The sequence below is a fragment of the Tetrao urogallus genome, assembly GCF_951394365.1.
Source record: "Tetrao urogallus genome assembly, chromosome: 2".
NCBI lineage: Eukaryota > Metazoa > Chordata > Aves > Galliformes > Phasianidae > Tetrao > Tetrao urogallus.
In genome coordinates, this window is record NC_136814.1 from 91,571,604 (window position 1) to 91,643,692 (window position 72,089).

Consider the following 72,089-nt stretch of genomic DNA (forward strand, 5'->3'; position numbering starts at 1 on the left):
CTAAAAAAAAATCTAATGTTGTTAGCTGTTAGGATTCACTGCTGCTTTTTTCAACAGTGATATTTAACATAAGTCTTGTTTTATACTTGTCTTTCATGTTTAGACAGTCGTTGATCTGTGCAGTCACTGCTGAACAGAAAGGTATGACATAATAAAGATTGAAGACAAGTGAATAATGGGAGGTTCAGAATAAGAGGGATTCATTCAGCAAGATGTTTATCCAACTAATCTTCACTGACAAGTAGGCAATATATGACTCTTGGATTCAAAAACTGAAGTTGTTCTTAAGCCAGTAAATTCTCTTTTGGCAGTTTACAATAACAGGATTCTGAATGAGCTACAATTAGAATGAGAATATATCCGAACCTATCTGTACTGATCCAATGTAATAAAGACTTCCTATATTTTCTAAGTAAAGCCATGATTGAGACTCAGAGGGCAGATAAATATTTAAAACTCTCTAAAAAATTAGTTATGATACAAATTGTATTTATATTTTCATCAAAAGAGGCAACATAGATATTGCCATTCATGTTTTTCCTCATAGATCAATTTGCTGCTGGTAACAAAATACAGTCCAAAGCTTACCAGTACTTCAAGTGTAACAAATAAGCAAAGGTTAAGATTCTAATTAAAATGTTAGGGAAGATCTTTTTGAACTCTTCAAAAAAGCTCCAATTTTTGACAGGAATTGGGAAGAAAAGCAGGCCCATTTTTACATGATAAGAAAGTCCTGCAATTCTCAGAAATGAGACCCATGATACTTGTGAAGTATATGAAAAGAGATAGTTAAAAGCTCTTTATTCTTTTAGAAGTTTGAAATTTATCTGCTTTTCACAGTGTTTTGCTGTGCCATGTTAAAAGTCAATCTTCTTTGCATTTTCTTGTGTAAGGAAAAGGCCCCCATCTAAGTAGCAGAAGCCCACTTATTCAGAGAGGGTCTTTCCCTTTGCTCTCCACTTTCTTTTCATCTGAGTCCATTTATTCATGCAGAGAATAGGATTATGGTTATATTATTTAAGTTTGCTATAAAACAGCCTTGTGTTTTGCTTCCAACCTGTTCCCATGTTCATGAGTTTTCTTCAGTCACCATACATGATGTACAGAAGTTTCAGGATGCTCCCTGCTACTCAGCCTCTACTTATTACCCACGGCAAAGAGGAAAGCACTGATCTTTGGCTCCATCTTGTGATTTCCCTGTAAAGACCAGCAAAAATGAAATGGAAATCTCAATCCTGATTCTAGGGCTGAATTTGATCTCTCTGACTAAATAGGAAATGATAAACAAACAAACAAACAAAAAACTTAGGTGAAAATATTGACATTAGCAGAAACAATGGTGCTAAAAAAGTATAAATAAAAGCAAGCAGCCTTGGAAATGTAAAATAAATTGCTCAAGAGAACAATACAAAGTAAATGGCCATTCAAGAAACTTGGTAGGCAACCCGGGGGCTATCAGCAGAGGAAATAAAGATCATTTTGGTAAAGAGTCAATACCAGAAAAGATAAAATAGGACACAGATTTAGCTTCTTTTCCAAGCTTATTGACAAAGTGAACTAATGAAAACTACCCAGGAAGTACTTCAGTAAAATTTGTTTGCGTTTCCTTTAAAAGGAAATAATTTTAAAAAAAATTAAAAGGAAATTAAAAAAAAGAAAAAAAGAAATTGCAGAAAAGCAATTTCTAATATCAGAAATTACTACAGAGGTTTGCTTATTAACAGGAAAAAATAAGCAAGTGAAGCTCTAACATCAGAACATCAGTTTCTGCACTGTGTGAGAATACTGTTGCAAAAAAATTTATGAAGCTTGAGTGAGTAGCACTGCATCAAGCTGATAGAGTAGGCTGGGCCCCAGGAAAGTACTTCATCTTAATATTTCAGAAGAGTTACTGCCATCAATAAAGTACAGAACTGTGGAAGATCTTCTGCTCAGCAGACAAAAGGTCAGACTATGAAACTTTTCTTGCCATTTTCCAGAGCAACTTCATCATATTAACTTGTGGAAAATAAGGGGTACCTTCACATTGACTTCCTTTGGGTTATACTAGTACCCCAAATTTTTAGTTGATGTGTTAATTTATTGTTTTCTTTATTATCAGAATATAGCATGTGAAAAATATTGCTTCTTGGATAATTTATATATGTATTTGCACTGCTGTAAAAGCTACCAGCAAACCAGTGTACTGAAATGGAAAATGTAGCACATATTTGCAATGTGAATATATTTGTTGTACAGCTTTGATGTTACAGTTATACATGGACAGAATTATAGACAGTTCTAGTAGACGTTTGTTATTCCTGGTTTGGCCAGTTTCACTATCTTGTGTGTAACCCAAAATTATGATCAAACGATATTAAGACAGAGAAGTTCAAAATAAATGGTAAAATATAGCTTAATTTCTGTTATGTAGGCTAAGCATTGCTAATACTTTCAGAACATATAGTGCTGTAAAGAAAAGTGTTGTATCTCCTTGTGCTAGAAGTTTCCCAAAGGGGAAAAAAATTAATAAATGAAAATAGAAAAAAAAAAAAAAAAAAAAAAAGGAAATACAATTATTTCTAAAAATGAATATTTTAAATTTCAATAACATACTCAAAAATTTGGCTACAAATATAATTTAATGGTAAAACTTACCATGCACAAGAAATTATTTATAATACGGCTTATAATTATCTAGAAAATGAAGGTATATATTTTGTAAACAGTTCTCTCTTCTTTCTTCTAGATGAAGGTGTTAATTGTTTTGGGAATTTCAGCAGCTATAGCCTTCACAGCTGTTTTCTTCTCTTTCCTTCAGACAGGCAAAGATGTCCTCTTTGGTAAGTAACAGCATATTTATTTCATCTAGCAATTCAGTTTGATCTTTTCTTTCTTTTTTTTTTTTTTTTTTTTTTTTTAATGTGCAAAATATTCTGACTTCCATGAGAATTATTCCATGAGCACTTGCTTTCCAACTGCATCTTCATCACTTGACAAGGGAGAACACAGCATATGCAGTGTATCTCAGTTATGTATGTACGTCTAAGAGTGATTTAACTTTCTTAGTGGCTTCCATATGTCAGCTGCAATGTTTAGAAGCATGATTGTTGGATTTGTCTACCAGAGTGACGATTGCTACCTTCTCTCTCTCTGGACTACAGTCAGTTGCCATGCAATGTGCCAGCTGGCACACTGCTGATGTCGCACAAGGCTGCGCATCTCCATGTATCTGTTCCCATTAGCACCCTCTGGTTACTGGAGGGACTTTAGAGCATCTCAGATGGCAGAAGCACCTATGTTCAAATGATAAAATCCCATATTTTTAAATATTTATTTTACATCTGATCAATCTAAATCAGTGAGGTTTGGTAGACTAATACAATAAATACAAGATTGAATTTTGAAAGGATAATTTTTGAAAGGCTGATTTTACATTAGTAAAGATTATGAAAAAACAGGATTTTTCAATACTTATTTTTCAATTATTTTTCAATATTTAGATTTCCTTAATTGATTTTATAAATGTTAGATATGGCTTGGAAGGAAAAGATCTTAGGAATGTTTTCATCTGAAGTTATTGTAGAATCACAAATAAAGTAAAATACAATTATATCCAGACTATAAAATAAATAACCCCTGAACCAATATCAAAGACATTACTTTAAATGGTAAATAGATTTTGGACCATCTCTGTGAAATAGGATCAGATTAGTTTTCTACAGGGGATTTTCTGTTTGATGCTCCCGTATTAATTGCTTTAAATTAATTTAAATTGCATTGTTTAAAATGAGGTTATATTTTTAAGTTAGTTAACACAAAATGAGTATATGAATAAATGAAAAAGAATGAGAGAGAGTGGAATTCAGGTATAAAAGATGGATTTTCTTTTGTAGATTAGAGACTAAATCAATATCACACGATGAAAAATACTATAAGCAAAATATATTTCTCAGAGACAAAAACCCTTGATTAAAAATCTTGCAATATTAAATTCTAAAAGTCTGTGTAAACTATAAAGATCAGTCTCAATTTTTAATTTAGACTTCAAAGCATTTTCAAATGTAACATACCAGATTAACATTAAATGAATCACATGAATGGCTCGTGCTACCTGAGGAGAACTCAGACTTATCCTTTCAGTCCAAGAACAGCCTTATGCAACATATATATGAAGCTACAGAGCATAATCCTCACATAACACCACATTTTCAGATGGACCTGTAAGTGTGGTACTACACAATGTATGTAGCTAGATTTATGCTGGAAGAAAATGAAGGAAAGCCTAGCACTTCATATGTTATGGAAGAATTGATTTACTACTCTTACCTTGCTTTTCAGAAAGATCAGAAAACACAGCATTAAATAATGGAGATATGTTTAATGGGGAATAATTGCATATGACAATATTGCAAACCTATTTGTTTTTTAAATGTATTTTAATATATGTATATATATGATTGTTTTGTCTTTCTGTTGAGAAGAAAGTGAAGATAACTGCATTACTGAGGCTATCCAGAAGGCTTCTAATTTGGTGGATTATGCTACACAGTATGCTCTGAAAAGGTAAAAAAAAAATATATATATACATATATATATAAAATAAAAGTGAATTTATTCAGCAAAAGGCTTTCCTAATAGAAGTTTGATAAAAATGAAACTGTATAGTCACCCTAGACAAATCACTAAGTCACTGGACTTTTCAACTTCACTCGAAAACTTCATATGAATATATAGGATATGAAGTATGGCATTATACAAAGTTCCTATTTTGAAGAGGTCCCTTTAAAAGCCTTTATAACAGTAGCAGTCACATACTGTCTGAGGTTGGCATTTAGCAGAGCTCCTGCTCCAGTAGGGACACCCAGAGCAGCGTACTGCACCACATCCAGGTGGATTTGGGGCATCTCCAAGGAGACCCCACAGCCTCTGGGCTGTCTGTGCCAGTACTACATCACCATGCAGCACAAAAGTGTTCCTGGTGCTCAGACAAAACCTGTCATCTTCCAGTTTGTTCTCATACTGGCACTGGGTACCAATCAAAAGAACCTGGCTCCATTCTATTTTCACTCTCCTTATTGGTACTTACAGACCCCCTTTGAGCCACCTGTTCTCCAGGCTGAGTCCCAGCTCTCTCAGCCTTTCCTCATAGGAGAGATGCTCCAGTAATAATTATACTGAGAAATAAATATTACAGAAAAGGCAAACAAATAAGATTTTTTCCCTTCTCCTTTTTTCCTCCCTTCCTTTACCTTCTCCTCCTTTTCCTTCTCTCTCCTTTCTTCCCCTTCCCTTTTCCTTTCCTGTTTTGACAGCAGCACTTGAAAATTAGATTAATAATCCAAAACTTAAATTAAGCATTTGATCTGACAGGAATTGTTTTTAATCTTTGGATATTTCTTGGACACAACATTGCTAGTAAAAGCAATGCGTGAACTGTTTATGTCGTTTGCAGTTTAGATTTAACTCTGCAAGCAGCCAAAGGCTTGCACTGTCAACAGAGCATCCAAATATGTGCCTTAGTATCAATACTAAAGCACATGCTTTCCTGTTTTGTGCAATCAGAGGCACAAGTGTCCTGTTCCAGTGTTAGAAACCTGTCCGTAAGAATATAATTTGCTCTTGTGTTAACTGGTGTAGAATAATAGGACTGTTAAAAATGAACATTGCCAGAAGTGAAAAGTATTTCTGTTGCATGCTCTTATTTAATTCAGTTCCTTGTGGGCTTAATCAGCTCATTGAGAGACTTCTTGTTGTTTTAATCCAGCCTGGTATACGTGCTCAACACCTGCCTTTTAGACAAAAGTCCTTGGTACTTCGCAAAGTACTGAGAACTGAACTATTATCTAATCTCATTATTATCTCGAGGAAGGAATATGTTTAACTCCTTAAATTATATAATTCTGCATTTTTATATCATATCAATCTAAAGCTGCAAGAGCTTCTTCCCTTTGTAACAAAGAATGCTATATACTTGAATTAAAGCTTTAGTCAGCACAAAGGCTAAAAACAGGAAAGAAGTACATCTGACTGCGTATTTGAAATTCTGGAAGTTATAGAGTTTGCAGCACTGTGAAAACTCATTTTACTTTGGCTTACAAATAATTGAAAGAAACTACAGTGCAATACAGATGAGCTCAGTGCTGTCTGTGAGACTGAAAAGGCAGTTCTGAGATGAAAAGGCAGTATCTTTTTCAGGTTAGAATGAGAAAACTCTTAATCATTCCATGTACAGTAGTCCAACCCAATGGTTGGTGAATTCGTGATCTAGGGGTCTGAGCTACAAGATGTCTGAGACAAAATAACTGTTTTTTTTTTTCCACAGACCTCAGTTTAACCTTGAATTGTGATTGAACTGAACAAGTAGGTTTTCTCACATCAGCTGTTTAATATAATCACTTGAATTCCTGAATTGTTTGTTTACCATGTTTCAACAGTTTCAAAGTATATGAACTGTAAAACCTCCAACTTAATATGTTTTATTGTATTTGGTCCCTATTTGTGCCAACTCGAATTGGCTATCCATGAGACTATGTGCATAATGAATTGCAAAATCAACTTCTACATTTTGAATCCATTGTTATAGTTGTATAGTTGCAGAAACCCACTTGGCATCATACTTTAGTCAGTGCCACCCTGGTCTTAGAGCAACAGTAGCCATCTACATATGTATTTTGAGAACAAACAAAAGATACTCCCTTTATATTCTGCACAGTGCTGCTGTTACGGGAGATCAGATGACAGCAAATGTCTAAGGCATTTGTTCTGGCTTTAGAATTTCTAAAAAAATTGCTTTATAAATACATTAATTCAAGACAGAAAGAAATCTCAAAAACAGAATATCAGATGCTGGATGACAGTGTATAGCTTGTACTTTGGAGAATTTATTTTGTGCATATAGATATGCTTGTAATAATATGCTTGATATTTTAATGCTGATATGCAGTGAGACTCAGTATCTGAAGATCTGGTAAATATAAACTATCTTCCTCCCAAATATCTCTCATCTTCCAAATAATAATAATATCACAGGTCATTAGCTTCATGGGGCTACTTGTTCATTACAAATTATGAATACAATTTTTATTTTTTTTTTAAATTAGTGACAAAAACCAGCATCTCCTTCCAGAATCAGAGCTCATCTCTAAGAGCATGAGTATGAACTAGAAGCATGAACACATTGAATTAGGAGGTGGAAAGAGGCAAGAAAAGAGAAGTTTGACAAAATAATAACCACTGGGATAATCTTACACAGTCTATAAGATTAGAAAAAAAGGTTGAAGAAGATGTATGGGACATACCTTGTCCTTAAGAGAGGTTGGTTTTGTGTTTTTGTTCTAGCTAATTTTTACAGAGGTTGTCATATAACTTACTGATAGAGAAATGTTTCATTTCTCTGAGAGAAATGTTTCATTCTCTGAGAGTATGTTCATGCATATTTTTTTACATGATGTATGACCAATATTTTCCTTATGTGAGTATGAAATACTAAGCCTTAGTTCTTGCATTTGATTGTGGCATCATTCTTTTAACTTCTGACTAACTAGTTTCAGGACTTCTAATACTCCAGATTCCCAGCAAAATTCCTAACTATATGTCAAAAACTTGAAGAATAAACTGCTGAGGAGAAGAATAGCTTCAGTTAGAAGAATTTTTGTGGTCTTTTCCTCACAGGACAGGAATAGTTTCTGTGTGAAGGATGATTGAGATGGATAAGACTCTTGTGTCAATTAAGGACACATTCAACATCTAGAAAAGCCTCTAAAGTCACTTTACTCCCACCCAGTAGGCATGTATAAGCATTGATAAGATCCCCCCTCAGTCTTCTCTTCTCCAGGTTGAACAGTCCCAGCTCCCTCAGCCTTTCTTCATAAGCGAGGTGCTCCAGGCCTCTAACAATCTTTGTGTTCCTCCACTGGATTCTCTCTAGAAATTCTCCATCCTTCTTCCTTGAATCGGGGAGTCCAGAGCTAAACACAGTATCCCAGATGTGGTGTCATCAGGGCAGAGTAAAGAGTGAGGATCACCTTGACCTGCTGACCACTCTTTATAACTTACCCCAAAATACCATTGGCCGTCTTGGCCACAAGAGCACACTGCTGATTCACGGTCATCCTGTTATTCACCAGGACACCCAGGTGCTTCTCCACAGGAGAAGGATCCCTGTACTTTCTAGCATGTCATCCTCCAGACTGTACTGAAGCATGAGGTTATTTGTCCCCAGATGTAGGATGCTGCACTTGTTCTTGTTAAGCCCCTTAAGGTTCCCCACCTTCTCCCTGCTCTCCAGTCTGTTCAGGCCACACTGAATGGCAGCACAGACTTTTGATGTGTCAGCCACTCCTCCCAGCTTCATATCATCAGCAAACTTGCTGAGGGTACATTCCATGCCTTTGGAGATAGAAGGACGTGAGCCTGCTGGAGTGAGTCCAGAGGAGTGACGTGATAATCACAGAGCTGGAATTATTTCCTTATGTAGTAAGGCTGAGGGAGGGGGGGTTAGTTAGCCTGTAGAAGAGATGGTTCTCACAGACCACATGGTGGCCTTACAACTGCCTAAGGGATATCTACAAGAAAACTGGATAGTGACTATTTACATGGGCATATAGTTCTAGGATAAGTGGTAATGGCTTTAAAATGAAAGAAGATAGATTTAAATTAGATATAAGGAAGAAATTCTTCACTCTGAGTGTGATGAGACACTGGAGCATGTTGCCAAGAGAAGTTGTGGATGCCCCATCAGTGGAAGTACTCAAGGCCCATTTGGATGGATTTTGAGCAACTTGGTCTAGTGGAAGGTGTCCCTTCCATTGGCAAGGAATTTGGAACTATGTGATATTTAAGATTCCTTCAAACCCAAACCATTCTATGTTTCTATGATTCTGTTTTTCTTATGTTGAAGTTGAAAAGATGTCTAATCAAAAATAAACTGCTAAAAGTTAAAGGTAAGATCAGACTGGTTAAGTAACATATTGCCATATAACTGTATAATTAACTCCTGCTAAACTAAATGCTGAAACTCCATCTACAGCTAGTCACTACAAGACAGGTGTTTGGACTATTTCTGAGAGGAGACACATTTCTAATTGTCATATGCAGAGAGCATCTAGAATATTGTGGTTGTTTCCTTGGTGACAGGGCAAGTTATGAATCTATTTGTAATGATTGAGGTGGTCAGTGATATTACATGTTACATAAAAATGAAGCATACTCACTTAGATATCTCAGCAGGGGGGTTCTATACTGTGATTATTCTGCATGAGTCTTCTCAGCTACTTTGTGCTGCAGGCTTTGTCCAGCATACCAGTTTCTGTTCCATCCTGACAACTTCAAACAAACTTTAATACTGTTGTGTGTGCTGAACAAAAGGGTCCTTTCCAGAATTCTCCTTGCAAAACAAAGTAAAAATGTAGTTTTTATTTTTCTTTCCCAGCACATCCTTTAATCAAGTTATACCTCAACTTAGAATATACCCAGCATAGACAAGTACACCGATTGATGAGTTTATTGTTTTATTTTTATTATAGAAATAGCCAAGGAAAGGGAATAGCAAGTCCTACCTCACTGCTGGCCTTCTCAAAATTTCCTGAACAAGACAGTCAAGATATTTGCCAAGCAGCAGAACGAATGGAAATGTCAATTCAAGTGCTGAAACAAAATATTTGCCAGAAGCACAAGCGTTCTTTGCATCCAGCTGGTAAACAAATCAGTAAAAATCCCTGTTAATTTCTTGAATATTGTCTTTTAGATTAAAATTGTACTAACTTTGTTTATTTTTTACGTTAGGCAGGTATCTTGTCGACATTCTGGGGCCAGGATGCTCTTTCTGTTCTTCTTAAAAGCACCCCATGTAGCCACTGTTTCACATTTTTCTTTACTGAAGAGTTGACTGTGTTCCTACAATTGAGGAGAGCAGCACTTTGCTATTGGCATCATGTGAACTCAGGACCATATTTCATATCCGCATTGTTGCAAACTTCTTGTTGATAGTGAAATATTTTTGGGTTTAGTGCTTCTGAGACAAAGAGCTTACAAGCAAAATATTCCTATCACTCTAGGACACTGGCACTTTGAAATATATCACCTCTGGAAATAGATGGTCTTACTGATAGCTCATTTTAAGAAAATGTTTTCATATTTTAAAAATTAATTTAATGATACATTGTAGTTACAATCACTTTGTTTATATTTCAACTGTTTTTTTGTTTGTTTGTTTGTTTTTATTTTTTTTTTTTTTATGTTAGATGGAGAAATAAAAGGAGGTAATAAAGAAAGTTCAGTGATGTATAATATCTAAGGAAAGTACTTGTTGCTGTTCAAGATGAACTTCAAGATTAATTTCAAGATGAGTCCCTGATGTCAGGAAAGCCAAAAATTCAGATTCTTTTTTTCCTTCAAAATTTAATTCCTTTACTTAAAGCAAGCTGGAGATTTATAATCTCTATTCTTTATCTTGATATTATACCATGGCAATATTTTTCAAGATATCAAAACATTGGAGTGTTGTAGACAAACACAAAGATCTACAATTATCTTTTTTCTTCTTTTTTTTTTTTTTTTTTTTCTTTCTTGAGGAAACATCTGGCTTACTAAATTAATGGGGCTTTCGTAGAACTACACATATTTCTGTTTATAGATGTGTATATTTAGACATTTACAGACTCACAGTTGATACATTGATTTTTCTATTGGTACAGTTTCAAAAGAACTAGAATTTTTAAGTCACAAAGTGTACAAAACTCATAAATGTACAGAACTAGAGCAATTTGCACAGAAGTTGGATAAATCCAATGCTTTTTTTTTTTTTTTTTTTTTTTTCCATGTCAAAGGGTAGTTTTCTGTGAAACAAAGAACAAAACATTTTAAAGCAAACATATGAATCAATACACTGATGGTGGGAATTGGATTCTGAGCATGACTTTGAACCTGAACTAACATGTGAATGCATCTGTACCCACAGATTTAACATGGGTAGCTAGGGCATAATAGCAACATTATATAGCTGGTCAAGCAACCCATTCTCTCTGTTCTCACCACTACCTTGCACAGATTCTAGTTGCTCAGTGAAACATTTTTCAGATGATTTGACTCTTGAACCTTTTTTCTTTGTTTGTTTGTTTCTGACTTGCATTTTTCACTTGATTAATGGACTAAATCAGTTTAGATCAAGGTTGAATGAGCAGAACAGATAGGTGGTGGGACTGGTTGACTTGAAGCAGTAAGGAGGAAGGTGCAATAGTCACTTTCTGCTTCTGCTATTTTGTTTTGTCACGTGAGGGTTACAGTCAGTTTGAAAGGCAAGAGTTTCAGGAAGGATGTTGCTTTTCCTTCATTTACATCTTTAATTCCAGCTTGCACTATGTGTATTTACATACAGTGTGTGTGAGAAAGGTTGCCAGAACTCACTCACACTGGGAGCGTTGACATGAAAGAAATGCAGCCTGTTTTTCCCTAGCCCTCAAATTCTGGGTAATAATTCTGTTCCTCTCCCACTCTGAACATAGCTATACAGTCAGCCATCCTCACTTTAAATTTCAGCATCCTTCCAGTCCCAAGATTTTGTTCATTGGTATATGCATCTGCTTCTCAACAACATTGTTTTACACCTTTATTTTAACTGTGTGGACTGGCCAAACGATGTGACCACAATGCATGGAAAGAGAAGAGCATGCAGAGAGGAGAAGATTAAAGGAGAGAAAGAAGAAGGTCCACCTCAGTTCTCAGCTATAGATGGATGGCTTCCATTTCATTCTCTACTCATGAGATAATAAAAATAGCTCTTCCGCTTCACTTCTTATCTCCTCTAAGTCTCTAAGACTACCTACTGCAGCATGTATAACTAATGCTCTTTCCTAGAAAGAAAAGCAAATGCTATTATTGCCACTGACAATAATGTATTTTCTCCCATAGAAGCCATATATCAACAGAATATTTGGGTTCTTTCTTACAGATCTTTTATCAGCTGATCTGCTTACTATGATTGCTAACATTTCTGGATGTCTGCCTTATATGCTGCCACCAAAATGTCCAAACAATTGCTTAGCTAATAAATATCGACTCATCACTGGTGCCTGCAATAACAGGTATGTATGATAAGGATTATGCCCTGAAAAATCTTTCCTTTTTCTGTCTTCCTTTCTTTCCCTCTTTCTTTCTCTTTCTTTTTCTTTAAACTCAATAATTTATTTTTCCAAGAAAAACTGGATGGATTTGTTAAATCATTTAAAATCAGTGTCTCTCTAAATGAGGTGCCTCTTAAAGCTCCTAGGGTAGAGACTCTTCATCTCAAATTTAGTACACTAATTTTTGCAGAGCAGCTCCCTTTGAAAACTTCTAAGATTATGTAAAGAGCTTTAAACGTAGGGTGGACTTATTCAGTAGATGTCATTTTCTACATAAAATAGATTGAATTCTAACCCAACTTCCATCTTTCATTAAATTAGAGCAATATCGAACAGAAAAGAATTACTTCTTCACAGTGAGCAATAAGAAAATCAAACAGATTCTCATTTTTTTATTCTCTCGCAACTTTAATGCTTAGTGAATATACACATAAAAATTCTAGGTGATATATTTAGTTTTACATTTCCATTTTTATGAATGTGCTGATTGGCTGAATGTTTATTGCTTACTTATTAGTCTACTTGTACCCTGATATAAATCAGGATTGTTTCCTACAACACTCACCTTAATGTATTTTATTTTCAAAATACTTCAATACAGTAAGGATATAAAAAGGAGAATAAGAGACCTTTCAAGTATAAGGATAAATGGTATTTATATTTACCCTCAGGATACCTAGGCTTAAGGTCACAAATGAAAAGTCAGGCTGCAATCATATGCTACTGCAGAGATGTAAATGGAAGACGATTAGCATTACACAGGTTAAGGCATCCAGTGTGGTGACTGAACAGTGGTAACATTCTGCACTTTTATTATTAAATCACTCAGTTTTAATGAGATGAATCAGTATTTCTGCATCACAAGTCATTTGTAAGGAATGTGCATGTTAAGCTCTTTGTCAAAAGAACACAACCCGATATGCATCAATGTTATAAATCTATCTGGCTTAGAATCTGAAATAACAGTTGGTATAATATTTGGCCTGATAACTCTGTTGGTGCTTGAAAACAGTGGCCAAGCAGCCAAATATAAGCACACAGCTGAAGCTTCTAATATGCAGGCTTTGTTACTGAGGTCTTTCTCTTCATTTCAGGAGAGAATAACAGTTGAGGGAAAATTAAAAAATTGTTTTCTCTGTGATAACTTGACTGATACAAGGATGTGTAAAGATGTTTCTAAACTTGGCTGGAGTAACTGATCCACTGAGTCTGGTTAGTCTTCAGTTGGTGTTTTCTACTTTGAATAGTTGTATGATTGTAGCAAACCAGTGTTTAAACTATATCTCACATTTGTCTTATTTTAGACTCTTCACTTAAAACATCTGTAGAAGGTGCACTGTAACAAAAAATAAAAAATAGAGACTTTGAAACCATAAGGTTAGATCTTAGTCTAAAACTCTGTGGGTACCTCAAGCTTTACTGAAGTAAGCAGCAGCCGAAAAGGTTCATTATACTGTAATGTAAACAAATTCTATAACGAAAGCCAGCTGAAAACTTCAAACATTAACGAAAAGTACTGGTCCATAGTTTTCCCTGTTTTACAGCTGCAATTTCAAGTGGAAAGCATTTAATTATATTAACGATTTTAGTTACCCGGAAGCAATGTACAACTGTGCTTTAGGTCAGAAAATCCTGCATTTTTTAGGTAGCATTTAAAAACAAAATTCACATTCACAAAATTAATTGGCCTGTAAGAAAAAAAGAAAAAAAAACCAACAACAACAACAGCAAAACTGGATAAATATATTTAAAAGTGAGCTTGGAATCTCTTAACAGATTCTTTGCTTAATCAATTTGCATATTTGGGACAAATCAGCACAATTACAAAATATTTATTCTGCCAGCACAGAGTTTATTTCTCCATAAAATTCCTAGAACAAAGGCATAACAGAACAGCATGAGCATGGCTTTCTTTGGAGAATGTTGTCGTGACATTAAACATTCCCATCATTATCCTCATTCACTAGCACGTATCAACAAATGTTACGTTTTTGTGTGTCTGAAGGCTTACGTGTGGATAATAAGCAAACTAAATGTACAGTAATAAGAAAAGTGGAAGATAAGGAATGCCAAAGTTGGTTTCCTCTGTTTTTTCATTTTTATCCCAACTAACTGCATTGATTTGTGGTGGGTTTTTGTTTGTTTATTTGTTTGTTTTGTTGGTTGTTTTTTTTTTGTTTTGTTTTGTTTTGTTTTTTAATGTTTAGGGCAATGAAAGAGATTCAAAGGTAGAGAAATTACAGATACTAAAAGAAAGGCATCTCATAGTGCAAATTAATGTCCTCTAATCTTACCTTTCTGAGATACTGGTATTTCTACTGCAAGATTGTGTGTTGAGTTGTTCCTGATAGTGAGAGATAGTACAGAATGACAGGATGGCACTCTTTTTCTGGGCTGATGCCAGAAGTCTAGATAACTATATAAAAATTTTTTATGCTTGCTATTTGAGTATCTAGGAGAAAATTTATCTGTCAGATTTTTGTTTCATTTTTGTGATTTTAATAATTTTATCAGGCAAGTACCTGATGGTTACTTTGAAGCTCTAATACTGTAGGAATTATGGATTTAAATACGGTACATCCAGAGTAAAGAATGTCCAATCTGGACTGAACCCATTCACTAGGAAAAGAAATTGAGATGTTTTCATTTGAATGGCAGCTTCACTTAAATAGAAGCTAGGTGTCATTCGAAAGACATAAATCTGGATAGTAAGCAGTATCTCAAAATTCCAGTTTCCACCTAATGGAGTCAAAGCAATATCCAGATAGTGTAATTCTACTGTTTCACAAGTGAAGGAAAAGTTCCACTTCCCAGAAACAGAATGTATCATTATCAAATTTGACTACTTCATAAGTGTATAATGATACCAAATTCTCATTATTTCATCTACCCTAGTTAAAACATTTATAACTCATGCAAGATTCCAAGACATCAACATGTTTAATAGAATAATAACAAGGCATCCGAGATGCCGGGTTTTAATAAAGTAGCATTCCAGTGAGCTGCTACAATATAAAAGCAATCAGGAGAAAAATCACTAGTTAAGCAGCAAAATTAACATTCCATTATTTTTAATTGAGTGAAATAGCACTACACTATGTGCTGCATTTTATGCAATTTCAACAAAGATAAATCAACTGTAACTAATTTGAATGCCTTGTTGAAACATACTTCAACCTTCAAATGTGAATTATTGTGGATAATTAAGTGCATTATTCTATCATATTACTAGGGAAATTGAGTCATATCAGTGAGCTAAAGATCAATGAAGGATTAATAAAGTAACTGCTCTCTCTTTAGTACTCAATAGAAATATAAACTTGCTGTAACATGCTATATTTCTACTGTCAGAAATCAATGCATGCATTTCTAAAATTGTATTTCTTGTTAATATCATATATTTAGCAATATATAATAAAGCATACTGCACAGATCATGTGAAGAAAATTGACAAACATTAAAAAAACCTAAAATATTCTCCACTTAGGGAAAATGCAATAGAAATTTTCAAGATAGTAGGAAAATTAACTGGGTCAAGCCCAAGACTCAATGACTGAACTAATAAATGAAAAGACCATGAATAATTTCATGACTATTTAATCAAGGATGACCTTAATGCTAACTACATTCTTTTGCACTTAAACTCATGTCTGAGCCATTTTACACTCCTACCTTCTTCCAAAAAGGCTGACTGCAGTATAGAAATCTGGCCTGCACTAATCCCAAGGTGTGCACAGCCAGTTGTTGATTGGAGAAACACTGGATGATTTTAACAACTAAATGCATAGGAGAGCTTAGGCTTGTTCACAGGCCTTCCCAAAAAAACCCAGATACAACCAGTAAGAGCTCTGCTACTGAATCCAACAGTTTAAGGCATCATTCTCCTTTAATTCTTCTTTCTTCTGAGATCTTGTTAAATGGTCACCTCTGTATGACTAGTACCCATTTTTTCTTTTCAGCTTTCTTCACTTTTATAGTAAGATTCCATCATATTCTCCTAAATCTTGATTCCCAAGCTATCCACTCTGAACAAGCATCTTTTGAAAAATGCGACAGCCCTTAACAGTATTTCTGACTCCATAGGAATGTAATTTCATTATCAGGAAGTCAGAACATGGGCAAGTACTTCAAAGACGTCAAAAGGTAGCCAACATAAATTAGAAACATGAGTCAGATAGCACTCCTTCTTGTTAAATTGATGTTGGCATATGTGAAGACCAATAATTGATTCCTTTGCCAAGAACATTATCTGAACATCTTGTTACAATGAAATATTGTCCTGTGGCTGACAATTATTTTATATTCAGAATTACTGAGAGGTGAAAATTCTTTGTGCGCAATTTTTTTGGTTTTCTTTTTTTCCCAGGGAACATACTAGATGGGGAGCATCCAACACAGCCTTGGCTAGATGGCTCCCGCCAACCTATGAAGATGGATTCAGTCAACCTCGAGGATGGGATCCCAGCGTTCAATACAATGGAGTCCAGCTACCCCTGGTTAGAAAGTATATAATATACTTACTAAATACTATACTAATATACTATACTAAATACCATAAACGTATCTGTCACAAAAAAGCCTCCATTAACATCTATAAATCAAACAGCAAAAGAAGTTGGACCATAGAAAGAGTAGGCAGGATTCCCTTCAGTTGCAGAGCAACCAGTGGACATAGGGTTATTGCTCAGCCTTGAAGAAAGGAACCAGATGGTAGACCTAGACACAGTACTCTCATGCTGAAGAGGGCATTACAGAAGGAGGAAGGTACTTTTTCACCATGATGCACACTGGCAAAGCAAGAGCCAACAGCTACAAGTTGCTCCATATTTTTCCTGATATAAGAAAAATGCTTTGCTGTGAGAAAAATTAAATGTCACAATAAACTAACTAGACTACTACTGGAGTATTCCTCATTGGAAATCTCTGAGAGCCAAGAGCTTGATGCTCTTGGAGCTCTAAATAGCCTATTTCCTTCTTCTAACATAAAGTTGCACCATTTGATTTCCAGAATTTTGTTCCTACATAATTTTGCTGATGACTTCATGACTCCTTATTCAGGAAAGGACGACAAGAATGGCTGTTAACTAAATAAATATACCGCATATACAACACGTGTAATCTGTATGTATTATATGTGTACAAATACACAGTGTTGCCACCTTGAGTAACATACCTTAGTTGAAAAATATTACTATCAAACCAGAATTTTATTTTTCAGGAAGTTCAATTTACTAAACTAAGAAGACTTTGCAGTATTTACAAATCTTTGAAGCCTGTATGCTTTGTAAATAGAGGGGAGGAGAGTTTGAATGAAATGTATCTGAGAAGGGGACTGAGTGAAAAATTCCCATTGCAGTGTACAATGATTTGAGCTAGACTTACTATTCCTGGATTGTCATCATTTCTTGAAACTTGACTTTTAATGGGCTCAAAATCTTGTTATTTTAACCACCACGTATTTAATAAGGATGAAAAAGAGAATTTAGTGTTAATGTCACCTGCAACTCATGTTATAAATTAAATAACATTCTCTCTAAACTACATGATTTAGTGCTTGGAGAGGAAAATCTGACATTTGCACAAGTGAATTTCTAGGCTTTACAAACTGCCTATTTTTAGATTCATTACAGTACATACTTATGAAGTAAAACACATTTAAAAAACCTTATATGGCTTCATAGAACTTGATCATATCTGACAACCAGAAAGCTACTCTGTTTTAATTGGAAGATATGATAAAAGTAGTGCCTGTTTTTCACCATTTACATTTCACATTTTACATTTCGACGTTTACATTTCACCATAGCTGTTTTTCACCATTTACATTATTTCATCTTTTTTTTTTTTTTTTACTATTAACTAACTACTCATAATCTTTAAAAAGAAACTAATAAATAAAGTGAATGTAAAGTATAAATCCAACCTGAGACGTTCAAGGGCAGATAAGATCATGCAGCCTGATCTAGTGATTGGCAACTCTGCCCATGTTGGGGAGTGGGAGCTCACAGATCTCTTTTAGGTTGGAAGATCTCTTCTAACCTAAGCCATTTTATGATTCTATGATTTTATGATTCTTTGAAGCTTGAGAATTGTTATAAAGTGATAGAATGCAACATGGTTGAGAACTTTAACTCCAATTAGAATATCTTCCTAACTGGAAGAAAAAAAATTGAGACTTGTGACCATAAAAGTTATTCGAATACTTATATAAGGAGTTGTATTTCTGATGAGTGCCATATGTCTCTACCCTTGACTATTTCAGTATAAAGACTTGGTGTTCTAAGCAAGTCCCATGTTGCTTCTTGTCCTCACAAATTCTACTTAACTATATCTGCCTTATGTATTCATTATATAACTCTCATATTTATTACAGACTTTTACTCTACTTTATGTGCTGCCCTTTCAACTGCTTGACTCCTAATTGATGGAATGTTTTGCAGCATGAGGGAAAAATTTGTGAATAATATCGATATCCTAATCATATCAAAGTGACTGCTGATTTTGCTCCAAAGGCTTCAGTTAGCAATCAATGTCAGCTGAGCATATAGCACTGGTGTCTCCACATGTTCCCTCTAAGAGCATCTGTATCTCTGTGTAATTTTCACAGAAGTGATTGAGGAAATACTTGTGGCTTCTCCCTACCTGGAATAATGAAGCAGAGTTTCCAGCTACCATGTATTTGCTACCATGCCGTCTTCTGGGCTGTATAAAATGATCTCTTTATTCAGAACAGGCCAGAACCACTGCGTATCCATGCTGATCAGAGGTTGCTCAGCAGAATCCATTTGTTAAAGGAAAAGAAAACAAAAAAATAGAAAGAAAACTTATAGGCAGAATAAAGAAAAGCACAAGGTTTGCAAAATTCTCTGAGAAGGAACAAATCAAAGACACACAGATCATTTGGCAAATACATAGGAAACTTAACTGAAACATCTTAATCTGCACTGGGCACCAGTGTTTCAGCTCCTGAACAGAACTAACACTGTCAGATTTTGGTTTTGTTTTCTTTTTTTTTTCTTTTCTTCAAGCAAGCCATTAAAAGTACTCTGCAATCTGAAGTATTCCAAGGAGGGGGTGTGGGAAAAGATACCTTTTATCACTGCTCATCCTGATTGTACTGTTTTATCAGATTGTGAGAAGAACTGCTTGACACTCAAGGTAAATTAGTTCTTTTCCCAGGTTCGAGAGGTGACAAGGAAGATAATTCACGCATCTAACGAGGCTGTCACCGAAGACAACCTATATTCTGACATCATTATGGTGTGGGGACAGTACATAGACCATGACATTTCATTCACACCTCAGAGCATAAGTAGAACCAGCTTTTTAACAGGAAAGGAGTGTCAGATGACATGTGAAAGACAAAATCCATGCTTTCCGATAAAGGTAAGACTTTAAATGAATTTCTTCAAGGCAAACTCCAGGTTCTAGACAAGTGAATAATGTAAAATACATTAGAGACATACATATGCTAAAATAATTGCAAAGGAAATTGGTAGACCACCAACAGGACAGCAGATGGTGATAGAAGAAGTATTGATATCTAGTGTAATTATAACATGAAACAGGTACAGATTTAAATTGCTTTACAGAGATAACAAACTACAGCTACAGTACTTAGTACAAATATATTTTTCTACTTCTCAAGTTTATGTTGCAGAGAAACCTTATGTCTCCCCCAGTATTATTGTTTTCATGTGTCAACGTTCTGAATTCTATCACAGAGAATAGAGAAATAGATAAGAAATAATTATGTTTTTAAAGTGCCGTCTTTAATATTACATAAAATATTATATAAAATAATTTTGTTTTTAAAATAATGTTTCAATATACATACAAAACAGTCTGCAAGGGGTTGCTGAAAGTTACATACATCACATCTTTGCTTTGTATGGATGGAAAATTTGAATTCAAAGCTTGTTAGGGAATTGGAAAGAACATAAACTGGTATAAATATAGAATTCTATCTCGCCAATTGATTTGAAAGTATAAGCATTCTTTCACTCAAAAAAAAAAAAAAAAAAGCAAGTGGCAAAGTCAAAATACATTTTTTGTTTCTCAAAACACAGACCATTACTTTATTCTGCAGGAGGATTGTGTTTATCATAACCCTTAAACTGATGCCTGAATTTGTGTTCAGAGCAACGTAAATTACTTTTCTTTGGGCTGGAGCTTAATTACTGATCAGCTTCTTTATGCACTGAAGTTTGCATAGCGTGCAAGTTCCATCAGAGTCGAAAACTCTTTTCCCATATCAAAATGTAACTGATGATGTAGCAGAGTCTCCTTTTGATGTAAGTGCCTCATTCCACTTCAATTAAACACAAAAATATTCTTCTGACTGTTAAGAGAACTGAATTAGGCCCTGTGTTGAAAGGTGGCTCATCTTCCAGTCAGTGAGATAATCCCTAAGGAGTGCTAAGTGAAATTAATGACTGCCTGCATTTTTACCACAGTCAGGTAAATTTATTCTCTCTTAGAGATTTGGACTATTGAAAGTCAGCAGACATAGCTTGAGAGTGTTCAGAAAGAACACAGATGTCTTAGGGAGTCAAATTCTCAAAATCACATCTTAAGTATTTAATGTATGAGTGACTGGTTAACCTGATTTAGCCACAATGACAAAAATGGACAGATTTCTATCTGGCTCAAATTTACATCTTTTGGCTAGTATATGATTTCCTGTCTTTATGCTCTTAATTAATGATCACAGAAATATTCCCATTCCTTTATTAGGACAAGCTAGGGCAGAAAGCCCATCCCTGATAAGCAGTGCTTCACGTGACCTGATGAAAGAGGTAGAGGGTGAAGCCACCATATGACAGAATATGGTTACATATTGTATCCCATTTTTAAAATATGGTTTACTTACTATACCATAGATATAAAACTGCAGAAATCTTTGAAAGACTGTGATTCTTGTTTTTCTAAGTGCCATATGTACAACCAATACTGATCTTTAACTTCAAAAAGCCCTCATTCTCATGTGAAAGTAAGAGTCCTCATACTCATAAAAAATAATTAGTGATCAGACTTTTAAATTGAGAACAGGCTCATAGTGTTCTTTGAATCAAACATGAATCACAGGAACCATGGGCATCTAGTCATTGATCTCTGACTAGTTTAAGCTGCCTAGAAGTCCCATCAGCTCAAAAAGGAAGGCAGTTTAAGGGATCTTCTAGAAAGGACTCCAAAGCTAGAGTTATCCATATACCAGTAACTTTGCTGTATAAGAAAAGTTGTAAACAAAGGGCATAAGTCCTGTTTCTATCTTGGAGTTGTGAAGAGTTTCATCACTGAGTGTGTTTCAATTTGCTGTGAAGACAAATTACATGTGTATGTCCTAAAGTTAGCTATGAATCTGGCCCAGAAGCTGCTCTTGCACAGTATTATATAGCCTACCAGAGGAGTGGGGTCATAACAGAACTCTTGATCACCCTTGGGATTCAGTGTCTGATAGCCAGAATGGCCACGGGAAAGAAAAATAAAGAAATTCAGATGCAATCCTGTTTTAGATAAGCTTTCTGACTTCTGAATTCATTATTTTACTATAGTTCCATTAATTTTCAGCCTCTTTTTGTTCCTCTGTTATTCGCGCTTAAAGAAGGACAGATATGAAGATGGTGGTTCTTTTGTTTTTATTATATATCTAGTATTATATATCTAGTATGACCACTTTTGTCAAGTCTTCAGTAAAGCTAACATCTACCTGGCAAATATTTGGAAAACAGCCATGTTTAGTTTCATGCATTCATTTTTTTATATGAAGATACTGCAGCTGCTTTCCAGAGGTATTGAAACCGATGAGGTATTATCCAACAATGTGAACACAGAGGCTGCTGTTTGCACTCTTTCAGTGTATCTAGAACAGGGGCACCCAAGGGAAAATTCAAACACATGAGAAGACAAATGTGCTCAGCCATATGACCACTCCAGGGCTTTCACTTGAGAAAGGCAGCTCTTGACTGTGCAAATTAGGAAAGGTGTCTGGAAAATGTTATGAGACAATGCAGTTCAAAGACAGATTGAAATTTGCAAAAGTGCATTAATATTAATGACAAGTGTAAGTAAATTATTTATAGGTTAGTAGGAAACATTATGATTTCCTGTTCTGGACATTTCATAATAAAGGCTATAGAGAGTCACTCAGAGATTCTCACATTGAGCCTGTACTTATCTTGTTTCTGTACTTATCTATTTAGAATACCATAGTATGAACAACAATAATAATAAACTAGCTTTTTTTGGGGCCTGACACATGGAAGTGGGATGCTGAGAATTTGTCATTCTTCCAATGATTGTTTTAGGCTGGAGCTGAGACACAGTGAAACATTAGAAAGACTTTCAGAGGAGAACTACTGTTTTTATTCAATAATTATTATATTGTTGATATTAAGATAGGCATAGCACATAAATATAATAAGATATGATCCTGAAATGCTTTCATTTGGTTAGATCAGCTACAGAGAAGCTGGAAAAGAAAGGGAGAAACAAAGGTGTTATATAATATGGCAAGTTCCTGTCCTAGCTAAGAAAAGATCAGTCTGTGTATTAGACAGCCAGCAGAGTGAGTATCTGCCTTTTCTTCTGCATTTCAGAGGTAGCAACTAGCTGTTAGATGGACTCTTTTCTGATCTTCATGTCTAAGATCACGCATTTATGTCTTCCTTGAGGACAAACTTTCTTAACCATAAGTAAGTTTTCTTTCACTTAAGAACAGCAAAAATTCTTTTCAAAGAGACTATTTGACATAGAACAAATTCACAGCAAGAAAGGCTTTTATTTAAATGTGGTCATGGCCTAGAAATTGTGGTCTCCTGAAACAATTACTGATTCCTAAACATTGAAAAATTTCACTGTAAGCAGATTCTACTATGCATAACTGTTAACATTTAGTCGGTTTCAATCAGCATGCAGCTGTACCTGGAAAACTATTGTGGCCAGAGATGGATTTATTTCTGATATTTTTCCCTTTAGAATTATACAAGGACAGGAAAAAAAAATTGATATTAATTTAGTACTGAACAAAAATGTTATTCTATAATCATCTCAGAAGGAAAAAAACTTTTAATTTTCTCTGATTATTTCTGATGTAATTTGAATAATAACATAAGGAATCTCTTATTTGCACATTCAGCTGCTGGCTGCATGCTGTTTATCCCATGAAAAGGGAAAAGACTACATTATACAGTTCTGCAGTTCCTTAATGCTCATTACTGCTGCTTTTCTCCACTGGGGCACAGAGCAATTTGAATTGAAATTGCAGAGGCAGTTAACCGAAGATTATTCACTTCATTCACTGTTGATATGTTTTGCTGTGAGCCACACTGCTCAACAACTTAAAGGCGACTCTTACATTTTTCCCAATTATACCTGATTTCTTCCAGGCTTTCCTCTTAACTAGAAGCTAGAGGCACTCAAATACATACTACGCTGTGGCTGTTGAGTTCAGGTGTCTGTACTGTGAAATGATCTTCCTGCTTATATTACCAACTGAAGAGAAAAAGAAGCCACAATAGTAGAAAGAGACATAAACATAGGGAAAAACACTACATGGCAAATCCAAGGGAGTGAAATTACTGACTTTAGTAATCAGTGAAGAAAAGAAAAATGATAATAAATTAGGTATTTCCCTCAAAACTAACCTACTTAAATTTGTTGGTACCTAACGTGTAGGAATATTTGTAGTTCTTCACCAAACAAAACTAAAAACATACAAAATCCTTTCTTAACCTAAATGTTTTATTGATATCAATTCCTGCTGCCACAAGTTTTCAGTAGTAAGAAAATTACTTGGTATAATAAGTGAGGTAAGGTTTTTGTTAAGTGAAACTCATTAATTCTATTCCAAAGTTGTCTGATATTTCATTCCCAATTCAATGAGTAGTCCCTTTGTTTTTAGAAGTACGAGGAAGAAATTATTTCATATAACATCTGCAGTATTAACAGTATTCTGCCAAGGAGTTTTCAAATGTGAACAGCAAGAATATATAATGCAAAGGAAAACGATTTGCTCACATTTCCACACAAAATATTTATTTACTATTAGTTGATTATTTGAAGACAATTTTATTTTCAGATATTGAAGCAGCTTTAGTGCTTTCTATACCTATTTCATGTTGACCAGTTGGTTAAAAAAAAAGTTTTATATTCCACAAAACTCAGAATCCATCATTTGGTAACATTTTAAATTGATATTAATCTTTCTAAAACTCCTGGAACTAACTCACTGCTATGACTCATTGTTGTTGCACAATGGAGAGCTATTACCATTTGGAAATAATGTATTTTTCAAAAACAAAACAAAACAAAACAAAGTTCCTAATGTCAAATATGCATTTGACAATGAAGATACATTTTAGTCATTTTGAAACCTGGTGATTTTTTATTTAGTTATGAACTCTGTTCTTTGAAATAAAATTGCTTATTCTGAATCTTCCTCTTAAATATCATATGGTGCACATAAAGTCTTTCTTTCTTCCATTTCTCTCTCACCCTCCAACATCTCTTCTACAGTTCCTACAGCCTTTAAACTATTCACATACCTTTCTGTATGTTCACCAGTGGCAAACCTTCCAGCTGTTTGATTTGGGTTGCATTCTTCCCTCATGCCCTTACTTGTATCGCAAGATTCCATTAGATAATTTCCACACATCTCACCCATGCTCTTTACCTGAATTTGGAGTAGCTGACTGAGCAATAGCCTATATCCATGCTGACTAGTGGAGAAACATTGGATCACCAATCATCTGAGCATCTTGGCTGCCTGAGGTTCAAAGCACTGGAAAGGCTTTTGCTTGTGAGGAGTAGAGCATTCTTTGCTTTTCATAAAGACAGTCAAAAAGGTCAGGCTGAATGGGGCTCTGAGCAACCTGATCTAGATGTAGGTGTCCGTGTCCCTCTTCACCGCAGGAGAGAAGTGTCTCTTCCAACTCAGAAGTCTCTATAACTATGATTTAAAACTTCTAAGAAAAGCCGAACCTATAAAATAATGTAGGAGAATGCTTGTGGGATCAGCAGAAGGCAGAGTGAATAATTATGTATGCCTTCTTTAGTTTTGTCGCCTGATTAAAATTGAGTATTGAAACAGTGCTCTTATGGCATGCTACTGCAGGCATTGAAACTCTTCATTACTTTTTTATGTACACATGTAAACCTCCTGTTTCATTTGGTGCTCAGCAGAACATTATTTGACCAGATGTTCACATCTCCACTGTGATACATTCTGTGATGAATTTTAAATGTGAAAATGGGCTTATTCAGGCATAGAACTATTCAAAAGGTATAACATCAGTAATTTGATCTAAATAGAGCAAATGTTTTAATTTATTTCTGTCTTTTCTTGAAAGTTGTTGAAACATCTTTTCACTTAAATCTGAGGAGAGAGAAGACCATCTCTATGAGTTTAGAGAATGTCACATCCTTACATTAGACCTGGGAAACAACTGAAAAAGGAGACCACGGGTAGAAATACTTATGCAAAACTTAATTGAACATCTGTGTTGCCTTCAGCTCAGAAATTCTATGTTTTTGTTATACAGGTAACAACCAATGACACATTATCCGAAGGCATGGATTGCCTGCCCTTCTATCGCTCATCTCCTACATGTGGCACTGGTGATCACAGTATTCTCTTTGGAAATCTATCAGCACTAAATCCAAGACAACAGATCAATGGCTTAACCTCTTTCATTGATGCTTCTACTGTCTACGGGAGCACTTCCACTGTTGAAAACAAGCTGAGGAATTTAACAAGTGAAGAAGGCCTTCTCAAAGTCAACAATAAACATCATGATAATGGTCATGAATACCTGCCTTTTACAGACCGGGTTCCATCACTTTGTGCACAGGACTCAAATGAACGTGAAGATGAAAGGATTGAATGCTTTATGGCTGGGGACAGCCGATCGAGTGAGGTCACATCATTGACAGCCATGCACACACTGTGGCTGAGAGAGCACAACCGCCTGGCCCGGGCCCTCAAAACCATCAACAGCCACTGGAGCACTGAGACAGTCTACCAAGAAGCACGGAAAATTGTTGGAGCTCTCCATCAGGTGGGCTGCCTATTTGCTTATTGACACATAGCAGTGAATATCCTAGAGTAGAATCCATCATAGAACTTCAAATATGTTACTGTGAGTAGTTTCAGAGATCATGTTGCATACTCTGTGCCAGCTTTTTTTATGCTTCCCATCTGGTATGTTTAAAGTTTGCTCTGTCCTATTTTCCCCAAATGCAATGTCCTCCTTATTCAGACCTCAGATCTCAGTGCCCTGATTTTATGGCAATTTCTACTCTTCTTCATATTTTTGCATATTTCTCCTATGTCTATTTTGTCTGTTGAAATCTAAAGAAGCTCATTTAGATACATTTCTTTATAGTTTTTGGTAAAGGAAATAAGTAAAAAACTATGCCTCTGCATTTACATAGCGCCCAAAATATTTACTTTCTTATGGCAATTATATAAACAAGTAGTTGTTCTGTGTAAAAAATACTTATGAACCTCTCAGTGCTGTATTAATCAGGGTCTAATCTCCAACTCTTCTCTTCCCTATTCCTTCTTCTCTTTTTCCCCTTTTTCCTTTTTGATTTCCTCTTTCTTTTTCCCTTTTCTTCCTGAAATAATTATGCAGGCTTGTGTTTTCCTCACAGTTCTCCTTCTCCTGCAGAATATAGCATAAATTGTAGCATCAAGCATAGGGCTCTGTTAGAGAAGTACACTCATCAAGAGACTCTTCAAGCTCAAACAACCACTTTTACCCCCTTTTCCCTCTATTTTCCTATGCTTGTTCCTCCCCAGTCCTTTAACCCCTCCCTTTTTCCACCTTTAGTCCTTCCTGAATACCCTAGCGTCTCCCACATTCTAACAGTCCCTTTAAAACATAGTATGCAAAATTCTACAGAGATTCTCTCCTCCCTGCTTCTCACTGGTAGTGCTACCTCTTCTCAGCCATCACTCCTTCAGCATACCTGACATTCAGGGGACAGTTTTTTTCATTGTCTTATCTTTCATCCTCAGGTTTGTGGTCTAACCAATCTCTTTAGTGATCTCAGGGAATAACTGGTCCCATCAGCCTTTTTTTGATGACTTGGATAAGCAGACTATTCCATATGACATTTCTCCAATTCTGACTAGGGCTTCTGTGTAAATGGAGATTCAGCATTAATATTATATCAGAACCAGGATAAACTGAAAGCTTGTTGATTTTCATATGCTTTCTGATTCCTGGAAGCAGATGATTTGTTACCAAAACATGACCTTTATGAAAGTTAACTGGAAGAGGGGGTAGAAAAATTTCTCTATTGCAATAAGACACTTTATTCTTTCAGAAGTTTTAGTCAAGAGAAAAATGAAATCTAAAAATTTTGCATTCATTTAATTTTATTTTTTTCATTAATCACGTAATCTTCTTGGATGTAAATAAGCTATTTGCATCAAATAATTGCACTGATGAGTCAGAATAGTTGTTAGTACTTGTTAGAAGAAAAGTGAAAATCCGTAATATACCTCTATGTGTTCAACTATTTCTGAACTATGTCCAGTATTATCCTGAAAGAAAATTCTTTGTGCAAAGCATTATACCACATAAATCTAGGCTACTCATTATCTCAACCAGTATCACAGAATAATGAGATTTGCATATGGCTCATTAGAACTGTGTTTCAGTTATATCTGGCTGGTTCAGAGATATTCATTCAAGGGAGGTAATTGCAGTATCTCTATTAATGTGGAATGTTAACCAGCACCATAATGATGACTCTAGTTGAAGTTATCTTGAGATTTCCACTCTAAAATTTTGTTTCAGTTGCTACGCATTTCTCAAATTCTCTTTTTTTTAATGAATAATTTCAAGTGCAATTTCTGCCTGTGGGTGTGTACTTATAGAGAATTGAACAAAAAGCCTTCCTTTCTTTCTAGACTAAGAATTTGAAAAATCTCTCTCCAGACCATGCTTTTCTCCTAGATATTTTTTATCACCATAAATAACTCTAGTGACAAAAGTTTAGCAATAGGAGTTTGACAATGCTACCAAACATAACAACGGCCTGTTGATATCTTGGACAAAACACATTTTTTGTTGCATTGTAGACACACTTTTTTGATAAGTAGTTGTTTACATAAGCCAACAGTGATTAATTCAATTATCTTCTTGAATGTGACACATGCTTAACTCTCAAACATCAACTCTGCAGTATGCTGTATTAAAAATATATACCCTGACTGAAGAGTGTTTTACGCAAATAGACATTTCTCATTGTCATTTGCTAAATGAAGTGAAACTAACTCCTTGTTTTAATTATTCCTATTTTGTTCTGAGATGTCTGAATGAGAAAAATTAGGGTAGAGAATCACAGAATTATTGAAGTTGGAAGACTCCTTTCAAGTTATTTGAAAGACAATAGTTAAAATTTGTTCTTCCTTTAAACAAAAAGTGTAGACAAAACAGGAGAAGATCACTAAATTCTGGAACCTCTACTGTCTTAATATTGCTATTTTGTTGTCCTTGTTACTACTGAGACAGAGTTGATTTTTTCCTTCATAATGTCTGGTAAGATGCTATGTTTCGGCTTTTGGATAAAAAACACTACTGATAACAGACTGTTTTAGATGTTGCTGTACACAAGTGCAAGGACATTTCAGTTTTACAGGTTCATGTGATGCCCTGCCAGCAAAGGGTTGGTTGGAGGGCACAAGGAGCTGGGAGAGGATGGAATTCAACTGGACAAAGGAATATTCCATGCCATATGGCAGCATGCAAAAAAACACCAGGCTGGGCTTGGGGACTGGCTGGGCATCAATCAGTGGGTGGTGAGCAACTCCTTGTGCATCACCTGCACATTTATATGATCAAAATTGCTGTTAGGTGTTTTTTTCCTTGTTATGTGTGTCCTAGTAAACAGCTTTTATCTCATCCCACAAGATTTACTTTGTTGTTTTGTTTTTCCGATTCTCTCCCATATTTCCTTGGGGAAGGTAGGAGAATAAGTAAAGAACTGTGTGTGCAGTGCTGAGATTCTTGCCGGGTTAAATTTATGGTCTGAGAGTTGAAAATGCATGCATGTGTACCAGTTTTGCTTTGATGTGCCATTTGACTTATGAATGTTGAACGATACTATTCAAAGAGTGATGCTGAATCAAAGTTCCCTTTGAATTATTATGATTTCAGAGAAAAATCTCTGAAATTATGGCATTACAGCCAGTAGATCAGAAGTGTAGTTGTCAACTAAATTCAGTTTTCAGTGTTTCACTTCATTCTATACTTAACTGTGTTTTCTAAGCATCTTCATCCTAACTTCTCCCCCATGTACTTATACATGAGCTTAAAATGGGTCTCTTCAGCAGGTGACTTGAATGAAACTTGTTTGTGATATTGGATGATTAGTAACTTCTCTCAGAGCTTAAACTTTATGAAATGATGAATGATAAAAAGATAAATGATATGTATTATATTAAAAAAAATGTGTTGCATACTGTCATTACTCATAGAAAGTATAGCTCAGACTATTCACTGAACTATAAAGACATGTTCATTTTTTATCAAAACGTGTTTTACAGTCATTCTTTAGGAAAATGTTTAGGACTTCAATGTCATCTGTAAATCTTTGAACATAACCATAAGAATTTCAAATCAACTGTGCATAGCACTTTAAGAGGTTACGCAGTGTTGCCATGTCGGATTGTTCTGTACAATTTCTGCAATCTTTCCCAAGCACAGGAGCTTGAGTTAATTGGCTCTTTGCTATCTCAGTGAGATGATATTTTTTGCAGTCACCTCTGGCCAATGGCAAAGATTAGCTGTCCTATCAGCCTTACTTTTTTCTTACAGTCATCCATATATTTTTATATTCTCTTTTGCAGAGTTCTTTTTATATTCCTTTCAATGCATTGTACCTTTATTCACAACTTTTTTGGAAAATGCTTGAGGGGTTTTGAAAAGTCTGCTAAACTTAATGAGGAAGTGATATGAATTTCTTCATCTTTTGCACCTCATTTGAAATAGCTTTTGACATGAACAAAAAAAAATCTCAAAAATAAGTTGAGAGTTTCAATTAACTAGTGTATGGAAGAATTCTGCTGAAGGTGGTCCAACCTAGAGGGAAATCCAGTCAGGATGCTGCCTGAGTTCCTAAGGACATTTCAGAATCCCTGATATACTTCTGCTTTCTGAATGAGAAGAATAGTACTTTTTACACTAACAGTCTGTTTGACTTTGTATACTGTTGCATTTGCAGATCAGGATTCAGTGATGCTATGACAAACCCGTACAAAACCATTTCTGATAGTCTGTTATCATTTAGATTCTGTTTCTGTTTGTATAATTACCAAATATTTGGTTGTATTGCTATGAAATCAGAATTTTCTTTTCTCAGACATGACTAAATGAGTAATATACAAATACTCTTAATCTCTGTTACTTTCTGATCATATTGGTTATTAAAGTCATTTAGATACTGAACATATAACTTCTGTTTAAAAGACAATGGCCATTTTTCATTTATTTCTACTAAATTGTACATTTGAAGTAATTACAGCCATGAGACAGTAGAAATATTTACATAATTGATTCAAATTAATTTCATAATGAGGTTTCTATGTAAATCTGAGCTGATACTATTAGATGTCAAATGTCTCCTAAGAAAAAATTGGATTAGCACTAATATTATAAAAGTTACAAGGAGCTGAGACCTTTCAATACCTTGCAGGTTCAGACTCACTATACCCACATAAAGCTCTTATGCTGTTGCAAACACCCAAACCAAATTTATTTCTTATAAAGTGACTCAAAATAAGTAATAAACGGTAGCATAGTTCATTATAGTTTCTTGTTATGCCTTTTCTATAGAGGTTTATGACTTTTTAGCTCTAATTTTATTGACATATTTTCAGACAATGTTCCTTTGTTTCCACAGAAGAATCTCAGTTATTTCAAATCTTTCAAATAATTCTGTCATAGCAGGGAGGAGTTCATGCCAAATAATTTTAAGAAAAATATTTTTTTGTATGTGACCTATTTATTTCTTCCCTAACACATATGTCAGTTATAGTGAGTTTATCCTTGTCTTAATGAAGACAAATTCAGTAAGATTGTTCAGTCTATATAGAGGATACTACGTGCTGATATACTTTGAATGTAGTTCTCTGTGAGATTCTAGATTCTTCTTTTTTTCCTGCTGTATCATCTTAGTCCGTATTGTCTAAAACTCATCTCTACTTGGAGGAGCTTTATTTAGAAACCATAAGTTTCCATTGTATATATGTCTTGCCTAGTTGAAAGCAGCTGTATGATTCCTTCTTACCTTTATCCTTTTAATTCTCGTGTTTTGAAACAACAATTCCTCTTTTGCTGCCAAGGAAATCTGAAATTAAGATCTTGCCTCTGGAGCAAATTAAAATTTTGAATTGACTTTTTGTTTGGGTAATCCAGCCTTAATGGGCTTCTTAGTTTGGGATTTCATTTAAAAAGAGCCAGAAAAAAAAAAAAAAGCCATATCAGGATGTTTGTCATATCAGAGATGATCTAACCTTATTTAAGATCTTTGCACAGCTTTTAAAATGTACTTATATCCCTTTCTACCCATGCTTTTGATTTATTACACCTGCCTCATTCATACTTCCAAATCACACGACCTCAAGTCAAGATGAACCAGGCTTTGAAATTCTGTATTTCTGCCCTCTGAAATGATAAGGCAATGTGCCATATCTTGCCTGTAAAAACTAACTAAATCTAAGTTTAGAAATAATTATTTTGCAAAATCTTTGTGAATATAGCAAAAGCTTAACTGCTCAAATGACAATGTCATTATTAATTTCCAGCAATTATTTGAATTTTGTTTTATGCTGTATTTAGGGAGCTCTAAAAGGACTCCTCACCTACTGTCTTTAAATATTGTGTTCATTGCATGACCTAACCTCAAATACCTGCAAATATAAAGATGTTACCCCTGTCTTATGAGAAAAGTGACTGAACTCTGCCAGGGATTTCTTGCCTCTTTTTCATGCCTAAAGTAAAGATACAAGTTTCTCAGTTCCAAATTTTGTGACAGCTAACCTTACAATATCCTCTACACCAATCTCAAAGTACATTTTTCTCTGTATTTTCTTGCACACTATATTGAATCTATAATGTATTTTATTGAATTCACTATGCTTGATATTCATCCCTTTGTGCTTTATTGAGTGCAGTGTAATCTTTAACCTATAACAAGCTTTCATTTTATTTGGTGCATTAGATCTTATTACACCTTTTTATTTTTCGGGGGGAGAAGTACTCATATATTTTTCATGTAATATTAATATTATTTTGTAATGATATATTACATAAACTTTTGACAGAAGGTGTTTATCACCATTTTCATTTTCGAAGTGTGTTTTTATGAGTCTATAGACTTTAGCATAAAATGTCTCCTAAAGGATGCTCGGAACCAGTGTTTTAAAGCCTAGTCATTTTAAATATTCAGAAAAGAGGATTTGTGTCCAATACATATGCCTAAAAATAGAATCTGTACATTCATGGGCATTACAGCTTATGCCCGGGCTTTAAATCCTTGCAGAGCTCTTGTGAGCTGGATTTGCCTACTTGAACTGAAAGGGAGCAATACTGGTAACCTGCCCAGTAGCTCTTTCTCCAGCATTATTGTAGGATGCTAAATGAACCTGGTTAGTATACTATGTGCTGAACTTTGCCACTAGTTTTGCCCTGTCATTTTTTCCAGACTACAAAAAGAAGTACTACCATCTTGTTACTTTCAAATTAACACTGCTGTTAGTCATGCTTGTGAACAAATGAGTGATGAAAAAGGCATTCTGTACACAGGAATCATTACTATTCATCTATCAAAACATCGAATGATGTTTCTTTTTTTTTCTTTCTTTCTTTTCCTTCAGATTATTACTTTAAGAGATTATATTCCCAAAATCATTGGCCCAGATGCTTTCAATCAGTATATTGGCCTTTATAAAGGTTATGATCCCACAGTGAATCCTTCAGTTTCTAACGTATTTGCAACAGCTGCTTTTCGTTTTGGTCATGCAACAATCCAACCGATAGTAAGGCGACTGAATGCACAGTATTTAGATGATCCAGAACTCCCACATCTTCATTTGCATGAAGTTTTCTTTAGTCCTTGGAGGCTTATTAAAGAAGGTATGTTTTTATTTAAACTGTTTTTTTGTTCTTTGTGTGTTTCTTTATTTTGTTCTGTTTGCTTTTCCCGTAAGTATTACAGTCTCTTTAACATTGCTGGTCTTAAATTAGGAATAAAAACATTTATTTAACTGCACCACTGATTTATGTTGTTGAACATGTTCCATAGAATTAATACTAACTGAAACAATTATTTTAGGTAAATAGTTCTCTTAATAAAATAAATTACTCTCCAGATTGAAACAGCCTGATGGACTGACAAAAAATTGATCTTTTGTTTGCATTTTTGTGGATAAATGTATTATCAGATTGCCAAATTTTGTATCCCTGATGAAGAAGGTGGAACATTTTCATTGTATTAGCACAATTTCAATCTTAAGTAAATTTTTGCTTTTTTTTTAATGTAAAAGGCTATGTGGCCAGCATTTAAAGGCAGAGAAGCATACGTGCATTCACATTTGTTGAGAACAATATAGTGGTTTATATACATGCTGTAACATATTATTTTTATGTTTGAAGGAGGCTTGGATCCATTGATAAGGGGTCTTCTTGCACATCCAGCAAAACTGCAGGTGCAAGGTCAACTGATGAATGAAGAGTTAACAGATAAGCTGTTTGTGTTGTCCAACAATGGTTCACTTGATTTATCATCACTGAATTTACAGCGTGGCCGTGATCATGGACTCCCAGGTCTATTGATTTTTCTTAAATCTTCTTCCAATCAGCAACAGAGATACAAATGTTTGTATTTGGGATGTAATTGTAAGTTTTTACTTAACAGATTTTTTTATAGGAAACATAAATCTCTTTAAAACACAATAAGCCACTATTTTCAACTTTGATGGAAAAAAAATATTCCCCAGCATTTGAAATTAAAATAACCTCCCCAGTCTGCAGTCTGGAATGTGAAAGACTAGTACTGATCAGTAGATCTGGGTGCTCCTGGCACCTGAGACTCCTTCCTGCAGGATTCAGCTGCAGAGGAGTGGGGTTTTCTGACTGCAGCACCTACTTGGAGTTGCAGTGTTTCCAGGAGTGGTTAATGACTTCAGAAAATGTACACCTGACTTTTAGAAATATTACATTTTTGTGCCTACTTTTTGCGTTGGATTTCTTACTCTAGTTAGCCCAGGGTAAGGCTGAACTAACAGTCAAGGACCATGAGCCCACCAGACCATGGGTGTACAGAGTTAGAGGAAGACTGCTGGAGCTTGGATCAGTTTAATTACAGCAGCTGATAAAACATACAGTATGTTCACAGTCCTGTGTAAAATCCTTCTGTAACTGTGCCACAGCCTGTAAACACAGAGGCAACAACCCTCTGCAAAGCAGACAGAGACTCTTTCATTTGTTTTGTAAAACTGCATCTTGATCCCCTACCCGATCAGACCACTTGTCTGCATGAATAAGGAACAAATGCAGTTGCGCTTTTATGCTCTGAGCCTGATGTCCTACACACAGAATACAAGTAACTGATTAACTAAGGTTGCTGTGTTTCTGGGTGACAAACCTCTCCATTTCTCCTGTTAAAGCTGTGTGACTCTGTAGCTAGGAATACGGACCTGGCCAATAGAAATGAAGTCGGACTCCAGCCTGGAGTTTAAAAGTCTTAGCCAAATAGGAATAGAAAAGGAGTTTTGATCTCCAGGACCAGAAATGCAAGCTTTACTGGGAGATGGAGAAAATTAATTGCAGAGATGTAAAAGAATTGGAAAAAATATAAATTTTCCAGGGAACTGGACATGTCCAACAACAATCTCCTTAGTAAAGAACCTTAGGTGCTAATGTAATTCAGAGTTTATTCCTGGATCTGAAAATCTGCAAACAAAATGAATGCTCCTGCCTGCATTAGCTCAAACTATATACCTTTATTTCATATGTGCATTGCTTAAATATGGGGGAACTTAAAATTCTTGTCTTCCTTCATGAGAATGATGTAATATTTTATACCTTGTAGTTGCAAATCCTGCTGTAATTTCTCTAATCATTTTAACCAATAACAGCAGGACTATTTTTGGTAATAACTGTCCATGATTGTAATTAAGGTTGTCAGAATCCAGTGCTTTTGAATGCATTAATTTCAAATATCATGCCTAATAGTAATCTAATCTTCCTTTTAATCATCATATTTATAGGTTATAATGACTGGCGAGAATTCTGTGGCTTACCAAAACTGGAAACTCAAGCTGATCTGAATACAATAATAACTAATCAGAAAGTTACTGAAAAAATCATGGAATTGTACCATAATCCTAGCAATATTGATGTTTGGCTTGGTGGTTTAGTAGAAGACTTTCTACCAGGTGCTAGAACAGGTCCCCTGTTTGCCTGTTTAATTGGAAAACAAATGAAAGCACTAAGGGATGGTGATCGGTAAGTTTATTCATGATGCTGAATCTTTTGTGAACCACTCAGCAGCAACTGTTATTTTACAGATACTTCTTAGCATGTAATGCATTATGATGCTTAAACATACGTTTAATTATGTAAACAAATTATTCACTGCCAATACCTAATTTTTGCATTAGTCTCTCCAGTTTTCTTGGATAAACCTTTCCTTATTCTTCTTTGATCTGTGTAGTCTCAAATTCAGACATAAGGATTGTTTCTGCAACACTGAGATGCCCAACTTTGAAATTCTGGTGGAAACTCAAGGTGCCAGCACCAGTTAATTGTGCCAGGAATGCATGTCTTTCTGTGTGAATGGATTTACAAATCTTAACTATCCAATCTCTGAGGGATGCACTAGGCTGAGGATCCTTAACTGAAAGGATCTCAACATTTCTCACAGAAAATCTGTAAGAAAAAGGAGAGTTGCAGTGAAGGCTTCCTAGAAAGGTAAATAAAAGTACCAGGTACTTGGTCTTATGGGTATTAGGAATGCAGAGTGCTCCCAGAACTGCCATATCAGACACACCAGAAGAGGCTGTCACTTCACCTAGTCCTCTACAACTGCCACTGTGGTCTGTCTTCTACCTTCATATCAGGAAGGCAGAAAAAATGCTATTTCAGGCTTCAAAAGGATTTGAGATGCTGCTTTTATCTTTCTTACTTCTGTTCCTGAAGCAATTATAAAACCAACCTTTGTTTTTCATTTTTGTCATATACTTATGGCAGCAATTTAAAGTCTCATAAGAAGACTAATTTTAAACGACTCACACCACCTTAGCAGTGGTGTTTAAGTACATCTGGCCCTTGTGCTCACCTTTACACTCCTCTCAGAAGTGAACAGAAGCCATTATGTAAATAAGAATCCGAAACAGAATTTAAATGTCAACTTTAAAAAATGTTAATTAATTAGCTTACAGGAAAAAGCAATATTAATCAAAGTTTGTATCTTATCAAAACAAGGCATATAGACAGCAAACATTCCACTCAGTTGCAGCAAAAACATGGTTGTAAGTTTTCTGAATTGCAATGGCATCCTTGACTCTATCTGGAGAATGATGATCTATTGAGACCCTTTCAGACTTTCTTCTTTTATCCAGTGTATCCAGTTAGTGCTACTAACATTAATCAGACTTAAGCATAATTTAATGTGTTATCTTTAAACTGAGAAAAGATTAGTTCTAACAGTAAAAGAACACCTCAAGTTCGTGCTATAAATTTTGTGTCTACTAACTTAAGTGGGAAATGTTCGGTTATTGAGACTATGATACTGAAGAAAGTTAGGAGTATGTAACAACTTATTGCAGTTGTCATAGAGTAAGCATAAGAATGAAAAAGTCCAAAATTTATTGCAGTGGCTTGCTGTATAATGCGTTGGATATTGTATCTGCACTGGTAGCACTACAAGCATACGAGATATTTGTTAGATAAACGTACATGTTAGTAAGTAGGAATTTCAATTTAACTGACTGAATGCCATCCTCATAACCTTAAAATCTACTGTCAGTATCCTGATGAAAAAAGGATTTCTTTCACCAGTGTAATAAATCCAGGCCCTTATGCTGGGTTTGACCTTAGCCTATCTTGACTTCAGCCAAATCACCTGGAAACAATAGTTTTTGTTCCATCTGCTGTTACCTTCTTTTCTGTTCCTGCTCTGAATCCTTGTCTGATCTCAGGGTTTGAAATAACAGGGTAAAGACTTTGTACCAGACTGTACATTCTTAGCATAAGAGGGTTGTGCCCCTATTTATATTCTTCTTCTTCTTCTTCTTCTTTTTTTTCTTTCTACTCTAATCTTGCAAAATTCACCTGTAAAATTTTCATGACTCGCTACAGATCTGCTGGAGCAACCTCTGTTAGAGCAATCATCTAGCTGCTGGGTGGATTAAAAATAATGATCTGCTCAAACCTTCTCAGCAGTGCAGATAAAACTGAATTTTCTGATGAAAGTAGAACAGCTTTTTATGAAAGAGAAAACTGAAGGGTGTAGGGGAGCTGAGTAGTGCAAAGCCTTTAATGACTTTTGTTATAAGAAGGGGTCCAGGAACAGTCAGTGACATTTCAGAATGTTTTGAGAAGTCTGAGGACACTGCATGTTGGAAGCAGAAGGAAAACACCTTTTCTTCTCTCTCCAGCCCCCCACTCTCTTCTGTACTTCTTATCATAGTGTTTCTGTATTGTGCAACATTTGACCTATCCTTGGTTATGTAGATTTCGTCCTACTCCAACACAGTAGGAGAGCAGGAGAGTTGTCTCTTCAGACTGTCCCACTGTAGGTAACTAATTGCCTCTATCTAAAGCTGGTTCTGAAAAATTGCACACATACACAGTTTATTTAAGTGAGTTTCCTGAATGTGAGTGGCTTTTGACTTCTGAGTAGACTTCTGTTAGCAGAAAAGCGAAATTAGTCCTGAAAAGCCTCCCAGGGCACACTAACAGCCCCTACGTTTCCCACAGCACAGAAATGATTATTAGGCTTATCGCTTTCATTGAACAGTTGCAAGGTTTGTCATTTAACACATGATGTACATGCAGGTTTTGCACAAGGTCCACACCCAACATTGCGGTTTCCTTCTCATCAGGGGGATGTAAACATTAAAATTACAGACATCTCTAGAAATCCCAGTGCTTTTCCTCCAGTATTACAGATGAACAAGTCCTATGTTAAATCTGAGACCAACTGGTGATCACATCCACACTCCACAGGTGGTGGCTCTAGGTCATGTTAGTCCAGATCCTACCTAGCAGTAGGGAAAACTCCATCTGTCCTGAGCACCACTGGGAATTATTTTAGCAATATAGCAGTTCTTAACATGGATAAATACAAATGTGCTATCAAACTCTACAAAAATGTTATTTTCTATTCATTACGTCTTTATGTGTAAAACTGCAACAAACACAGTCTCTGTGATCTTTCATAGAGTATCCCTTTCTTTGTTATAAAAATTATAATATCTTGTTTATCTTTTTTCCTTTTCAGTGTTTCTTTTCACTTTCTCACTAAGCCTCTTATTGTTTTTATAATTATTTGTACATGTGCATATATATATATATATATATCGTGTACATATAGTAGATACACCTTTCCACCAACTGATTCTTTCCTTCTGCCAGCATGTTGCTGGTGTGACCAAGAGGAAGAAGCTGCTCCTCTCTCTAATTTGTGATCAAAAACACAATTATGACAACATTCTGCTATAAGCATTCTAAATACCTACAACTTCTTAGCAAATGAAGAGCTCCATGTTATACAGAGAAGCATTCAGCAATAACTTCATAGCAACAATTCTGTAATGGCAAGAAAAGTTCAAATGCTATGGTGTGTATCTATTATGGCTACTGCTGTGATTCTCCTGTAATTATGTTTAAAACAATTTATGAATTATAAGAATGCTGGTTTACATAAGATTAAGTATCAAATTCAAATAATTTGCATCAATTATTTTTTTTTCCTCTCAGTACTGCAACATTCTCTTGTGGCTACAAGCAACTCAGCACATGTGAATTAATTAATAGTTTTACTTATCTTACTTTAACAAACCACCTAAGATGACTAGTACCTCAGACTCACAACAGCCTTCCTGTGTCTTGTAAGATGGATATGTAAATCTGCAGATTATGGAGTTTCAATTTATGATTCTTGTATCCACTTACATTTTGTTGTAATTATTATTTTTTTTTTTTTTTCTCTTCTTATGTAGGATATTCTGACAGTAAGAGTAATCAGCTATTTGAATTTAATCGTTTAAAAATATTTCTATCAACCTTTCCAGATTTTGGTGGGAAAATGATAATGTTTTCACTGAAGCTCAAAAGAATGAACTCAAAAAACACTCTTTGTCTCGCGTGATTTGTGACAACACAGGGATTTCTGATGTGCCAGTAGATGCCTTTCAACTTGGAAAGTTTCCACAGGATTTTAAACATTGTAGTAATATAAATGGAATGAATTTAGAAGCTTGGCAAGAAATCTTTCAGGAAGGTAATTTGGTAATTATCTTTTTTTTTTTTTTTTTTTTTTTTTTCTTTTCTGATGGGAGAGAGAGTAACCTATAGTTAGAGCACTGACTGTGATTATTCAGGTCTTGAGTTCCAGATCTGTCATGGAACTTTACCATTTCTGTCACTTAGAAATGAGATCTAGATCTTTCTCTCCTTTCTCAATTTCCTCCTCTGTAAAAGGATACTGTCTGCCATCTTCACCTTGATAAAACAGATGGCTTTGTGAAATACACAAACATGCTACCTGGGGCAGGAGTTCTTAGGAGTATAGAAAATAAATTAAGTAAGATCTCTGTAGACCACACTGCTTGGAGGTAAATTTATCTTTACAAGAATTGTAAGTCAGACCTGAAGAATTCCATATAAATTCTTGTCCAGTAATGAACAATTAAATTCTTGATCATCTTAAAGCATGTGAGTAATTTCACTGAAGTTAATTTATAGCAATAAGGAATAATAATGTCCATTTTGAAGGTAAGCAGTATGTTTTTAAAAAGTGATTTTTTATTTGTAGAAGAAAAGTGTGGAACACCAAAGCATGTGGAAAATGGTAATTATGTATATTGTTCAGAATTTGGAGAATCTACAGTGACTTATTCTTGTCGACATGGATTTCAGTTACAAGGAGAAGAGCACTTGAGCTGCACAAGTAAAGGCTGGAACTTTCAGACTCCCGTTTGCATAGGTATCTCTCTGGATATATGTATTTGTTTCTGAGTTTTCTAAAAGCCCATCTAACACTGTTTAAGAGAAGCAAACTCCTTTCATTTCTTATCTTGAAATGTATTGTTTAAATGTCATTTTTCCTTCGTGTTCCTCATAGATGAGTGCAGTTTGTATGACAAAGATAGTCAGTCTACTACGTTTATAAGTATGATGACACGATAATGCAAAAATGCTAGTGATCCAGAGTTGCTATCTTAATCTCTACCTGTGCTGATTCATTGTTAGGATTGATGACAGGGAAATGTCAATTAACAACCAGCAGGAAAAAAAAAAAAAAAAAAAAAGGTTTGTATTATACATTACTCCTTCCTACATTCAATGTAATAATGAATCAGACTGTTGTTTAAGTCATTTTCCTAAAGTGGTTCAGTGAACACTCTAGATACAAAGTGAACTTAGTTCTTGTAGTTGGTGTGTTATCCTAATCAGTTAAGCAAAAGTGACAAAGAAACACTGAATATGAAAGAAATTAAGCAATTTCATCATCATTCTATTCCAAATTTCGTCCCTTAAATATCAATGAAAAATTTTGACAGAAATGAATTCTGCAGGCAGAAAAATGGAACAGTAAGAAGTCAGTTAAAAGACATTTCATGAACATTTTAAAAAGGAAAAAAATTCTGATAATTTATTTACTATTTTCTCTCCTATTTTTGCTCTATTTTTTTGCTATTGAAAAGAGGACTGAGAGAAAGAGAATATGGAAAATATTTTGTTGCAAGACATTCCCTCTTCACTGCTATGAGGAATGAACTCTCTCAGTGTTCATATTCCTAATGAGAATGTTCTAATGATATATGTGTGTGTATTTCTATACACATACTCAAGCTGTTGCACCTCATAAGAACGTGAGAGAAAATCAAACCTGAAAAGGCTGTATTTAGGAATATATTATGAACTGTGTTAAATTATTTGAATGTAAGGGCTGCAGCTGATTTGCAATAAAGTGTGCTTATCAGTATTTCTGTGATAGCAGAATAGAAAGCTATTTATTCTAATTGCATACCTGGTATATCAGAAGTCAAATGAAATTTGTAGCTCTTTCCTTTATTCATATCCTACTTATTTGCTGAATCTCACACACATTAATACCATATAAAGAAATAAAGCTGTTAAATGAATTATAATAAAATCTTTTCATTAGATTAATATTCTGGGTACAAACTGAATAAATAATTTATATGAATGAATCATTCCTTGTCCTAGTTTCTTTTAATATGTTCAGCAATGTAAACAAAAGACTTTATATTTGCTATAGGAAAACAAGCTGCTGCATATATTAAATAAGAAATGCCTTTATGAAAAAAAAGCCATCAAACCCCACTTATGCAGATGCTACTTCAGTTTTATAGTAGAAAGTACTTTGTCCCATGCATGTCTGTGCAATGTGTTCCCATTCTTCTAAATGTTCAGCAAATTAGGAATAAGTCAAGCAATATAACGAAGAGCATCGAGCTTAGCATTTCTGCAGATGGTTTCAAAATTATATGCTTCTCTGGAAAAGACGGAGTGGCCTGCTGACAAAAGCATCAAAATTTGAGAGCTGTTCATTTCTGCTTACTAACTTTGGCTTCGATAGAAATCATCTCTATTGATTCAGGAAGACATTTAGTGCTAGACTGTGCTACCTTCTTACATTGTGCCATCTTACATTGGATAGATAACTGTGTTTACTTTGTTTTAATAAAGTACCACAGTCTTTGAGCAGTAGGGTAGGCTGGTTAGATCTGACATACACTATTTCATGGCCATAAAACTAATTAGTTAGTTAACAGATAACATGAGTATGAGCTGAAATAGAATCTCTGAATTACAGCGGAGAAAAAGTCTGTTCAGGTTTTTCTTTCCCAGTGATGAAATCTGTGGGAATTAAAGTAAAATGTGGTCTTGAAGGTGTAATGATTACTAAGGACACTTCATCCTGAACAACAGACTAGTTTACTACTTCATAGAGGCATTATGGGAGATAGTATTTCTTAAGGATTTGTAAATTTAAGATTATTCTTTATGTGATCACTCTTTAGACTGTCTCAGTTGACAGTTAGCTTTGGACACAGCTGCTGCTTTGTATTAAAATTTAAGAAAGGATCAGGTTTGATCCCATTTTCAGTGACAGATTTCCCCAAGTGGTCTGAGTGACAATGTTAAGCTAAGCCAGTAAACCATTTTTACAGGGTCACTTTCTAATACTAATACTGATGGGGGAAAAGAAAGGAAAAAAAAGAAAATAAAGAGCTACGTGGACAGAAGTAGCAGCTGAAAAATGAGGTAGAGAATGAAAGGAAAGGAATATAACCAAAAAGAGAAGGCACTGAAGACTCAGAGATTTGTCTACCTATGGGCTTGCAGTGTTTCCCAAGGGAAGGAATCTGAGGTGTTGAACACACTGGCAAATATTGCATAGCACTGATGGAAAAAAATCTAAAACAGTACTGGATGTTTTTAGGAAACCAAATGAAGTTGCATAAGCAAATATTGCACAGAAGGAAGAGAGATGCAGAAACATGAAAAAGACTACATTCTTTCTCTCATTGTGTATTTTCTTTCCTGCACTCCACACTGATTCCTCTTTTGCATAAGACTGAAAGCAAAGGGACTTGAATGGCCTCAAGGAAAATGCATTTATGTGCATCTTCAAGTGGATAAAAATGGATAATTGTTCATGTGCTCATTGTTCTGTCAAGATATTGCTATTTCACAGAATTTAAATACCTTCTAGGAGCAATAATTTTTTTCAGTATTATCACAGATATACCCAAATCTAACCTGGATCTTAGACTGTTTAAAATAATGTCTGGAAATATATATAACCACTTCAGTGTTACTATTTTTTCATTATTTCTATGGAATATGGTATAAATAATGTTTATAGAAGAACTGGAAGTTTTAGAACATAAACACATTCAGCTCGAAAAGTAAAAAACAAATCAGAAAAGGTAAAGGGAATGAATATCAATGTGTAATGCACAAAAATATACTTATGAATACTTGTAGCAGATGTGCATAAATTATTAATCCTTCTCTAATTTGTATAGATTATTGATCACTGTTTGTTCATTTTGCAGACATCAATGAGTGTGAAAATGAAATTAATCCACCATGCTCTCCAACTGCTAAATGCATTAATACTAAAGGCAGCTACAAATGTCTCTGTGCTGAACCTTACAAGCTGGCAGAAGATGGAAGAACATGCACTGATAGCACTAATGAACCTACTGTCCATTAAAACTTTCTCAGTTCTTTTTTTAACAGTGCTGTAAAAATGTTAAAATTCAGATGTATGAAAGAACTGTTAAAATACCTAAAACTTTCTGCAGATAGTCTTGGTCATAAATATACCATCAGATTCTGTAAAGTAAATAAATGTATTGAATAAATAACATGAAGAAGGTTGTCATTCCCTGTTCTTCATTTATTAAAAACATTATTTTCTGACAGTGTATATGAAGGGTGATATAATCTCAGGTCACCTGGTTTGTTCCACCTGTTACATTGCAAAACAGTTTACTATAGCATAATTTGCACATTTTCTTGATCTCCATAATTCCAGCACCCCTGGAATATGCATTGTGTCTTAAATTTTAGGTGGGGAGCATTAGAAGAACTGCCCACTGATGCTGAGTAATATTTGTTCTGGGGAAAGAGAGACCACATCTCCCAAAAGCTCCGTGAAAACTTACTTGCAAACCTAAGTGGATGAATATTTTCTTTGCCAAAGTACCCAAAAGAAGCACAGAAACTTTAAAGCACTCAAAACTTGCATATTCAGTACTGTATATTACTAATTATAATTAGTTTTGGAATTTTATTGATGGCACATTTCTCATTACCTCTTTCAATGAGTACCTGAATTATGATATTGGATTGGGCTGTCCATCATTGTTATTTGCACAAGAAAAACAGAGGACGATAATTCTTCAGCAAATCTATCTTCTCACAAACAAACAGACAAAAGAAAATCATTGATATGATGTATATATAGCTGATTTTCCCATTGTGCTTCAGAAACACTCTTCAAGCCTTTTTTTTTTTTTTTTTTTTTTTTTTTTGCCTATGGATTTATTTATTTCTGGAATAAAAGTAAAAAAGAATGATGCAAGTCAGTGAGAGTTTTTATCTTTTAAAATACCATAGAAAGAGAAAAAAGAAAAAAAAAAAACAAAAAAAACAAAAGAACAACCTCACTTGAAGGTGTTTCTTATCTATATTTACAGTTGTATTTCATTACCCATTCAACCATAGTCACATTTTTGCTACTCTAAACCCAGAGACAAAACCTGCCTTCAGATTGACATAAAGAGATTAGTTCAGTGGTGTTGAGGTGTTGAGAACAGGGATTATATATGAATACATTGCACTGGCATGAAACCAGGACAGCTCCAAATATTAGTTTTATATTTCAAAGAGAGGAAACATAACATTGCACAGTACTAAGTGATCGTTACCCCAAACCAAGCCAAATGTGCTTTTTTGAACCTCATTGGCTTTCTAACAAAAGCACAGAGGTGAAACTCTTCCCTCTACTCTCTGCTTAGCCCTGGAGTGGCAGCATCCAGAGTGCTTTGCCTCCTATTCTGTATTCTCCAGAATGATAAAGACATGGAGACATGGGGTTACCAAACCGAGTCTTCATTTGAGTCCAGGGAAGAGAAATGAAATTAATTAAGGAAACAGATCATCTCTCATACAAAGGGATGTTGAGAGAGCTCAGACTGTTAACCCGAAGAGGAGAAGGATCAAGAAGGCCTTAATAATGTGTGTAAATGTTTTTTTAAGTTGAGGGAGGGAAGATTTAGGTTGGATATCAAGGGGAAGTGTACAGAGAGAGTGGTGAGACACTGGAACAGGCTGCCCAGAGAGGTTGTGGATGCCCTGTCCCTGGAGGTGTTCAAGGCCAGGTTGGATGGAGCCCTGGGCAGCCTGTAGATATGGAGCTCAGTAGCCCTGCATGCAGCAGGGGGGTAGGAGCTTCCTGATTCTTGAGGTCTGTTCCAACCTAAGTCATAGAATCATAGAATCATAGAATCGCAAAGTTGGAAACGACCTGCAAGATCATCTAGTCCAACCATCCCCCCATTCCCAGTACCACAGGCTACTAAACCATATCTCGTAGCTCCTCATCCAGGCGCCTCTTGAACACTGCCAGGGACAGCGACTCCACCACCTCCCTGAGCAGCCATTCCAGTGCCTGACCACTCTCTGAGAGAAAAAGTTTCTCCTAAAAGTCATTCTATGATTCTACAATTTAGATGAAAGACACAGACTTTCCTTAGTAGTGCCCATTGACAGGAAAAGAGGCAATGGGCACAACTTTAAAACCATGCATTCCAGCTGGACATGAAAACACTTTTTTACTGTGAGGGCGACTGAACAATGGCACGTCACCCAGATTGGTTGTGGAGTTTTCATCCCTCATGTTATTCAAAACCTTCATGTACACAATCCCAAGAAACCTACTTAAACAGGAAAGTTTAACTAAGTTTCTTCAAAAGAAGATTCTGTCCAACTTTAACAATTCTGTGATTCTGTAATTGGGTATGATGAAAAGAAAAATGATTCTAGCAGTATTTTGTGTGGTTTCTTTGTAAACTAGTCCTAAATAGGCATGTGAGCACATCTCACTATAGTTTCTCATACTGTTTCCACTGAGAAAGAAGTAGTTAATTAGGTACTTGATAGAAGATTATTCTGAAAATTATTCGTATTAACAAGTGAAATGAAAACAACACAATGAGTCAACTGTATTCTATTTCTTCAATTTCTGTCTTAGAAATACTTATGAAAAATTATACTGAATGTGGAAGGCTATAATAAAGCTGTAGGGAGTTGGTCAGGAGTGGTTAAAGCTTGTTAATTAGGCAGGTGTTGGTGAGTTGTTGTGTTGCTTGTGGGATAATTGTCTGCACGCAATTGGATTGTTAGCTAGACATCAGTCAATGAGTATATATATATATACACATACATATTATATTTTGAATATATTATATATATCTATTATACATATCATTTATATTATATATATATTATATAGTATGTAATTATATTATATAGTATGTAATTATATTATTATCTCATTTTTGTTTCTCTTTTCCTTTTCATAAAAAGTTTTTATCTCAACCCGTAAGTTCTATTTTGTTTCTAATTCTCTCCCTCATCCCACATGGAAGGTGCAGTGAGTGAATGGCTGTGTGGTGCTGGAGTTCCCTGCCAGTTTAAACCACAACTATATGATTAAATAATTATATGTTCCCACCTTCAAGACAATGGGAAAAAGTTTGGCTTTATAAATATATATATATTTTTTTCAGATCTCAAGTGTAAGAGGACTCCAGATGTCTTTAGCCACTATTTACAAAACAGTATATAAAAACATAAAATGCATTAAAAAGAAACTGAAACAGCTGTATTAAAAATACATTCAGCCTGAAGACTAGTATGTTTTAGGTGACTGATGGATGAGGATTATCCAAAGTGCTCTTGGAAAGCACTTGTGTAATTCAGTGAGTGATATAACTTGAACTCTAACTTATAACTGTCTTCTTCCTGTACATGCTGTGGGAAAAAAATAAACAGTATTTGTCTCTTTCACTGATTTTCATTCAAAATGCATTGAAGATTTAGTTCTGTCATTAGAGGTGTTGTAATGTAGTCTGAAGGAATTAATGTGAATGGGTTTAAAATTAAGGATCAGTATAAGTGTGAAAGTCTCATCTTCATCTCTGTAGTCTTGATGAGTACATTAACGTCATCTCCAATTCTGCATACTGAAGCAAAAGTAATTTCAAACTGGTGAGAAACTCATTCTTTTTTATCATGCTGTTTCCCACAGTGCTAACAATTACTTGTCTGTTTCAATATAAATATCCATATATATCAAGTCTCTCTCTTAATTTTTAAGACTATGAAGTGTAGCTCACTAGGTAGTAATTACACTTATAAACCTTCTGTTTTCCTGAAGCACTTCAGTCTTAATATTCTAGGAGCATTGCTCTGAAAAAACTAGGTCTTGGATACTTGGCTTTCCTCCCTCTCTATTTCACCTGTTTCTAATAATCAGTCAACTGGTAGTATTTACTGCTAAATCTTCATGAGAACTGTTACTCTTGTGCTTTCATGATAACTATTGGGTTCAAGATTATGTTGTTTCTATTTGTCTTTCTCTTCAGATAATGTTTACATCTGGTTAATAACTTCTATTATTATTATTATAGCTTGAGATTGGGAAAAAAATATTTTGACGGTCTAACATATTTTTTAGGATATACATGAAAAATAAAGCTAATAAAAATTGTCAGCTCTTAGTGACTTGATCAGAGGACAACTCCCACTCAGATAACATCCTTAACAGTTAATCTCAGAGACCAAATAGCTTGAGAGAAGATACAGAGATTAGAGTGGAATGTTGGGTTTACTTGTAATACTCTAATAATAGATCTCCGAAAGACCACAGCAAAAAGTAAGAGCTGGCTCCCTCTCTACTACTGAAATAAGATCTAGCTAAGATATAAGATCTTATATATATATATACATATATATATACATACATATATATATATATATATATATATATATATATATATAAGATAAATCAGAATGAAAATGAGAAATTTTGATTCATTCGGATAAAAAAGTTAAAAAATGTGATGATGAGAACCTGCAGTCTGTAGCTCTGGGTATTGACTTTGTGGTTACTTGTGAATGAGTGCTGTATATGCTCTTTTCTGGGTAAGGGTGCTTAGAAGGGCTTTCAATCAGGTTATGTTTATTTACATTGTTTGTTCTAAATCTCTGAGGAAAATTGTCAACATAAGTGATAGTATATTGCAGTGCATACCCTCACCTTTTTTCTCTCTCAATTTAAGTGTGTTTTTAAAATATATAGCACATATGAAATTCAGTTCTTAAACAGATTTTTGGTGTTTCATTACTATACACGTTCTCTGTAATGAATTCGGTTCTGAAACTGGAAGTTTGCTTTCTCCAGTGAGTAAAACCAGAATGAGGCCTTCTATATTTGAAGCAACTTTTCCCCTTTCTTGCTTTAGGAGATCAGCTCCCCAGGTGCCCAAGACACAGCAGAAAATTTCTTCCAAGCATTCATGCTATGGTGGCAAAGTGACCCAACTGAAGCTATGATCCCCCAGCCTAGTACTGAGAATGTGTTCTTTTATTTCTACATATTGCAAGCAAAGTTGAGTTCTTGCTTCCTATAAACTGCATCTGCACTGCTGCAGGTTTTGCTTATAATAAAAAATGTCCTCTCCTTCCTTATTATTTGACATTATCACAAACATGGATTAAAAGGGGAAAGACAGCAGAGACCTGGCCACGCCTCATGATATCTCAGCAAGAATGCTTTCCATTTTGGAGTTACACAAGTACAGTATCTTCTTCTGACAGCAAGTAATCAAGGCAGGCAGGAAATTTTGTTACTAACCCAGTCTAAGGACTGTACTTTATTTTTTTGTTCTGAATTTTATGACACCGACAGACTGTAACCTTTGGAGAAATGTTCTTATCTTTTTGCATGCTTGTACCATTATGTGAAAACATCAAAGCCACGTAAATCCTGAAAATGATACTTCTTTAAACTTTTCTATAAGTAAAATGAAGGAGAAAATGCAGGATGCTCTAAGTGACTCATCATAGTAGGTGCTTTAGCCAACAAATTCTTTTGGTACTTTGAAACTCTGCACCCTACAGGAGAAAGAAAATCAGCTGGTTTGAAGTGACAAAACCTGTGAGCTGTTTTCAGGATCAGAGCATGACGAAGAGGACAGATAGAAGCAGAAGACTGCAGCACTTCATATTAGAGGTATACTAAACTCAAACCATTATTTCATTCCACTAGTGACTGAGATCTATAAAAGCAAAAATGAAGTGCATGAATGTAAGCAGAATTGGAGCTTGTTTTTAAAATGCTTAAGAGCTGTTACATTATTTTCAGATATGTCCCCTCTATTACATTCTGTCAATGATAACTATAAAACTGAGTTGTGATGTGAAGTGTTCACAAAAATTGCTTCGTGGCATTTCAGATTACATAAATACAAAGTTTTGCACATTTATTGTAAGTTAAGAGCATTGAAAATGACACAGCTAAGTTACAAATGTTATCAATATTTTAAATCTTCTGCAAGGCTTTTGAGGAAAGCTAATGAAGAATTACCTTTCCTACTTTATTCTTTCCATCCTGGCTCACAAACTTCAAAGGAACTTGTCATACCTAGTCCAGAATTCTGTCAGTCTTGTGATTATACTCTCTGAATACTGAAAATAAAAATGAACTGATGATGAGACTTCCACGTTGGAGGGTCACCTTTATTTTACATGGTGCCTCTCTAGAAGCATACACACCTGCTGAGCTGATGGATGCCCACTCCCAAGACAGCAAACCAATTTTACTAGGATACAGATGGCAGCTGAAGATGCATTGCATACCCATCACTGCAGGGAATCAAAATCCACCCTCCAGGAAAGCTTTGACTCTTTATCACAATGTACCTGTCTACAGTTGGTTATACTTCTGTTTGCATCAGAAAGACAGCATAGTAGAGTGAAAAAAGAACAAGATGCTCTGGCACTTGACCTGGATTTGTTGCTGGGCTTCTGAATATGTACCAGCACAGGGTGTGTGGATATGTAAATTTGGATCCCAAGTCTGTGCACACAGCATGGACAACCAACCTGCACATAGATCCTGTTAACCCAGGCTTAAATTAGAGGCACGAACTTCAAGGCAAGCAAGTCAAGAAAAGCTAAAGGTGTTTCGAGTATTTCCCCAGGGTGATGCTTTACACTTTATTATATGATGCAGAGCAAATGGTAAGATTTTAGATCATTGCAGAGCAATTTATGAAGGCAGTGCTCAGGTAGGACGATCATGCTCTTCCCATTCTAATTTTATGTATTTCATACACTAGCTTTTTTGTCATATATGTAGCCTGCAAGGTTCTTCTCTGCCTTTTTATCATAAAAGTGTGGAGTGCTGATCCTTTATTTCCACTCATTGTTTCTTAAGGTTACTATATTAAGGGTAATGAACTATCAATTTACTGTTTTGATTGAGGTGTGAGATTTGGCCATGAAGGACAGGATGAACATTATCTTCTGAAGAACAAAATAAATGATAATATTGGTTCAGTAACATGGAAATGGCAAGAGAGATTTCAGCCGATGTTTAAAATGAACTGTTTTTTCTTCCCAGAACTTATCTGTTGTTCAGCTTGGTTGAGAACTATACGTTGCAAGGGCTCAGTTTCACATCTTCAATAATTGTTGATGTGACCGAAATAAAACTGTTGTATTTTCTTTCCTTTCTGAGCTCCTAGAAAGAGCTCAAGAATCATGGACATTGCTGCTCTCTATAAAGCCAAATAGCAGTAAAAGTAAACAAACATGGGCTGAGGTTAGTGCCCCAATAGGTGAGTTTTAAATCAAAGGTACTGACCCATATTGGCCATTAAAATCCCATGATCCTTGGTGTGGAGAGAATTAGAGCTGTGGTTCAAAGTTCTTGGGTTCCACAGAGCTTCAGGGAGTTTCTGACATTTTTCACTGATTTGACAAGTAACCAAGATGTCAGCTGGAAAATATTTTAACATTTCCTTCTTTGACTAAAACAAAATATCAGCCTATAGCGTTAAGAATTTTATCTTTTTTTTTTTTTTTTTAAATTATTTTAACCATTTTGCACTCTTGGATTAAATTTGCAGGACTTACCTGCTTTCTGTTATTAATTTTAGGAAAAAGACAGAATTCTCAGCTGGCTTAGGTAATCTTACACTTAGAATAGATCTGGAGATATCCTTAGTTTTTTAACTCTGTCATGATGAACTTTTCACTGGGGGTTCTGATCTGCTGCAGATAATCTCCAAATATCATGTGGTATTTTGTGACAGTTGACCACCCAAAAAATTTGTGACTTTTGAAGGCAGAGTAACATAGCAAAGCTGTTGCTGGTTACAAAGAGCTCACTCAGTATAAATAATTGCTGATGCTTAGCTCTATCCTATGTATTGAAATTTGAATTCTTCAGCTAAAATGTAAAAAAGATGATGAAATCACAATTTCAGTTATATACAATTTTACCAGAAGGAATTAAAATAATTGTTATGTTTCAGAGTGATGCTCTTCGTAATCAGTTTTGACCTATTTTTGACTGCTTATGAATGAATTATTCCATTATATCCATCTGACATATTATTCAAATAAACTCATTAAATGAAGTTATTTCTCATGGAACAAGTCCTCACACTAAAATTCTGGCATTTTCTTCCACAGGAAAAGAAATTTGCCTTTGGGCTGTAAACATGTGAAGCAGTACAGTTCTCTTCACTCTTTTCTAAGCTTGTGATATCTGGCTTCTATCTGGTTATGCTTTACACTTTTGAAGTAAAGACAATCTTTCTGTTTAGTTGAGGTAAATACAATGGAAGTATTAAAGTAAGTATATTATACAGTTTGATTCTATGGTGTTTTTTCTTGTGCTGTTTTTATACTTCTTTGTTCTTGGATTATTGCAAATTTTCTTTATGTTTAACATTAAACCATATGATTATTTATATTTTCTGTGAAAAAGCCTGGCAACAGTTAAAGAAAAATGTAAAGCAGCTCATGTAAGGTATGGCCCTCTCTCCAGAAATCTTCCTGCATCAGACAGCTCCCTTGATTTCTTGTGATTAAAGGCACATTACATGAAGCAATATCATAAGCTTATGATAAAGAGAAAAAATTTTGACACGTGAAGTCAAGCTCTTCATCACTGCTGCTTATGAAAGATGTGACAATGTTTTTTACAAGTAAAATAGCATCTGTGTTCCTTCCAATTTTGTATTACAGTACAAATATCAAAATTTTCATACACGTATATATATGTAGCCTCTGAGATTACAGTGATTTAAGTTAGTCATTTCCCTTTCTATGATTCTAATCCATTTGTTTGCTTAATTTACAGGCATTGCTTTATCTTGCAAGCTATGACATACTTTACTACATGTTGCTTTTCCACAAACCAGGAAATTAAATTTTAGCCTCTAGCTGAAGTTAGTCTCCCTTTTTGTGTGTGCAGGGAAAATGCACTTGTTTGGGCTACATTTCTTCTGTTAAAGTTCTAATTTACTTTAGCTGTCCAAAGGATTTATACTCTGGAAGTGCATAACACTAGAAATGTAGACATTCAAAATACAGGTATCTCTATTCAGCCTGCTGAATTCTGCTTGGACAAAGGCAGGCTGTCTGAACAGTTGGGCAGGGATCAGTGGTGACAGCCAGACAGGACCTGGTTCAGTCCAACCACCAGCCAGGAGCTGGGCAGACTGTATGTATCTTATTTTTCTGGAACAAATGAAGGCTTTGTAGTTACTTTATGGGATCTTCCTTACCTTTCCAAACACAGTTTTTTCCCTCTTACAATAAAGACTGCATAACATCAACAATTCCTGTGCAAACTGTTTGCATATGAACTTTATTTCTGATGCATCTTTAAATCTTTAAGAGAATTTGTTGCTTATTTTCCTGCTATTGCTAAAACCTAATAGGCGAGACTGAAATTTATTTAAAGAAATGAATAATGAATAACTGAAAGTCTTTCTGCTCCTGTAAACTCTGGAAACACTTTGCAGACAATTAGTCCAGCCTAAACTACCAGGATGACTTTTATACCACTGGGTTTATAATTAATTACAACAGCATTTCTTCACTAGAAACAACAAAAATGAGACTTTTAAGTGTTTTTTCTTTTTTAGAAAAGAAACTTTTTTTTTTTTTTTTTTTTTTTCCAGTTTTAGTAGTAGGAAATAATTAGATTTTCAGCAAACTGGAATTTCAGCAGCATCAATTGGCGTAATACTTTGGAAAGAATTATTGAGACACAGAGTGTTTAACAAGGAAACTCATCCAGTTCATTTACTTACATGAGACTTTTAAATTTCCCTGCTTTTGTCATCTAAACTGTTTTCCTGCATTCAGCAATATCAGACCTACTCTTTCTTTCAAGTTATACCATATATAACATTAGAAGTGTAATAAAACACAATAGGAAGAGTGATGGACCAGTAAGTTAATGCATTCTGCATCCTGGATTTACCTTTCCTGTCCCTTTTCCTGTCCTGCATCAAATGTGTTTTCTTCACCTCCCTGCTCTTGATCTGCACCATTATTTCCCGTCCATTCCAAGAACTGATATACCACATACAAAAGTCTTGTTTAAAAATCATCTTCTTGCAAAGGTCTAGGCCATCCATAGGTAAGTCATTTGTTGAATAAAATTTGATCTTCTAATCTGACTTTCATACAAAACAAGAATTTACATAGCCTTTTTTAAGTCCTTGTGGTTATTACCACAGTGAAATTATATTTCCTATTCACCATTTTTTCAGAAACACTAAGTTTATTTTCCTCAGACATTTGTAAATGTACATAGGAGCCCCAGGGCAAGATCAAGTACAGCAAATGAGCAGCTAGGTTTCCTGTGCATTGAGTGGTTTGCATCAGAATGACATTTAGCCCCTTTCATCAAATACACCGAGAGAACTGTCTAAAATTTAGGCACTTTGCATGAAGCACATCCAGGCAGCTCTGCAACCTCTGTACCTACATAAAGGGTGAAGGCAAATTCATCTTTTGCATTCAAGAACCAAAACTGTCACCAGTGTGAGTTTTCTTGGAGAAAAAAAAAAAAAAAAGGCTAGGACCTATGTTTTCCTAGCTAGACCCTAATAGCTTATAAGTTGGAGAAAACAAGGCATAGCTACATCCAGAATATGCAGAAGACCACTAATCAGATGTTTGATGTTTGATGTTCCATGGTGTAATGATATCCAGCAAAGCTGAATTAGCAGTATAAGAAGGTGTCTTAGACTCAGTTGTGTATAAGAAAATAATTTTGTTTTGACCAATATATAAAGTGCGTTGCTTATGAGTAATTTATCTATCTATCTATTTATTTATTTATTATCATTTTCCCATCAAAATGCCATGTCTGATAGGATTTGTTACATCCTCACTCTTGAAAAATATGTGGTAATAATGAAGAAACTCATTATGGGATTAAAACTATTGCCTGAGTGTATAGAGTATGTATCTATTAGGTGAACTGGAGGAAAGGAACAATGCAACACCTGTACTGAGCTAATTTACATGTTTGACTCACTTCTACAAGCAGTTTATTTAGTGGCCAACCCACTGCGGGAGAACTGTACAGATGATGAATTAACAGTATCTTGTCAGCACTTTCTAATAATATTGTATAAATCCCTGGCCTAAATTCACAGAGTATGGAGATAAATACCATTTCTTTGTATTTGGTAATTTACCTAATACTATAGGTACAGACATGTGAATGGGATTTGAATTTCCTTTTTGTATTTTTGTCTCTACTTTTTTAATTAAAAAAGAAATGTTACTCATAGGAAGATATTTTCATTTAAGTTCCATTGCTGAGAAACTTAAATCTGGTGGAATCATAGAATTATAGAATTGTTTGAGTTGGAAGGAACCCTTAAAACACCATCTAGTCCAACTCACTTGCAATGACCAGAGACACCTACAGCTAGATCAGGGTGCTCACAACTTCGTGCAGCCTGACCTTGACTGTCTCCAGGGATGGGACATCTACATCTTTCTGGGAACTCATTCCAGTGCCTCACAATCCTTATCATAATAAACTTCTTCCTTTTATCCAATCTAAATCTCCCCTCTTTTAGTATGAAACCATTTCCCCTTGTCCCAGTACCCTATGGGGGTATTGATTGATGCTCGGCTGAACATGAGCCGACAGTGTGCCCAGGTGGCCAAGAAGGCCAATGGCATCCTGGCTTGCATCAAAAACAGTGTTGCAAGCAGGAGCAGAGAGGTGATTGTTCCCCTATATTCAGCACTCATCAGGCCGCACCTCGAGTACTGTGTCCAGTTTTGGGCCCCTCACTGCAAGAAAGATATTGAGGCCCTGGAACGTGTTCAAAGGAGGGCAACAAAGCTGGTGAGGGGTCTGGAACACAGGCCATATGAGGAGAGGCTGAAGGAGCTGGGAATGTTCAGCCTGGAGAAGAGGAGGCTCAGGGGAGACCTTATTGCTCTCTATAACTTCCTGAAGGGAGGTTGTAGTGAGCTGGGGGTCGGCCTCTTCTCTCGTGTCATTAGTGATAGGACCAGAGGGAGTGGCTTCAAGCTACGGCAGGGGAGATTCAGGCTGGACATGAGGAAGTATTACTTTTCAGAAAGGGTGGTCAGGCACTGGAATGGACTGCCCAGGGAGGTGGTGGAGTCACCGAGCCTGGGGGTGTTCAAGGAAAGGCTGGATGTTGTGCTGAGGGACATGGTTTAGTGGGAGCTATTGGGAATAGGTGAACGGTTGGACTGGATGATCTCTTAGGTCTTTTCCAACCTTGGTGATTCTATGATTCTATGATTCTATCTCCACAGACCCTGCTAAAGTGTCCATCCTCTTCCTTCTTATAGCTCCCCTTTAGTCTCTGAAAGGCCGCTCTCAGGTCTCCCAGAGCCTTTTCTTCTCCAGGCTGAACACTCCCAGTTCTCAGCCTGTCCTTGTAGAGGAGATCATAAAGAAATGTACATGTTTGCTAGTTCAATGTTGGTTTTTGTTGTGGTCGTACAGTAAATTACATTGAATAGAGGAACGAATGCAAAATGTTAAAGCTGATCTACTTATCCCAGTCTGTGGGTGTATGTGTGTGTTTCCTTGTGTGTATACGTGCTCTTTGGCAAAACAAATGTCAATTAACTGAAGAAGTATTTAGCTCATCTTTATTTTAAGATGAGTGTTTTAAAAGCACGTCTGTTGCCCTAACTAACGGATAAAAAATTATCTGAAATTCTTTTAAAGCTGAACTAAGGCTGAAAGCTAACCTATACAGATGTCCATTAGCATCTGCTTTCTCTGATGTTTCACTGATGTGTAGAAAAGCTTGTATACTTTCAGTTTACTGATTTTGGAACATACAAATAATTATGTACAAAGCTGAGGTTTTATACATCAATTTAACCCTGAAAAATTGCAGTGGATATCTCCAACTTCCAATATAATTTCTACTGTATTTTCTGTAAGTCATATTGGTTTGCATATGAACAAAAATTCATAGTGACCTGGTTTAAATGTGCATAAGTGGATATATATGTACAAATATTTACACCCAGTTTTTGAAATAATTCTACTTGTTTTTTGTTTTTTAAAGTCTCAATTTGTGTATTTTTTCCTGGCAGGTAATTTTTTGTTTCAAGTCAGACATCTCCTCACAGCTTTATTTGTATGAAAAGTAATTAGATGAATGCTGCAACTATCACTTTAACAGTTCTATTTGGCCTTAAAAATCTTCTGACTGTCCCCGAAAGAAAAACTTACAATAGTAACTATGTGATAGATTAAAAAGGACAAACATCCAAACTTTTGGATGGTCTTTTATCATCCATCTGCAGGTTGTCCATCTGAGAGGTTCAGCATGTTTTTTTTTTTAAACGGTGCTTGTTCAGTTAGTAGATCAAGTCAGTGAAACACACTCATATATGGAGTAAATCTACTCAGAAAAAGGAAGGTGATCCAGCCAGTGAGGTGTATAGTCCAATAAAATCAAAATAGAATAGAATAGATTTCTGAAGTAAAATCTTGCATCTGATCCAAGTTTTCATTAAAAAAAAAAAAAAAAAAAAAAAAAGATTTTCAGTGAAACTCCAAAAATAATGTTAAAAAGTGTGCCTGATTTCAGTCTCATATGCTTACAAAGAATGGTCCAGCTTCCAAATTCAGGGTAAGGGTGGAGGAAATGGGTGCAATAGTAAAAATGGAAGTGGACATATAAAGCCTTGCAGAAGCATTGTGATGTTCTCCTAATATTATGCCCAGGACTTTGGGGCAAATTATGGTCTTGAAATACCTTTGAAAATATATGAAATATTTGAATACGTGACAGAGACAACCTGATACCTACTGATAAAGTAAAATTTTCCCTAGCCCAGGAGCTTGATATCCTTCCTCGTGGAGTACCACAGAAAGGGATATTAGAGATAACACAAGGGATGTCAATTGAACACTAGGTGCAGACTAGGATAAGACTGCTTTGAGGTGAATACCAAAAAAAGCAGGAAGCCAGCAAAGCTTACTAGCTAGGATGGGATGATGACATTATGTATCTTAGCATGCATATGAAAGAGCAGACGACAACTGTCTGCATAAATCAAGGAACCTGAACTTTGGGAGACACACAATATAAATTTTAAAAAATCAAGATAAGAAAAGGTGGGTGCATGCAGGAGTGTATTAGCAAAATGAAGAAAGAGCCACTGTTGCATAGTGGATGCTGAGACAAGTGCACAAAGATTTGCCAACAGGGTCCATAGCTGATGGCTTATAGCAGAACAAATAGAATGTTGCTTTGTGAGATAACAATAAAAATGGAGAGAAAGAGGGAGAGACAGAGAGAAAAGGATGGGGTCCCCTTATAAATATCTCCTACAGAAATGGGACAGGTTTCATTGTCTACGTATTCTAGTTGGTAGTTCCTGTTTGCTATGCTGTTATCACTGACTGGCAAGAATATGAGGCCAAGGAGGGGGTCATCCTGCCCTGGGAGACCCTGCCTATGTGGCTGGGGCATGCAGCCTGCCGGGGAAAGAAGGTGCTCACCTGCACACAGGAGGCAGACAGCAACACAACAGCATCTAAGACACTGCAACAGCATGCACACAGCAAATTAGTGTCCAACATCACCGTTGGCTGATGAAGATACATAGCATGAAAATTATTTTCTGAGTTGTTAGCCGTAAACCAACTTTGTTTGTGTCATTCATCAGCCTCAGGTTTCTAAAAATTAGATACTCAGGATCTTCCGCATGTGCATGAAAGTCAGACAAAGCAATACATACAAATATTTTATTTTTTTCTTTGTCTTTAGGATCTTCAAAATTCAGTATGTATATGAATGCCTTAGAACATTGTGGAAGATGATATAAAAATTCAGAGCAAGTTTCATTAGTATGAGAGCATGCGGTATCCAGACACTTTTGAACTTCTTTTAACAAAGAGCATTCATAGTTCAGTGTCACCTTACTTTAAACTTTTCAGTTTTAGCATCCCATATCATCATTAATATCTTCATTCACAGTATGGCACATTTAAATATATATGATCTTCCAGTATCTTGATGCAATTAAAGAGAAATACAATAACTTTGAAAAGGCTTCATTTTATGGCATAAAAAGGTGGCTGTGTTTTCTGTTTATCTAGCTCCAAATAAGCCTTCAGTAAGAGGAAAAAGAAATCCAACAAAAGCAAAGCAAAACAAACAACAATGAACATCATGAGCTGTTGTATTCTCTCAGTTTCGTTTGTTTGCAATTTGTGCACACAAATGCTTCATTCTAAGCCACTAGCACATCCACTGCAAATACAGCTTCTTTGCTTACTATTCATCTAAATTATCACTTTTACATGCTAGCTGTTTAGAATCTTTAAAGATCCTAGGTTTTAGCAAGCTTAGTCCAAAAACCAAATTAGGAACATATAAGCAAGATAGATGTATATGCTATGAAATTATGATTAAAATGTGACAATTCCATTTAAACCTGTGTATAGCAATATTTCAGATTGTCATATTTGATGATACTTACATCCATTATGATCTTTACACATGACATTATCTCTTGATGCTGACTATCTTTTCATGCAGGTTTGAAGGTGACTTTTTAGTCTTTCCATGTGTAGAGCTAACTATAATAAAGTCTCTGATTTTTTTTTTTAATATTTCTGATATATTTGACTACATATTCATAAAAGAGAGCTTGCTTTTATTGCTGTTGGATGAATAATATTCTAAATATTTTCCTACTGCATTCTAATAAAACTTTATCTTCTGTAGCTACTTTTTTTTTCTGAGCTTCCTTTTGGAATTTCAGGCACCGATTGTATAGATTTGAACAGATAAATTTCTTATTTGAAAGAGCACGGAAAAAAAAAAAAAAGGTGTTTGCAATGTTGTTTTTTTATTATTATTATTTTAAGTGGATATTTCATATAATCATAGAATGGCCTGGGTTGAAAAGAACGACAATGATCAGCTAGTTCCAACCCCCCTGCTATGTGCCACCAGACCAGGCTGCCCAGACCCACATCCAGCCTGGCCTTGAATGCCTCCAGGGATGGGGCATCCACAACCTCCTGTGCAATTTGTTCCAGTGTGTCACCACCCTCTGTGTGAAAAACTTCCTCCTAATATCTAACCTAAACCTCCCCTGTCTCAGTTTAAAACCATTCTCCCTTGTCCTATCACTACCCACCCTCATAAACAGCCATTCCCCCTCCTGTATATATGCTCCCTTCAAGTACTGGAAAGCCACAGTGAGGTCTCCCCAAAGCCTTCTCTTTTCCAAGCTAAACAAGCCCATTCTCTCAACTTTTCTTCATAGGACAGGTGCTCCAGCCCTCTGATCATCTTACTGGCCCTCCTCTGGTCCCACTCCAAGAGCTCCACGTCTTTCCTGTACTGGGGGTCCCAGGCCTGGGTGCAGTACTCCAGATGAGTACTCCAGATATTTGTAGAAGACAGTCAACAAATCTATAAATACATATATAAAATCTGTAGCCTTCTCTTGTGAATGAAACAGAAGAAACAAGGGAGAAAAAGTAAAATGTTTGAAAAGCTATTTTTTCTAAGGCAGATAAATGAATGTAAATATGAAAGCACACAGAAAGTGGGAAGGTAATGCCTGTAATGTTACCTAGCACACAGAGTCAGCAAGGACTAAGTATTGCAAAGATTAACAAAACGTCTCCTATGGGGAAAGGTTGGGGGAACTGTGTTTATTTAGCTTGGAGAAGAGAAGACTCTGAGGCGACCTCATTGTGACTGTATTCATGGCTGCTGTATTTGAGCTTTTTTCAGTTGCTGCAGTCTAGGATTGTTTCACTCTGTGATTGTTGCTGCGCTTTCCATCACATTATAGCATTACACCCATATCATTTTGCATTTTCCTATTTAATACTGAGTCTCCAAGAACCATTTCCAATAGAGTGTGAGATATCTTGTTCCAAGTCTGAATTCTAAGATGAAGAACTTACCATGAAATTCACAAAGAAATTATTTGCTCTCATTCAGGGTCAAATTTAAATTGCATGCAGTACCTATGGCATATATTGAGTCACATCATTAAAGACAAGAAAATGCTGAAAAGCACAGATATGCTATGCTGGTTCATGTGGAAACAAAGATAATATGCAAGTATTTCATTAAGGAAGTGAAGCATAAACACAAGGGACTAAAGTGTAACAATCTTCAAATTGGCATTCCTATATGAATTTGTAGTTTTAATTTGCACTTATATGTGGCAAAAAAGAACTCTCCATACTCTAGCCTGATTTCCTTCCACCTCCCTACTGTAGAGTTTTGGGATAAGAGTATACATATATAGTATATATATAGTATATATAGTTCACCAAAAAGAAAGGCCTGGAAACCAGGGAATCAGCCTCCAGGAGGCTGATTAGGCTCTCTTCCATATTATGGAACTTTCTTAAAGGCTAAAACAAGTTTAGAATCAGAGCACACTTTCAAGTTGTGATCTTGTTCAGGACTGAGTTGCACCCATTTAGTTTTTTCCGTGTCCTGCATGGTGTTACTTTCCCTTTCCTCCATTATTTGTACGTGAATTGGAAGTGGTTTAGCACTGATAGGTAAGCTCCACCATGTTACTTTCTCCTTCAAAATGATATGGGGAGGCAGTAGGATAAAAATAAGCTCTTGGGTTGAGATAAGGACATGAAGATTATTTCATAAATTGTGATCATGGTCAAAACAGATTTGGTGTAGGGAGATTAATTTATTGCCTGTTGATAACAGAACAGAGCAGTGAAAAACAACAAGTGTATTTAAAAACATCTTCCCCCATCCACCCTCTTCTACCTCTTCCCCTTGAGCTGTGCAGGGGAATGGGGTCTGCAGTCAGCCTGTAACACTTCATCTCTGACACTCCTTCATGGTCACTCTCTGCCTCTATTCCAGAGTGTGTTCCCCTCAAACTGACTCTGCACGGGCTTCCCACAGCTCCTCAACCACAGCACTAACATGGCTCCAGCTCTATACTGTGGGATCGATTCTTACAACTGCACTGTCCCACAATGTGCTGCTCTCCACAGGCTGCCACTCTGTCCTGGGGCTTCTCCTAGACGGGTAGCCACAGGCTGTGGTTCATTCAGGCTCCATCCTCTGCTGCCTGTGGACTACTCGATGGCTGCATGTGGTGATTTGCCCCATGTGGTGACCATAGGCTGCAGGGGGACAATCTGTTATGTCATAGGCCTCTACAAAGAGCTTCTGCTCTGCACCTAGAGCACAGTCTGCCCTTCTTCTGCCCTGATGTCGGTGGTTGCAGGGCTGCTTCTCTTCCATTTCTCACTCCCCTCTCCCAGGTGCTGTTATGCAGCAGTTAGTTTTTTAACTTCCTTAAATCTGCTCTCCCTGAGCAGACTCAGCATTGCTCGTGGCAGGTCCCTGCTAGAGCGATGCTGCTCTGCTCTGTCATGGGGCAGTGCTGGGTTCTGCTAACAGAAGTTGCTCCTGCAGTTCCCTGCTATCAAAACTTTGCCACATAAGCTTAATAAGGTGATTTACATAGTTAATGCTGAAATCCATCTAAACTTGGCAGCTATGCTCAGTCCTCATCTCCTTTCCAGCCTATCTTGTTGGCAATGTCAACATAGCAGTGTGTAGATCCCTGGTATCTTGAAAAGCAGAAGTGTAAATCTAATATTTAAAAAACTTTGCAGTCGCAAGAAATTATGCTCTTGGTCACAATGAGACTAAAATGTCATTCTAAATAACTGAGACAGGCTGCCCTGTGGACTCTTAATAATCCTTTCCATAAATAATCTATTATATTTTTCTAAAAGATTGTTTAAGCAGTCACAGAATTTCCAGTTTGCTTCACCATGTGGACTTTGCAAACAAGAGTCATTCACTGGCAGTGTAAATAAGTTTTTAATAATTGTTTATTAAGCCAACATAATTTACTATTCATATCTAGAATATATTTTCTTTGTAGAAGTTCTATCTAGATCACGTCTGGCTAGCGTGTATTTCTAAGCTAACAGTTTAGTAGTCCCTGCATTGAGTTCTATTTAGCTGGGCAGATGTGTTGTCTGTCTGCTACAGAGCTTATGCAGTGGTGGTTGCTCTTCATAGTTTAAGGCAATAATATTGTGGAGCAAGAATGGAGAAGAGGAGCACTAGGGACCATGCATCTTCACTGTCTGTGTGAAGTCTTGTGACATGTATAAAAAGTCTCCTCATATAACTTACATTATTATTTTACTGTATCTGATTGGTACTGATTTTTGGCAAAGCCCTGGGATGACTGCATGAAAGACATTTGTAAATATTTAGGTAAATAATTATATTTGCTTGATGAGCAGTAGCGTGTAAAGAAATCACCACCAGCATTTAATACCATTCTCCTTAATATGGCAGAGGAAAGAGTCTTCCCTCACCAAAGCAGAAATATAGCATAAGAGAGAGACTCATGTACATAAGACAGAAACAAAGTTGATAGACCTTTCACAATGGCAGTAACAATTATAAGAAACCTTGAGGAGGAAAAAAAGGAGAAATGAATGAAAATATTTTTTAGCTACTCCCACTGATTTCTTCCAAATCACATGTAAATGCTGCAGTGACTTAGAGGCCAGGTATATTTATGAATGAGTTGATCATGTCGCAGTATTTGAAAACGTTAGAGATAAAATGAGAGTAGAAGGGGGAGGGAAGAGCAACTGGGAGAGTCTAGCTGGGTTTTACAACTGAAATTTGTATTGCCACAAGGTACAATATTGGAATGAAAGGCACAAGTTTCTTTGACCCTAAATGAAAAGCATACCAAGTGGGGAATGAAATGAAATTAATTAATGTGAGAGAAATTGCTAGAATTGTTGAAAATAAAAAGAAGCAGACATGTCAATCTATAGAGCGTTTCCACTGAAATTTCAAAGTGAAACATACCAGTGTAATAAATTATCCAACTGAAGCACCATTCGGGCAATCATTTATGTTGGAAGTGATCTCAAAAGGCTACTAACACAACACCTGCTGAAAACAAGGTTAGACCGCTGAAGGCTTTGTCTAGGCAAGTCTATAAACCTCTGAAGATGTGCTTTATGGAATTCCTCTCAGCAATGTGTTCCGACTTTAGATACAGAATTTTCATACACACCTTTGCATGGTGCACAGTACGTTGAGTGTTCCTGCATGAGCTCAACAATTCACCAGTTTCTCACCAATAGTCTCCTTCTCCAGACAGAGATCTATTTTTAGTGCCTGGGCTGCAGACGTGAGAATGAGTATTTAATGCACCTGTCAGGAAGCATTTGATGAGCATGGAGAAGTGCCCATTTTGCTGAGAATGGTTTGTGGGAGTTGTAAAGATACAGCTGGGAACTGTAGATTTTGAGGTAAATGGGAGTGAAGTAAGCCTCTTTACTGGTCTTAATGATTTCATAGGAATTTTGATTGCCTGCAGAAGGCTATAAGTTGGCCCCAGTCGAAGTACCTTAATCTTTTTTAAGTAACTATCAGAAGCTGCCAATCACTGTAGTTTCTCCAAGGGATTTCTTAGTCATGAAAAAGGTAAGTGGGCAAATACGTCTGTCCTTTTATAACAAGTTCTAGTATTTTTCATGTCAACATTGAAATTCAAATGCATGCAAATGTTAAAGCAAGTTCTGTTACATTTGAAAACTAAATGAATATACCATGGATGGAGTTGCACATCATGAGAGCCTCTCTAAGTGAATTAGCTGTTAGGGGAAATATTACTGCACGCAATTGAAATGCTCTCTTGTTGAGCTCAGCCCACAGACACTGCTGCATCTCTCAAACAGAGATAAGAGAAAGTTTCTGAAGCCAGTACAGGCTTTTTCTTCTTCAAATCTTTCCCATTAGAGCTGAAGATTCACTAAGCCATTCTGAGAGGGGAAAAAAGTAATTGTTTCTGTGTATGCCCAATCTTAGTCATAAAATCATAGACTTGTTTGGGTTGGAAGGGACCATTGGAAGTCATCTAGTCCAATTCCCTTGCACTGAACAGGGACACCTACAGCTTGGTCATGTTGCTCACAGCCCTGTCCAGCCTGACCTTGAATGTTTCCAGGGATGGGGAATCTACCACCTCTCACCATTCTTATTTCAAAAACAACTTCATTACATCCAATATAAGTCTTCCCATTTCTAATTTGAAACCATTTCCCTTTGTTCTATCGCCACAGACTCTGCTAAAGTGTCTGTCCTCTTCCTTCTTATACCCCTCTTTCAGATACTGAAAGGCCTCCATCAGGTCTCCCTGGACCCTTCTCTTTTCCAGGCTGAACAGCTCTAGCTCTCTCAGCCTGTCCTCAAGGGGGAGATGTTCCATCCCTGGGATAATTTCTGTGGCTTTTCTCTGGATGTGTTCCAACAGATTCATGTCTCTCCTGTGCTGAGGACTCCACATCTGACCAGAGTACTCATCTGGGGTCTCACCAGCACAGTTTTAACACGTGCTTTATAACTGAATTCACCTGATATTAGAACAGGGTTTAAAGGCTCTGACTCAAAGCCTGCCTTGCACTTTTGCACTACTTATCTGACAGAAAAGACAAATCGTTTACATCAACTCTGCTTTATCTCTGCTGATGTTAATACCAGTACAGTAGCCACGACTGGCTGGCTAGGAGTTTAGTAGCTAAAATATTTTTCATTCTTGTTTTTTATAATTTGAATGTGCTTGTCTAAGTGGGGAAAAAAAAAAAAAAAAAAGAAAAAAAAAACAACCATGAAATACAGCAAAGCATTTCCATTCTTTTTCCCTCAACTTTAATCTCCGAAAATACAAAATAAGGAAAACTTGGTTTGTTTTTTTTTCCTCCCATATGGGAAGTTAATATTTATCAAGATGGAATCACACAATAGAAAAGTGATAGAAAAGGACAGTTTTTTGTTCTTCTGAACATATGTACAGCTATTCAGAAAACTGTGAAGTTGTAGAAATTTTCAGTATCATTTTGAGTTGGTACATTTGGTGGTTTTCTCTTGAAGAATTCTTAAGACCACAACTTAGCTTAGCTATGTGGTGTTATATAAAATTTAAATGCTTATTTGAAAGAAAAATGGTTCTGACATGACTGCATCCTAGGGAGCCTGGTGCGCAGGAAATGCAAGATGCGTTTTGGTGGAAAACGTGGAAATGTTTTCATCTGTGGAGAAAAAGTTCTAAAATTCAAACTTTTAATTGTGCTAATGAATTAAGGCACATCAGTATCAATTTCTTCATTTTATTTATTAAAAAATATTAGATTCTCTAATACTCTGTATTTGCATTTAATTGGAGTATCTCCTGCTGGTTGATTCATTAAGTCTTTCAGTGCTGAAGAAATAATTATTGAGGGTATGTACCTACTCCTCATAATACATTAAAATATAAATGATGCACAAGTCAGTGAATCTTAGTACTTGAGAAAAAAGGATTTTCATATTGAGTCTTGAATTCCACTTGTGTCTAACCTCATTAGTTGCGCTTTTGGAAAATCTCCCATTTTGATTCATATTGTAAGTTATGAGTCGAGGTTCTCTAATAAACCAGGAGCAACTGTTTTTAATATAATTCAAATAAAAATACAGGCCACATGAATAAAAAAGAGTATTAAACCAACAAGAGCATACTAATAGCACCATTAATAACAGTGAAATTAATGAATGGGCATTAAAGCTAAGAAGATATAAAGAAATCTCACTTTTACATCAAAATTCAAACATAACTCTTCTTAGGACAGATATTTTCAGGTTGGTCGTGTATCATTCAGCTTAGCTGCAGCACTCAAACTCCTGTTATGGCTAAAAATATAGAGAACAGATCAGTGTCATACTGTGAAGTAGATAAGGTATCTTATCAGATATGGGAACTATTTAAACTAACTAGCCTTTAGCTGTGTTATTAATTCTTTTCTTAATTAATTATCTCCTAAAAATACTGCATACTTTTTTCATGGTAATGACATTCATTCGTATTGCAGTATTCTTCTATAGTAGAAGATATGCATTGCTTTCTCCAGCAGTGGTAGGAAAGCATGCAAATGTAAATATTGTGACTTTATATAATAATCTATGGAGAAAATGACATCTGGAACAAATGATATAGCTGTATTACTCAAGATTTGATGTGCTGAAAATTACATTTTTCTATATTACATTTTTCTAGATTTCTTTGTTGCATTAAGTAATCAATCATTGAATGGTCAGATCCCCAAATGCAATGCTTCATCATTGAAGATGGTACAGCTTGGCTAGGTCAGTCTACCGTAAGTGTGGATAGAGCCCGCAGTTCAGGAAAGAAAGTACTCCAGTAGCCACAATTTATTCAAGATTATAAATGAAACCCAAATTCACTTTTAGAAGATTAAAGCACTTAGAAGAAGCTTGGCTGAGAAGAAAGGATAGATCTAGGGACTGAATGAAGGTAATGGAAAAGAGATTTGGGGAGTGGGAGTGGAATATGAAATTTAAATGATGAACCAGATTTGTACAAGCATTTTCAACCTAATGGGACTTTAAAAGCAGCAAGAAACAAGAGTTTCAGTGTTCAGAACAATCCTCTAAGCTCCTGTCTATAACTTGAGCTACTTCCTTATTTAAATTATCAAGCTAAACTATATAGAATTGAAACAGTGACATCAACATATGCTGAACCTGTAAATAATATAGGAGCAGTCAAGTTACTGTAAAGAAATGTCATGGAAAATGCTAGCAATGCTTTAGCAATGCTAAAGCAGGCATATGCAGTGGTAAGAGAATGGTACAGCAGCAGTGATGCGGTTGTTTAAAAAAAAAAAATCCTTTTGAAATTAGTGGGAGTTTTCTTTCCTGTTCAGTGGTTGTTGAAAGTAATGGCTTTTGTTAGTTTTGAAGGAAAAAAAAAGAAAATATTATACTTGGTATGTATTAACTATAGTATATAGCTCTAAGATGATTTAAAATATCTGACTAAATTCAGGAACAGAAAAGAGCAGGTGCATGATTGAGCTCTTTTCTCAAAGCAGCACACAGGAAATGACTTGAACTTTGCTTCTTGTTCCATGTCCGTGGAGGCAAAATGATACAGGATCAGAAACAAACACTCTTCTGCAATTGCCCAGGCTCAGCTCTACGCAGAAAATTAATGGCAGGACAAAAAAAAAAAAAAAAATTAAGAGTGGTGGCTGACAGCTTCTAGACAAGTAGGGAAAGACAATACCTGGAAAGGACTCCCATAAGCAGATGATAAACAACTCAAATAGTATTTTGCATGTTGCAATGTGAATTTGCTTACATAGTCAGTTTTTTTCTTTTTCTGTGTGTCACTCCCTCACATCTTTCTTGTGTATTGCTTTCTTGGCTCAGGCCGTGCTGCACAGCAGCACTAGTGGAGCCTTCGTGGCCAGATGGGGTGAACTGGAATATATGATGGCAGTGATGTAAAAGAGCTTAGTGAAATGGGTGGGGAGGAAATCAAGGAGGCCCAAGAGACAGCTGCTGCTCTGACTAAATGATAAACTGATATTGATCTTTAAGCACTACAGTGCAGCAGAAGCTTTGTTTCTAGAAGCAAGCTGACACTTAGAGGAGAAATTAAGCAGGACTGGTATCCTTTCTAAATACGAAAGACTCAAAAGTGCTTTCTAAATACAAAAGGCTCAAAAGTGTACAAGAAAATTGCATAGAGAACTTCTTGATGTGATAACTTCAGAAATCTTGCTATGTTGGAGATACTTCCATTTGAAACCTGTCATGAAATGGAAAAACAGGAAAGGTTTTGTGCTGTGGTTGGAAATTCACCTTCTGTACATCTTGATCCTGACCAGGTTGGTGAGCTCTTTGGTCCATACGCTCTCCAGATGCATTCTCAAGCACTTGCTTTTCCTACCAAGCAAGCATCCTAAAAGTAGAGCTGCAGCCTTTGTGTGGCAGCAGGGTACCCAGAACTTTAGTGTGCAACAGCCAGTTGAAGCTTTATTCTATGTTATAAAACTGATTAGCTCATAAGAAAGAAAAGCCAAGCTTTTGCACAGCAATTTGAGAAAGAGATTCTGTGAAAGGATGTCTGGATTTATACATATGTATGTACTACGCATACATGTATACCTGGATGAGAGAAGAACTTCCTAATTTTTTTTGAGATTTCTTGTATTTCAGAAAGCACATTCTTTTCTAGAAAATAGGTATCAAGTTCCAACCCTCTGTCATAGGTAGGGTTGCCAGCCACTAAATCAAGTACTGGATGAGGCTGCCCAGGACCACATCCAACCTGGCTGTGAACGCCTCCAGGGATGTGGCATCTACAGCCTCTCTGGGCAGCCCATTCCAGCACCTCACCATTTCTTCACTAAAAAACTTCCCCTAGACATCTAGTTTAAATCTTCCTTCTTTCAGTTTAAGAACTATTCCCCCTTGTCCTATCACTATCTACTATATGTGAGAAGATGTTTTCCCTCATATTTACAATCTCCCTTTAAATGTTGGAAGGTCACAATAAAGTCTCTCTGCACTCTTCTCTGATTTCACTTCTGCAACATTAAGAAATATCACCTTCTTTGTGTTAAATTAATTTATTTACTTAATTTTCACGACTACCTTTAACTTAAAATGATTGTGTTAAGTGAATTTGATCCTATGCTGTTGCATACTGATGTAGCTCCACTGATTTTCAACTTTATGTCTATGAGATAAATATTTCTGTACAGTGAAAAATGTGGAGCCTTCTTAGCACTCGTAGTAGAAATGTTAAGCAGTGAATCATCACAAAGATCTGCTCATTTTGCACAAGCATAAGGTAATGCATTGGCTCCAGGAACAGGAACTCGCTCGCTCCCCAGTACTAGCCCCTTTTCTAGGCAGATTGGGTGAACAGTGACATCTGGAGAACTGGCTTTGAGCATTGTACAATAGCTTTTCATTCAGATTGCCAGCAGCGATCACTCAGACTGCTGTTACTGCCAATGTAGAGAGCTTCTTTTGCATTCTAGAACAAAACTGGGTGGCTTCTGCTACCATCAGGAGTCCATTTGAGATACCACTGAAACAAAGAGAAGCAGAAGATAGAGGTTTGTGTTTGTTTAATTTTTATTACTACAGTTTATAAAAAGCATCTGCATTGGCTAGCAGAAAGGGACAAGCAAAGAGTTTTAACTCCTTAACAGGTAGCACAGGCAATAGAACTGAGAAATCCCAAAAGTCCCCGAGATGCTGTAGGATGGGAGATAGGGCTGTTGGAGCATGGGTGGTAACAGGGCCACACTGTGGCCTCCTCCACTCCTGTCCTACTGCTGGAGCTACTCATGGCCGTGAGGCCAACTCCAGGTTTGGTGTACAGCTATTTCAGCCAGACACACCTCCTTAGCAAACACGGGCTATCTTTCAGTGTGAAGCACGGCATGATAACATATCCTCTGAGGCTTTCTTGGAATAAGAATTTCTTGTGCTATATCACTGAAGATGGTTTTAGTGATGCATTTTCCCAGAGTGGAGAAAATTCCTTCACGTTTATTCTCAATGAAGGAAGAAGTCAGTGTAAAACAAACAAACAACAAAAAACAAACAAACAAATAGTGTGGAAATATCTGGGTCATTCTTTCTACCTTTCTTAAAAATGAGTGTAATATTGCCTCTTTTCTAGTTACTGGGGACTTCACCTGACCATCATGACTTTTCAAATATCATCAAGAGTGGCTGTGGACTACATCAGCCAATTCCCTAGAATGAAAAAGAAATAAAAATTACCCACCTGATCATGATGTCTCCTGTGCCAGTAAGTATCTTTGGTTCTTCTTAACAATCCTATGCTCAAATATGAATTGGACATAAATTGCAACATGTTTACATGGCTGCTCACAACAATTTGTGTGTTCACAGAATCACAGAATCACAGAATTGTAGGTGTTGGAAGGGACCTCCAGAGATCATCGAGTCCAACCCCCCTGCCAAAGCAGGTTCCCTACAGCAGGTTGCACAGGTAGGCATCCAGGCAGGTCTTGAACATCTCCAGAGAAGGAGACTCCACCACCTCCCTGGGCAGCCTGTTCCAGTGCTCCGTCACCCTCACTGTAAAGAAGTTCTTGCGCATGTTTGTGCGGAACTTCCTATGCTGCAGTTTCCAGCCGTTTCCCCTTGTCCTGTCTCCACTCACCACTGAAAACAGTCTGGCCTCGCCATTCTGCCCCCCACACCTTAGATATTTATAGACCTGGATCAGGTCCCCTCTCAGTCTTCTCTTCCCAAGGCTGAACAGACCCAGTTCACTCAGCCTTTCCTCATAGGAGAGATGCTCCAGGCCCTTCACCATCTTCGTGGCCCTCCGCTGGACTCTTTCCAAGAGATCCTTGTCTTTTTTGTACTGGGGAGCCCAGAACTGGACGCAGTACTCCAGATGAGGCCTCACCAGGGCAGAGTAGAGGGGGAGGATCACCTCCCTCGACCTGCTGGCCACGCTCTTTTTAATGCACCCCAGTAAGCCATTGGCCTTTTTGGCTACCAGGGCACACTGCTGGCTCATGGCCAACCTGTCATCCACCAGGACACCCAGGTCCCTTTCCGCAGAGCTCCCCTCCAGCAGGTCATCCCCCAACCTGTACCGGTGCATGCAATTATTCCTCCCCAGATGCAAGACTCTACACTTGCTTTTGTTAAACCTCATCCGTTTTTTTTCTGCCCAGCTCTCCAGCCTATCCAGGTCTTGCTGAATGGCAACACAGCCTTCAGGCGTGTCAGCCAATCCTCCCAACTTCGTATCATCAGCAAACTTGCTGAGGGTGGCCATTATCCCCTCATCAAGGTCATTGATGAAGATGTTGAACAAGACCAGAGCCAGCACAGACCCCTGAGGAACACCGCTAGTTACAGGCCTCTTAATCCTGTACACCTGATAACTGTAGCTAAATGGTTTTAAATCAGCATTCAGGGTGCATATTTTATGCTACAGCACCATCTACAGTAAGGATTAAGATATCTGGTGGCAAAGTTTGGCTATTTTTTCAGATGTCACATCTCACCACTGCCTTGAAATTACATTTGTGGTTGTTTGGGGCTTTTTTTTTCTGTTACTTCCATTGGTTTTCATTTGCAATATTGAAACTACTTCTGACTATTTTATAACTTTTAATTTCTCATCTGTTCTTGTTCTAAGTCATCTTCCCTTGTTTATATTTTATACACACATTTCTACTGATAATAACGTTGTGGTCTGTCTTAACTTTTTCTAATTTCCTAAGACCTGGGAAGTATTTAGGTCTCATCAGATCTTAACAGAAGAAAAATATCTGCAGCTTAACTCTTGAGTTATGCTTCATGCCTGTTTCTCTCTACTTTCCTCCTTTTGCACAACAGCTACGTTCTTGATGCCAGATGAATTGGTTGCCCCAGTGTGCTCAGATCTCTGCTGCACTAGCCATCCACAAGCATATCTGTTGATTCATATCCAAGTTTTCTTGAAGGTTCATTTCAGAACAATTCGCAAGACTTTGTTTTTCTTCTTCTGTGGAGAAGAACAGGTAAAATCTTTTTTTTTTTTTTTTTTCTTCCACAGCATTTAAGTTTCTGCAAACGTTTTCTCTCTCCATCTCTAGAGGGCACTATCGGACAAAATGGCTTTCACTCTGGTCTGCCATAACTATTTCACCTGCCCATCAGATCCTTGTAATTATACAACATCGTTGTATAAC

General features: G+C 36.1%; 1 protein-coding gene across 1 annotated transcript; it reads left to right on the forward strand.

The window, feature by feature from the left end:
- Window positions 1–2,728: 2,728 nt before the first annotated feature.
- On the forward strand, window positions 2,729–43,595 carry TPO (thyroid peroxidase; the record flags this gene model as incomplete). The annotated part of the gene is given in 14 exon segments (XM_079532739.1): window positions 2,729–2,822; window positions 2,964–3,013; window positions 4,466–4,545; window positions 9,507–9,676; window positions 11,930–12,062; window positions 16,468–16,597; window positions 19,281–19,487; window positions 25,643–26,158; window positions 32,992–33,250; window positions 33,770–33,940; window positions 35,386–35,623; window positions 39,415–39,623; window positions 40,158–40,328; window positions 43,435–43,595. Coding segments are annotated over 14 exon segments (2,589 nt in total).
- Window positions 43,596–72,089: the final 28,494 nt, after the last annotated feature.